The sequence below is a fragment of the Trematomus bernacchii genome, unplaced genomic scaffold (assembly GCF_902827165.1).
Source record: "Trematomus bernacchii unplaced genomic scaffold, fTreBer1.1, whole genome shotgun sequence".
Classification (NCBI taxonomy): Eukaryota; Metazoa; Chordata; class Actinopteri; order Perciformes; family Nototheniidae; genus Trematomus; species Trematomus bernacchii.
Window position 1 is genome coordinate 306281 of NW_022987633.1, and position 51862 is coordinate 358142.

A 51862-nucleotide genomic window follows, 5' to 3' on the forward strand; every position below is an offset into this window, starting at 1 on the left:
GCGTCATTGCGTTATTGTTTGCGTCATGACGTAACCGTTTACGTGCCTTCTTATGACAACACGCCGTTTTACGTCGCTGATTTTCTCCGCAACACCGCTCACGACAACATCAATAGACGACTGCGTCGGGTCGTTTTTAATCATACGAAGCCAGATTAAATTAAAGAACTACTTCTCCAACCTTATACCTTTCTCCTGAGAGCTGTGGTGCATTGTTTATTAATGTGGTTCAGCGGGATTACCGCCCGCTGCAGTGCTGCTCGTTTATTCTACTGTTAACTCACGGCAGCGGCCGCTGTAAAGTTTTCACTGTCTAACTGTCACACAAGCAGCTGATAAATATCCCCCATCCCCATAAGTGAATGTGTTTTAGTCTGAAAGCTGTTCGGCATCACAACGCTGTTATGAAAGTTTCTCTGGCATTCTACAGGTGATGTTAGCATAGCAACCGAAGCTAATCTCGACTACTTGTTGCTATCATATTGTGGCATCAACCGTTTTCTACACAAAATAAACAGAATCACACTCAGCCTGGTTAGTGTTGCCTGACTTTATATAAGTGTTTTTTATAAGTGTGTGGTCGCGTTCTAATCCCTTTTCTCAGCGCTACTGCTTGTTACAATTTGTATTCGCTGTACTACTAACCGTGAACTGTTATTGCTCAGGTTAATCTTGACCCCCTCCAATTTAAGCGTGACGTATTTGGTGGGTTGCCGACTCCAGCAAAGGTAATTTGTGTCTAGAGTGCGCCATCTAGTGGTATCAACTGAAATGCCTGGTATTGCAGGAAAAAGGCTAAATGAATGCGGTTTTTACTATAATTTGGACAATTTTGTACCAATATTCGGCGGGCCGGATTAAAAAGCCCAACGGACCGTATATGGCCCGCGGGCCTTAGTTTGCCCATGCCTGGTCTATATGATAGAGAACTGTAGCGGATATGACCGTTATCGTCCTCGTGTGGCTGGGGCCTAAGAGAGTGTCAAAATACAAGGGCATTATTCACATCAAATTAAAGATGGATATTTTTGGACTGATGATGATCTGTAGAGGAAAGGTCAAGGGTTCACAAAAACATTCTGCATCATCTTCTGGGAACCAGTGATCTCTGATCCACTACATCAACATGGCATGTTGTGATTTATTTTTAAAGCCTAACAACATTACACAGAGCTATGACTCACACGTACTGCACTGAGGGAACCAGTCACATGACTCGATCATCCTAGTTACACATATTCATGCAATCCTCCATTATCTCATTAAGTCATTTTTTTTACTTTGAAGAATTGGACTTGTTCTCATGAACATCATCATTATATCACTCTGTTAAATTATGTGAAACTTTCTTACCCCACATTTTGGAAGGATGTTGCGTAAATGACAAATTTACCACACACCAAAATCAACCTCAGACCCAAATCAAAAATTGGAATGATCTTTTGATGGATTACGTAATGTCTTTGTTTGAATCCCTCACAAATTCTTTGTTGTAAAAACATAATGTTTCCGTTTCCACACAAAATCAACCAAACTTCACTGTCAACAAAATTATCGAGTGTGGTGGTTTGATTGTGGCTTCATTGCACACTTATTACTGCAATAGAGTGGTGCAGTGACGCGTCCTAAAACCCGGGAGTGAGCTGCGCATGGGTTCCCTCGACAAAAAAGCAATGGGATTTCTCCATAGGATTTTCTAAAATAGCTCGAAATAAGATCTGTGGAAAACGAACCTGTTAGATAAATGCACGTTTTGTTCAGCCGGATAATATCCACATGTCTACCCTACTTTTATAATTTTCAAATCATAAATCTAATCGATAGATTTATGATAGATAGATTTATGATTCGAAAATTATTCAACATTACATTGCTTTTTTGTCGAGGGAACCCATGCGCAGCTTAATTCCGGGTTTTAGGACGCGTCACTGCCCCACTCTATAAGAGGAACTGTGTAATGACATGCCTGGCCTCAGCAAACAAAGCTGTTGCTCACAGTTACAAGCCTTTGATGAAAACAGTCATCTGCTAGATGGAAACCTTTTCACAGACATATTGCATACGTGTTTTAAATATCCACAGATCAACATACCACTAATGTACAAAATGACAAGTAAGTGTGTGTGTGTGCGTGTGCGTGTGCGTGTGTGTGCGTGTGCGTGTGTGTGTGTGTGTGTGTGTGTGTGTGTATGCATGTTTCCTGTTGTCTGGTCCATTAGCTCAGCAGTTCAAGGTAGGTGACAGGGACTTTGCCCTTTTGGTTCCCTCGTTCTCCAATCAACCAATCAGGGTCCATTCCTGGTACAGTGTACACGGTGATGAGCTGGAGAGACAGAGGAGGATAGGTCAAGACACAATTGGCTAAAGATGTTTAACATTGAACTAATCATTAGCAAGTCCTTTTCAAAGAGAAATCGGATTCACGCAGACCTCTGCATTGATTGATTTCATGAGTTTGCTTCACAAGGACCAAGGTATGTGGAGGATTCAAGTTTTGGGGGAATTTGATCTTTGACATTTGGTTTCCTGCACCACGAGGAGATAAAGCAAAAGGTATGCGTTTTGCCTTCTATTCATTTCACACGGATTGATTCTCATCTCCACCCCAGGAAATAGTATGGTCGGATCACAAGCAACACTTCATTGTTATCAACTCCATTTGTTGTCTGCTACTCGAGGCCAACCATTCAACTTCCCCGACACGCTGCCTCTGCTATTATCTTACAGGTTCTTGAACAAAAAATTATATAAACAATCAATGTTCATAAGAATTGGAGGTCACTTGAAACATGCCAGAGGCAAACAAGGCAGAATCACTTTACACGTAAATCTTTCACAATAAAAGCCTTGTTATGAAATACAATGATTCGGGTTAAAAATAAAGGCATGGTATGCTTTGAAGATGAGATAACAAGACTGCAAGAGGAAAAACATTACAGACGGAAACACTTTTCAATTTGGAAGAGCCACAGATAGTGGATTAACTTCCTGTTACTCAGTAACCAGTAAGCTATTTATAAGGAAACACATTCTTAGTAATTAAGTAAGTAAGTAAAGTTTTCACAGACAAAGCGCTTGACAAAACAATAAGACATCAACATAGTACAGGAGGCGTACAATGATCAATGAACACACAAGCCACATGTTAAGAAGTCATAAAAGCACCAGAACATAATTAAGACGCAATAAAAACACAATAAAACAAAAGTTACAAACAAAATTAAAACAAACAAACAAAATAAAAACATAGTATAAAATGGAATAAAATCAAGCACACCGGTTAGCCAAACAGAGTCCGCAGACCGTAGATGAGCGGGCAGAGCATTCCATAGTTTAGGAGCCACAGCTGCGAACGCTCGATCACCGCGGGTCTTAAGGTGGGTACGTGGGACAGACAGTACATTTTGCATGTGAGACCTGAGTGGGCGGGCTGATGTATAAGGATGTATTAAGTCGGCCACATAAGCAGGAGTCTGACCGTGCAAAGCTCTGTAGGTGAGAGTGAGGATTTTGAACTTAATCCTATAAGCTACAGGGAGCCGGTGAAGTGATCTGAGTATTGGGGTAATGTGGGCCGTTTGTTTGACCGGGAGAGAAGTCTTGCAGCTGCATTCTGGACTGCCTGCAGACGACCAAGGGCAGACATGCTGAGAGAGGAGAACAATGCGTTGCAGTAGTCAATGCGAGATGAAATAAATGCATGGATAATCATTTCTAGGTCGGGTGTAGAAACTACAGATCTCAGTTTGCTAATATTTCGTAGGTGGAAGAAACATGATCTCGTCAGTTGCTTAACATGGGTATCAAACGATGCGGATTGGTCAAATATTACCCCTAAGTTGCGTAGTTTGGAGTTGGCAGCAGAGGAATATGGTCCAATACTTTTCAGAATCAAGGGCGTAATCATTTCTGGTACAACAACCAGAACCTCCGTCTTATCAGCATTGAGTTGTAAGTTATCTGCCGTCCAGTCCTTAATAGCGCTAAGACATTCTAAGAGTCTAGATATCCTAAAAGCCTCACTAGGTTTGAATGAAATGTGGAGCTGGATATCGTCCGCGTATAAGTAATATGTAATGTTAAAACTGTTTATGATCTGTCCTAAGGGTAGCAAATATAGGGAGAATAACAGAGGCCCCAAGAGCGAGCCCTGCGGGACACCACAGGACAGTGGAGAGGAGTCTGACACAAAAGGCGCATTCACACCGCAGTACTTTTCCCACTTTAGTTCCGATATAGTTTCGAAATGTTGCGTTCACACCAAAAAGAGCCGGAACTAAAATTAGTTAATCAGAACCTTTTTACCCCCTTTTCCGTCCCTGCTAGAGAGCAGGTACTTTCGTGGGAGAAAAAGGTTCCTATGTCTGATTGGCTGGGCGGAATGCAAACCACGCCCCGTAAAACTCCCAAAAAGTTTTGTGAAGCCGCCATTTTATTATCCTCGCATTAGCATTATTAGCATTAGCATTAGCCCAGCGCAGAAACGCAGAGAGACTAACTTATGGCAACACAAAAGAAAACATGGGAGCGGTGGAGGAGGTGTCGGCGTTCTGGCGATTTACTCGGAAGGCTTCAGTAGAAGCTGCTGGGAGTCCCAGCAGCTTCTACTGAAGCCAGTCCCCAACTCCGGGGACTTCCGGCCGGGGACTTTGGGCGGCAGTATACGCCGTGAAGTTGTTTGCGGCCTGCCAGTAAACCCAAAGCAGAAGAAGAAGAAGTGATGTCAGCGGCTTCATTTGCCTAATCCTCCCCCAGGGACTTATTCCGGTGTGAACGCGATCTGTACTAAGTTCATGAGGACTAAAGAGTCCTGATGAACTAAGTTCTGATGAACCTTTGTGGGAAAAGTACTGCGGTGTGAAAGGGCCTAAAGTCTCCAATCGAGACGGTGAAACTTCTGTCAGCAAGGTACGACCAGTCTAGTGCTATGCCAGATATGCCCACCCAGTCACGTAACCTCTTGATCAGGATATGGTGGTCTACAGTGTCAAAAGCAGAACTTAGGTCAAGAAGTACTAACAGGTGTATTTTTATCTATGTATGTTCTACTATAAACAAGTCCATAAAGTACATTTTCAAACTAGTACAGTACAGAAAATATAATATTAATTTATTTGAGGTCCTTTTTTAAGAGTTTTTTAAGATTTTAAGAGTTAAAGAGGATTAAGGTACCTGATTGGCTGTTATCAAACTACATGCCACTGCAACCGAAGCACTCCCTGTCTAATCCCTTGTTCCATGTCTGTCTCTCACCTGTACACCTTAAAGGTCCCATGTCATGGCCATTTCAACTGATCATAATTCCATTGTTGAGCTATACTAAAATAGATTTATACTGTGCAATTTTCCAAACTCACATTGGTTTCTCATACAGCATCTCTGTAAAGTATGTGTATTCACCGGTATTCACTCTCTGTCCTAAACGGCTTGTTGGAGCTCCTGCCCCCCCTCCCTGTGAGCCCAGTGTGCTCTGGTTGGTTGGGACGTTGAGAGGCTCGTTGCTGCGATCTGCTGCGAGGAGCGGAAGCCTGTCCGCTCCTCGCAGCAGATCGCAGGAACGAGCCTCTCAGCGATACAGCGAGAACAAGCGAAACTCATCCTGAGCACACACAAACACTCACAGCCGAAGTAAAAACAATAAGTGTGGCTTGATATTGAGTAAGAAAAAGGTTTATAACGCAGAGAGAATGGGTCTGCGGAGAGCATTTCTCGTAAAAACCATTTACCCATTTAAACAATCGTGGTAGATACCTTGTTTGTTTTAAACATCATAAATACACAAACAACAATGAATACTTACAGGTTGTGTACCCGAATCTCCCGCTGGTCCAAACAAAGTAGGAACAGCATCGTTCTTCAGTGCCCTACGCTGTACATATCCGGCATGAATCGCTGAAAGGTTTGTGAAGCTTTGTTTCGTGAAAGGCTGGCAGAGGGTGTGGCCTCTGGGTATTCACACGTCAGAGTACCCAGGAAGAAAATGAGAAATCTCCAACGAGGCGTTTTGGGGAGGTCTTTTCTGTGTTAGAGTTTTACTCGCTACAGGGTGTACTTTGAGGGTTTTTGACTCTGCAGACCGTTTACATGCATAAAAACCTTCATAACACACAAGGGGACGGGTAATAACCGGAAAAGCATGACATGGGACCTTTAAAAGAGTACTCCATCGATTAGGCATTGCACTAATTGTCCAACTATAGAAATATTCAAAAATGAAGACGGCAGAACCAGCGACATCATCCATCTTAATCCAAGTAATCTTCCTTGTCACAACCTGAAAACTACGTTACCTACAATGCAACAAAACTGTGTGCTGTGATGCTGGGCGCGAGGGGTGCAGGGATGACGTGTTTCTGTAGGCCTATTTCTGTTAGCATCACAAGGGCTCCCTCATTGAATATTAGAATATTGCAGCAAAATAAATCTGTTGCAAATACCAGTTATTATACTTACACATTTTGATCAGCAGGATACTCTCCTTTATGATTTTTTAGCTAAATGCAATTGGCAGAAGTAAAACACTAATGTTATGCTGTAAACAAACTACATCACGGACACATGACTTCACGTCACCACCGCCAAGCTTAAGGCTGTGGGATGACGTTAAGTTGTCTCATTTAGAGAGTTGATAGCAAACGCTGTTTTTATGACACATTGCTTTACATATTCAAGAGTGGGGCATCTGTTGTCTTTTATGTGGTAGAACTACATGTGAAAATCTCTCCAGCATGTGTTAACCATAGACCTTATTCCAGGCCTCTAACCAAAATGCTTACTAATTTCAGGGTTATAGGATTCATTCCTGCACCACTCTATGCAGCGTGAAGAAAAGAGGAGCGTCTGGCTTCAGAACTACTTTCCACAGGTCCAGAAATGTTTCCCTTCAAACATGTAGTCTTCTGCTCAAACCAACGCTGCCTCGGGTGAGTTTACTTCACACCCCTCCCTCTGGAGACACTAAAGGGAATCAAACAAGTTAACATCCCCAACATCTAGAAACCCACTTTGCCGTGTAACATCGGTAGAGTTCCCCTTTAAATGTCATTTACATGAAGGTCCTATAAAGATGTTTTCACTGAACTAGAGCTCAGCGCTGTGTGTGTTCCTGTGAACATACTGAAACCCAAACCAGAACAGTTTGAATTGGATGCTAATGTTTGCCACTCAATTTCATTTCCAGCTTTTTTGCTAAGAAAAATAAATAGAAACCTTGTACCTACAGTGGTATAAAAAGTGGCTCACAACAACATTTCTGGCTTGCCATGGCTGTACTGTCTGCCAACACTTCCAAAAGATTATATCAATGTTTTTCATGCATCCTTAGGAGACAGTGATTCAACGTTAACGTCTAGACCAGGGGTGTCAAACTCATTGTTGTTCGGGGCCACATTCAGCCAAATTTGAGTTGTGGGCTGGACCAGTAAAATCATAGCATAATAACCTAGGAATAAAACCAGGTCCAAATTGTTCCCTTTGTTTTGGTGCAAATATTCTGAACATCTTCACATTTAATGAACTCTCTTTTTACAAAACATTTTGAACAACCTGCAATTTCTTAGGAAAAATAAGTGCAATTCTGACAGTTTTGTTCCTCAGTTTATCATTTACACATTGCATTACGACAGATCACAGTGAATCCACAAAGGCATAACACATCGAGTCCCCGGTATCTGGAACTGAACAATATTGTATTTTACTTTATGATCAAAACTACTTTTCAAGATCTAGAAATGATTTGACATTCATTTCCACATGTGTGCACTAATCCTGACCTCCAGCATACAGACTAGAGTGGGAACTATTTTCTTACTTTGGAATATCTTAGCTTGATTTCACTTACTCAGCCTACTGAAGATGATATAAACTAAACTTGAAAACAATAAGCCTTTTTCTCAGTATACATACTGTGGATTTGCTCCTGCATCGTTTACATTGAAGTTGCCTTAAGAGATCACTTTAGATACTCATTCCAAGTGAATTACTACAGATATCAATCATTCTTGCAATGTGCATATCGGCATGTGTTAATGGCACCGTTCATGTACCAGTCACATAGCTTACTAACTTAAATTCCAATATCTGCTTCCTGTTTATGAGTTGGCCAGACATTGTTCCGTGTGCAGAGATGTGAATGTGTGAGGTGAGTCACACTCAGAATTCCACTGTACCTCATCAGCAAGAAGTGAAAGCTCGCTGGAATCATGGGCGTCGTAGTCATACAGGACCTTGGCCTTCCTGGTGCCTGTGACTGGGAGCTGTGTCTGCTCCATGGCCAGCGTGCTGGGCCTCTGGCTAGACGAAGAGGAAACTGTGGCCCCTGGAGATGATGGTCCAGACAGGAATGCCGAAGAGACAGGGTCAGGGCAGACGGCAGCAGGAGGCTGGGGGACGCTGGCAGCATTAGCACATCTGCATGAACATTAGAAGAAATAAACAAGAGCTGAGTTGTTGTAGTGGACTCCCAGGTTGTTTATTTGAGGCTGTCAATGCTATGTGTGAAGTACAGAGAGCAGCCACATACTCAGGGCTGGGAGGGACACTTTGGAAATGTAATCTGTTACAAGTCAAAACATTTAATCAGGATCCTAATCTGAGTATCAAAATATAAAAGTAATGTAAGCTGATTACTTGCCGTTACTTTTGGTCAAATATCAAATGCAATGAAAATAACTCAAAGAGAAAATAAATAACAATAAGATGTTTTTTACTTTTTTGTTTACATGTAATGATGAAACCTTAGAAAAGAAGAAACCAAGATATTTCATTTAAAAAATGTAGAAACAGTAATAGTTCACAAATGCTGTTAAAGCTTAATACATTAATCAAAAGCCTAGACTGTAATTGAAATAAACAATAACAAAATAAATGTATCAAAAATAAAGAAGAATTAAAGTAGCCTTAATATAATCCATAAAGAAAATGTATCTACCTATAATATATCGATCTTTATTTCAAAATGCTGCTAGTAATTTAAACGTAACGGTAATCTGATTACTTATCGCATGTCTTTTTAACCGAATACAGTTACCTCTTTTGTGTATCCTGATTACGTGCTCTGTTACATGAGGATGTATGTCTCTTGACTTGGCTGTGGTGCTGCTGTGGTGCAGCTGTGGTGCAGCTGTGGTGCTGCTGTGGTGCAGCTGTGGTGCTGCTGTGGTGCAAAAACAACAGCTGTCGCCCGCTCAACTCAAAAACTGATTTCGAAGCTTGATTCTGGTATTTAGATTTATTTAACTTTAATGTATTGTATAATTAGTAAAGTATTTTTCCCATCAGCTCCTTTATTACAGAAACTTAAACTTCTTACAATTAATGATACTCCTAAATAAAGCTATTCTATTGTTGTTAAAAACAAATCAATTCACTGATTGACTCGATTGAGTTTTTTTATCATTAGCCCTTTGGAGGTAGACAGTTTGAGTCAACACAGATTTACATTTCACTACAGTCTGTCCATTCTATAAACCTACAGACTCTCTAAATGAACACCACTGCTTAATTAAGACGGTTTGTTTGCTGATCAGGTGTCAAAAAGATTCCTGCGTCAAGACATTAGTTTAGGGAGTGAAAAAGACCATTTAAGTCTACGAGTGTGGTAAATCAGTTTTGCGTCAGTAGGGAGTTGTGTTAGAACCACAGGCATGCAGCCACCAACACCAGTGAAGAGGACTTTTCCATTTTCCTTCCAGTCTACCGACCTCAGGATCAGTGTTTTTCAGAGTGAATAGAGTAACAGTGATTTCTATTAATCATGATTCATGAATGTTTAAAGGTCACCTATCATGCTATTTTTAGGCAATAGCATAGGTCTTAGATATATACATATATAAAAACATGTCTATGAAGTGTTTTGCTCAAAATACCAAACAGATCACCCATTCTAGCCATGCCTCATATCCCTCCGTTTCAGCCCTGTAACTACTGTAAAGTGCTGATTCGGGGTATAAAGCTTCTTTTTTTTTAAAGAAAAGAGAGGGGGCGGAGCTTATGCCTGCTCATGCGGGAGCGGCAGATACCGTCTAAATGCTGCGGTGATGAAACGCCATATCATGTTCAAAACCACATCAAGGATTATTTCTGAAACAGTATGGAGTTCAAATGCTTTTTCTCTTGCGGGTTTACCACAAGGTGAGTTCCTTTTTTTATTTCCTGCTTTTTTTACACATACTCTCTCCAGTACAGGTTAGCTCTGAGTGTTAGCGATGCTTGCTAGTGTAAACACAGATCATATTACTTCCAAAACACGTCAGGCATTGTTTCTGATAGCAACTTTCTGGTAGGGCCGTGGGTCCACCATCCGATATGACATACGTTATACGCAAATCTGGATCAGCTCCGTTGTTCCCCCGTTTTTAGAGATTTGGGTACGGAGGAAAAGAGAGAGGGTTTTATTCTCTGACACTTTGTGAGTTCCCTGACACAAAGGGGACACATATTTATGTATAAAAGACATCACAAAGTGCATTTTGCATGATAGGTCCCCTTTAAAGGTAAATGAGAAGATTTAAAGTAGACTAGTTTATATAGTATATGTCATATTTTATTATATTTGACTTTACTCAGTTTAACAGATACATATATTTTGTGTAAATATTATCTTTATTTATTTGTTAGAATAGTCTTAAAATAGTTGTTGTAGCTGTTATAACAGTAATATTCTTTTTTTATTTTGCTACGAAATCTTCTTTCTGTTTCTTTGTATGCACCACAAATAACAAAGCAAATTCCTCTTATGTGTAAACCTACTTGGTAATAAAACTATTTCTGATTCTGATATTTTAGCAATTTTTGTTTGTATTTATATAAAATATATTAAGATTGCATAGATATTGCATTCAATATTAACCCATTAGGAAAGACACAATACAAGCATTTTCTGTGATGATGGTCATTATTTGTCATTATCCAGTAAAACAGTTGAATTTGCTTTGCGGTGTTCAACAAGGTAGTCACTTTATTTTCAACTGTTTTTTAAAAACGATTAAATATATTGTGTAAAAAAAGCTGACGTTATGTATGCCTAATGTTGTTCTGTGGTTCACCAACATTATAGAGCTGAGAAAACCCCACTACCACTGCCTCACCACTCAGTTTGTCCTTAGTTTCAAGTCAGCAGTAGTTCAAAACTTTTAATCCCTATCTGATCGGGTCAGATTTGGATTTTGGGTAGTTCAAAACAAAAAAACAGGATTAGGATCACTTTGATATCCGATCAGATCAGGAAATCCAATCAAATCTTCAAAACGGGTAGTTCAAACCGACAACACAGGATTGGGATCAGTTTGATCCCAAAAAACTGGATTATCTTGATCCCACCAGAGGGGTGGATCTCCAGTGGATTACCAGAGCTAAATGTACTGTACAATTTATTTAAAAATATGTTTCAATATAAATAAGATGGCAAAGTTTGTTAACTGAAATAATACACCATTTTTAGCCTTCATGGGAAATACATTTTATTTTTCATTTTTGCTCACGTTTGTGGTGGCCTATTTTGTTTTCAACCAAATATTGATGACATAAATATTTATGCTCATAAAAGTATCACTACCTTCAGCCAGGCCTGATGACACACTGCAAGAGCCACCTCGAAAGAGAAAATGCAAGCGCACCAGACAACCAGAGCAGAGGGATGATGCCTACGAGACACTGCTGAGCCGTGACACGGAGAGGGCAGAGATTCAGATCCGTCTGGCCAAAGAACAAATACAGCTGTGCCGGCTTCAGCAAACTGAAACCTCACTTAGAATTCAGCTCCTCAAAGCACGCCTGGATGATCCAGCTGCCTTTGAATGAATGCTTTTTTGTTGTTACCCTAGAGGGAGTATTTGTTTTAATTACAATTCCATTAGGATTTTATGTCCTTTATGTATTTAACAATATAATTAGACATTATAGATGTCTCTGCAATGTGGTCTCTTGTCTTCCTTGTATTATTTTTCATATCCACTGGATGGAGATCGGTAGGATTAAAGCACTGATATTCAGGATCTAGTCATCTTGAGAAGTCTGAACCTGGATCAGGGTGATCCTATCCTGAATTGCTTTGAAATACTGGGACAAAATCTGTCCGAGTTGTCTGATCCTGGATCACAAAAAATGGGATTTCAAAATCTGATTGAGATTAAAAGATTTGAACTACTGGGCCCTGGAGACAAAGATTAAATGACTGGATTATACATTTGAGAAAAACCGTCTTGGTTTGATCATGTTGAGATTTTCACCAAAATGTTCAACATGTTTCATCTTCTTTCATGAGGGACACTGGTCAAGTGCTGCTGAGAAACATGCAATAGGATAAATAAATTACTATGCAAAAATTCATTTTGAATAATTTATCACATTTCCTCTGTGAAAAAACTGGTTTTAAACTGTTCTTTCTTAGCACTGGTGGTTCCCACGCACACATTTTCTTTTACATTTTAAATGAGATATTCTTACTCTCACCGTTAAAATAAACCTACCAATAAAAATAGACCGGTCATTTCTTTGTAAGTGGGTAGACTTTAGTGATGGGAATTATGGCTCTTTGAAGGGAGCCGGATCTTATGGCTCCGTTCCTTTCAAAGAGCCGTTCAAAAGAGCCGTTTTTTTAAGGTTACTAGGTTTATCTGCAAAATAATCACCAGGATAATGATTGACTGTTGTTACGTGCCAGGCAGGCTGTACTTGTGTGGTTCTCCTTCCCTCCTGCTTTTCTCTCTTCTCCCTGTCTTCTGCACAGCTAATCAGCAGCTGATCAGGACCTGCCTGTGCACCAGAGTCTGATGGCTGATTGGATCCTCTCACCCTAAGCTGGCCTATCAGCAGCCAGGGCCGACCATAAAGGAGGCACCCAGGAAGTCTTCTCGCTCTCTCACTCTGGGTTGATTGCTGATGGAGGAGCATGCAATTGACTACCTTGTAACGACAATATTTCTCTTTGTTTTGTATGACCTATATTGAAAGTGTGTGTGTTGAGAGGTGGAGGAGTTAGGTAAGTCTGGGGTACCCTGTACACTTCTCATCACGTAGTTAACTAATGTTAAGACACACTAGGTTAGCGGATTGTTGCCACCCCTGTATTCTGTTTTGTCCAATTCTGAGTAGTTTAGGTAGTGAGGGTTTTTGTTTGAGTTTTGGTTTCAAAGGATAGACGTAGAGATAGGCCTGGTTTTGTTATGCTTGTTTCTTTTGTTTGGCACAATCCTTCGACTCCTCCTCCTCCTCACACAGAGTATTTCTGTTCAGTTTTCTAGGTTTACAAAAATAAACTTTTTGTCAAACCTTTACGCTGACACTCATATTATTGGTTGTTGTGTGTTAATGTCTCCAGGTCCCCTAGACCTTAGTGGGGACGTAACACAAATGGGGGCTCGTCCGGGATCTTTATTTTCCTGAGCTAAAGACAACCAATAATATTGAAGTCATTGTGGCTGTTGTAAATTTGCTGAAAAAATGGGTTTTGATTTACAGGATTTTATTGAAAGTCCAAGTGTTGATAAGTTGTATTCCTGTCGCAAAGATGACATGTTATGTGTTGCAGCTCACTTTAACATTTCAGTAGACAAGTATAGAGTAAAAAAAGAGCTAAGAGATGAAATCCTGCAAAAACTAGAGCAGTTAAAGATTCTTGAAATCCCAGGCATGTCAACTCAGACTAGGGCTGATGTGTATTGATGATGATGGTGAACGTGTAGTTGGTGCTTCCTTTATAGAACAGAAGGGTCGTGCTGTATTAGCTACACCTAGAATTGACAAGGTTAATCCTGGAGCTCCTCCTGCAACGCTTCCTAGGTTTGAGGCTTTCTCTCCGGGTAGCTTTGGTGCAAGTAGTAGTGCCAAACTGAAGGTTCGTCTTGCCCGTCTTCAGCTGGAGGCCCAGGAGAAGGAAATGGTGCGTAGAGCGGACTATGATTTCAAACTGCAGATTCGCAAGTTAGAGATAGAAGCTGAAATCACGTTAAAGCGGCTTGAAGTTGATTCCCTGAGAATCTCTTCAGAGCAGAGATTTGAGAGGTCAATACCTTCGCATGCAGTCCATACCAGAAGTTTTGATGTTAGTAAAAATATTGCTTTGGTGCCAACTTTTAGAGAGTCGGAAGTTGACTCATATTTTTGTGCTTTTGAGAGAATTGCTACCGCACTAGTCTGGCCTAAAGACATGTGGCCAATCCTACTTCAGTGCAAATTAGTAGGAAAAGCTCAGGAAGTGGTATCTTCACTTTCTTTGGAAGAAAGCTTGCAGTACGAAGTGCTTAAAGAGTCAATCTTGCGTGCTTATGAGCTTGTGCCGGAGGCTTACAGACAAAAGTTCAGAAACCATAAAAAGTCTGCTACGCAGACATTTGTTGAGTTTGCACGGGAGAAGGGCATTCTCTTTGATAAATGGTGTGCAGCTAATGAAGTGAAGGATCATTTTGAGTCTCTTCGTCAGTTACTTCTCTTGGAAGATTTTAAGAATTCTTTGCCTGAAAGGATGGTGATATTCTTGAATGAACAGAAGGTCAATTCATCCGCTAAGGCAGCTGTCTTAGCGGATGAATTTATGCTCACTCACAAGACTGTGTTTTCTTCTCCCTTGCGCCCAGATAAAGCTTCAGTATCACAAACCGGAAGACCTGATCATGGCACCACAACTTTTGAAAGGTCTAGAGGACCACCGTCACCTCCACGGGGGCCCCGTGAGTGTAACTACTGCCATAAAACAGGACACCTTATTTCAGGGTGTCATTTCTTAAAGCGTAAACAGCAATTTTCGCAACGCTTTCAAACGCCAAAAGGCATGGGACTCATTAAAGGAGTGTCCCTATCAGACATAGGAATGTCCCAGGAAGATGATGTACCTGATCCCTGTTTCAAACCCTTTATTTCAAAGGGCTTTGTTTCTTTAACAGGGGATCCTAAAGACCAGCTGCCAGTACAGGTACTTGGGGACACAGGAGGTTCTCAGTCTATTATTAGAGAAGGCATCTTACCTTTAAACTCCAGATCATCATGTGGATCAAGTGCTGTTGTTCAAGGGGTAGGCATGACACTGGTTGCGGCTCCTTTGCACAATGTTTATATTCACTCATCGCTTGTCAAAGGATTCTTTAAAGTAGCTGTCCTCCCTGCCTTGCCCATCAAAGGTGTTGATTTCATCCTCAGTAATGACTTGGCTGGGGGAAAAGTTAATCCAGTACCTGAGGTCATTGATTCTCCTGATCTAAGTTTAGACACAGGGAAATCAGCTGAAGTACCTCCCGAAATCTTTCCTGCTTGTGTGGTTACAAGGGCCCAGTCAAAGAAATATGGAGAGGACTTGTCTGATTCTTTTCTTGCTACAGGGCAGTTTCTTGATGCCATGACTGTGTCGGACCGACTGCCAGAGGAGGCCCGGTCTGCTGGTGCTGGATCACCCAGTAACAGCTCAGGGCTTGTACAACTGCCTGCCACTCGGGAAGAATTCATGGCAGCCCAGTTAGGTGATGAAAAACGTTCTAAATGTCTCTCTTCTGTTATCAGTCAGGAAGAGGCCAGGTCAAAGAAGATGGCCTACATTATGGAAGATGGCCTATTAATGCGTCGCTGGATTAGTGATGCCTGTGAGGAGTCAGACTCCTTTGCAATTTATCAGGTTGTCGTGCCAACAGCCTATCGTTCTCAGGTGATGTCCTTGGCTCATGATCATCCGTGGTCAGGTCACATGGGGGTGACAAAAACGTATGGGAGAGTTTTAAAACACTTCTTTTGGCCAGGACTCAAGTCTGATGTAGTTCTTTATTGTCGAACATGTCATGACTGCCAAGTGGCTGGTAAACCGAATCAGGTGATTCACCCTGCTCCTCTCATTCCCATTCCGGTAATGGGAGAGCCATTTGAAAGGGTGATTGTGGATTGTGTGGGACCCTTGCCAAAAACTAAAACTGGAAACCAGTTTCTCTTAACTGTCATGTGTGCCTCCACTAGGTTTCCAGAAGCCATCCCACTACGGAAGATCACTGCCCCGGTCATCACCAAGGCACTTCTGAAGTTTTTCTCCATGTTTGGTCTACCGAAGGTAGTTCAAACAGACCAAGGTACCAACTTCATGTCTAAAGTGTTTGCCCGGGTACTTGACACTTTAGGTATCAAGCATGTGACATCCAGCCCATATCATCCTGAAAGTCAGGGGGCATTAGAGAGGTTTCACCAGACTATGAAATGCATGTTAAGAAAACATTGCCACGAGTCTCAAAAAGATTGGGATGACGGTGTTCCTTTTGTGTTATTTGCTGCCCGTGAAGCTGTTCAGGAGTCTCTAGGTTTTAGTCCTGCTGAGCTAGTGTTTGGACATGAGGTCAGAGGTCCTTTAAGAGTTCTTAAAGAGCATTTGATCATGCCAACGAAAAAAAGTTTGCAGTATTCCGGAGTATGTCGCCAAACTAAGGGATCGTCTACATCGTGCTTGCTCCTTGGCTAGAGAAGCTCTGACCTCTACTCAAGGGAAGATGAAGAAACGCTACGACCAGAAGGCGGTAGCGCGCTTGTTTCAGCCAGGTGACAAGGTGTTGGTTCTACTGCCTGTACCTGGTTCTGCTCTGTCTACTAAATGTTCTGGTCCTTATTTTGTAGATAAAAAGCTCGGTGAAACAAATTACGTCATTCAAACACCTGACCGCAGACGTCCTACCAGTGTGTGTCATATCAACATGCTGAAGAAGTACTGCACCAGGGATGACCAAAGTGAATCTTCCAAAGCTCACCAGGTGGAGACAACCGTCTCTCCTATGGCTTCAGTTTCAAGGGTGAGCTCAAATGAGGATGAGTTGGTGATGCGTAATGCAACACCACAGGGGGCAAGACTAAGCAATACTGAGGTATTGGCTGATTTGCCCAATTACTTGTCTCATCTTCCTGATAACCAGGAAATTATTTGCTATGTTTATTGTCAGGTCCAAACATACTGTTTGGATTTATATGTGTGGGGGTGTTACGTGCCAGGCAGGCTGTACTTGTGTGGTTCTCCTTCCCTCCTGCTTTTCTCTCTTCTCCCTGTCTTCTGCACAGCTAATCAGCAGCTGATCAGGACCTGCCTGTGCACCAGAGTCTGATGGCTGATTGGATCCTCTCACCCTAAGCTGGCCTATCAGCAGCCAGGGCCGACCATAAAGGAGGCACCCAGGAAGTCTTCTCGCTCTCTCACTCTGGGTTGATTGCTGATGGAGGAGCATGCAATTGACTACCTTGTATGACCTATATTGAAAGTGTGTGTGTTGAGAGGTGGAGGAGTTAGGTAAGTCTGGGGTACCCTGTACACTTCTCATCACGTAGTTAACTAATGTTAAGACACACTAGGTTAGCGGATTGTTGCCACCCCTGTATTCTGTTTTGTCCAATTCTGAGTAGTTTAGGTAGTGAGGGTTTTTGTTTGAGTTTTGGTTTCAAAGGATAGACGTAGAGATAGGCCTGGTTTTGTTATGCTTGTTTCTTTTGTTTGGCACAATCCTTCGACTCCTCCTCCTCCACACAGAGTATTTTCTGTTCAGTTTTCTAGGTTTACAAAAATAAACTTTTTGTCAAACCTTTACGCTGACTCTCATATTATTGGTTGTTGTGTGTTAATGTCCCCTAGACCTTAGTGGGGACGTAACACTGTATTGCCAGACCTAATGTCAATAATCGGCATTGTAAACGTGACAAGGTGGCGCCATATCCATGTCATCATGTCAGTGAATGTACTTTGAATTTACCTTCTGTATGTGTTAAGTAAATAAAGTTGCCTTGCCTTGAATGAAATTCATGCAACTCTTAATATTAGATACTGTGTTTTTAAGTGGCGATGGAGATTATTTGTTGACCCTGCTTTAAAGGATATTTTGCCTTTGCAAATGGTGTGCTTTATCACTGCCTGGGTTTTGGTTGAAGTGCATCCAAATGCTGCTGCGTTTTCGCGTTTGGCTAATTTTCCATCCGAAAAACACGTCTTCTACCTGTCCCGTACCACTTGTTATGACTTCTCTCTCTCTCGCGTATTCCCTTAAGACCCACCCCATCTCACTCCTCGTGCTGAAACCTACCAATCAGAGTAGGGGCGGGTCTTCACAGCATACGTTTGGGGAACAAAATCAAGCTTTTTAAAAAGGAGAGTGGATTTTGGCAGGCAGTGAGTGCGGACCAACGATTGAACGATAACAAGAACGGTTCTCACCAAGTACGACTCGGTTCCCCTCTTTCGTACCAAAGAGCCGTTCAAAAGAATCGGCTCATTCACGACCGACACATCACTAGTAGACTTACAAAATCTGCAAGGGATCACATACTTATTTCCGCCACTGTACCTTCTCATGTGGAGTATATTAACATTTTCTCTTCGGTATATTTGGCTTCTTTTGCATTTTCTTGTTTTATTGATCGATGTTATTTTAAATAGTTTGTTATTATAGTTTTTTTGTGAATCCAACGAAGACCGGCCGCCCATTGGGAAAGTAAATGTGGAGCCAAATAAAGAATAAGGAATAGTTTCACGGTGGTGGTTCATCAGACGCGTGAAGGCGTACGCAGTTACAGTACATGCTCAGTCAGGCTCAAATGCCTGGTGTGTATTATTCCATTTTTACCATAAAGAACAAATAAGTTAGATCATCTATTGAGCAGAAACAATAAGGTGATCGTATTCATTCAGGGGCTGGACGAAGATCGGTGGAGAGCAAAACTATAAAATATATATATATATATATATATATATATAAATAAAGCAATCCAATCATTCCAGAAGAATGTGAGTATAGTGTTTATTATTTGTAATGGTTCTTTTGTAGGGAATGAGTCCTTACCCCAAGTGAAGGATATCAAGTATCTCGGGGTCTTGTTCTCGAGTGAGGGAACAATGGAGCGTGAGATGGGCCGGAGAATCGGAGCAGCGGGAGCGGTACTGCAGTCGCTTTACCGCACCGTTGTGACGAAAAGAGAGCTGAGCCAGAAGGCAAAGCTCTCTGTCTACCGGGCCATTCTCCTTCCTACCCTCACCTATGGTCATGAAGGATGGGTCATGACCGAAAGAACGAGATCGCGGATACAAGCGGCCGAGATGGGTTTTCTCCGCAGGGTGGTCTCCCTTAGGGATAAGGTGAGAAGGAGCCAGTTGAGGTGGTTCGGGCACCTAGTAAGGATGCCACCTGGGCGCCTCCCTAGGGAGGTGTTCCAGGCACGTCCAGCTGGGAAGAGACCAAGGGGTAGACCTAGGACCAGGTGGAGGGATTATATCTCTTGGCTGGCCTGGGAGCGCCTTGGGATCCCCCAGTCAGAGCTGGTTGATGTGGCCAGGGAAAGGACATTTGGGTCTCTCTGCTGGAACTGCTACCCCCGCGACCCGACCACGGATAAGCGGGAGAAGATGGATAGATGGATGGATGGATGGTTCTTTTGTGAAAAGTTTTTAATAGATTCCTCAAAATCATTTATGACTTAGTTCATGGGAACTCTTTAGTTCTCATGAACTAAGTACAGATCGCGTTCACACCGGAATAAGTCCCTGGGGGAGGATTAGGCAAATGAAGCCGCTGACGTCACTTCTTCTTCTTCGGGTTTACTGGCAGGCCGCAAACAACTTCACGGCGTATACTGCCACCCGAAGTCCCCGGAGTTGGGGACTGGCTTCAGTAGAAGCTGCTGGGACTCCCAGCAGTATGGGCATAGATACGTCTCATTATTTGTGTGAACATAAAAATAATTTGTGTGTAAATATGTGATTTGTAAATGTAAAACACCATCCACAAATGCATTTAAAAGATTTGCAAACTCACAAATAAATTTGCAAATGTAAAACGGATCTGCAAATACGCAAAAATATTTTTACAAATTAAAAAAAGATCTTTGAATATCTCTTTAACCTGTTCTACACCGCCCCCCCCGATACCGGGGGGAAAAACGCGTCATCTGCAGGAAACAGCGTCTGAGGGCATCTTAATATTCAATGAACTATGAATGTTTTATATCCATGTAACGGGAAGAAACTCAGCTAACTGATCATTTTTCTTTTTTTCCCCAAAAAAACCCACAAAGCTAGCGCTGAGCCTATGAATTAGCCATGAGCGGGAAAATGCTAACGCATTACTGCACATGACATCATGCGGTACCCGGAAGACTCAAATGGACAGTGACGCATCTCCAACGAGGCGTTTTGGGGAGGTATTTTCTGTGTTAGAGTTTTACTCCCTACAGGGTGTACTTTGAGGGTTTTGACTCTGCACACCGTTTACATGCATAAAAACCTTCATAACACACAAGGGGACGGGTAATAACTGGAAAAGCATGACATGGGCCCTTTAAGGCTCTGCAAGACTACAGTTTCTTCCTTAGAGCATGTGCAAACGCAATGGAAGAGGTGCAGTATTTGCATGAGCTTGACATGGCTGCGAATATGATGATCATAATAAGAAAGTTACCTTACCAATTCAGAGACAAGTAGAGAACTTTAGCCTGTGAGCTGCAGGAGAGGAACAGCCGCAGAGCAACATTCTTTGACATCACACATTTCATTGAGAGACAAGTTAAAATCTTAACCGACCCAGTATTTGGAAACATTCAAGATGCTCCCTTCATAACAACAAATACTGGTTTAAACAGATCACAGACTCGCTCACATTTTGTAGGAACTAGCTTTGCCACCACTGTAGCCCTTGTAGAAAATGAAACCCAGACAGATACTGAATGGAAGGAACATATTCTGACAAAATGGAGGACATGTCTGTGCTGCTGCGGAGGAGGTCACACCTTGGACTCGTGCCATCAGCTTGAAAAAGGAACACACAAAGAGAAGATAGGCACCTTTTTCCATCAGGAAGCCTGTTTCGGCTGTTTGTGTGTGGGACACATTAGCCTGTTCAAAATGTGGGTTCAAACATCCAACCATACTTCACATCCCTTCCAAAGAAGCAAGACACAATCCTGCTCAAGCCAAGAATACATCAGAGTTATCAGTAGACAGCACACTGGTTTCAAGTGGCCTTACCGGGGCTGGTGATGACAACTGTAAACTTCCCATTGTTCCAGTGCAAGTCAATTCAACGAAAGGCAGCAAGATTGTCACCACCTATGCTTTCTTGGAACCAGGAAGTACAGCAGTGTTTTGTATAGAGGATCTGATGCACGAGCTCGGCCTAAGTGGAAAGAAGGCACAGATTCTTTTACGAACCATGGGCCAAGAGAGGCTCGTAAATGTCTGTGAACTGCCACAAAGCTACACCCAAGAGTGCATGCCTGCCAGCAGTGGGAACATTCCTAGACAAGCAGACCTACAGAGATGGCCTCATCTAAAAAACGTTGATTTGCCTGAAATAAATGCAGGGATTGGACTGTTGATAGGAACCAATGTTCCTAAGGCCTTTGAACCATTGGAAGTCATATGCAGTGTGGATGATGGACCCTATGCAAGCAGGACAATCCTAGGCTGGACAGTGAATGGACCACTTAAAGGAGTGAGTGGGAATGCAATGAACTTTGACAAACCAGAAGTATCTGTGAACAGAATATCAGTTGTGAATTTAGATGAACCTTGGCAACAGCAGCTCAGCACAGACTTCCCTGAATGCACAAGCTGGAATGTCAAGAGAGGATCTCAAGTTTATGAAGTTTGCGTAGAAAGTGTTTTCTCAGCAAGAGCCGAAGAAGAAGTGTAAAAAGAAAAGTTTTAAAGATGAGAAGAACCCTCATCTCAAATCCCAACAAAAGCCCTCTCCTTCAACGGCTGCTCAGAAAGGCGCCCGCTGCAAGCAAAAGAAATGTAACAGCCATCGTGTTCAACAAGGTGGAGACCGTGGAGAACAAGATGAAGTGGACCAACGTGCTCTACAAGGCCGAAGGACTCAAAATCAAAGACGATGAGGCCATGCTGCACTCCTCGTTAAAGAAGGAGTGGGGCGATCAAAGCGAGAATATCGTGAAGAAGCAGAAACGGCAGGAAGAGACTGAAGAACATCCGACATCTTTACCACAATATTGACTCTTTTCGACTGACAGACTTAAAGGGCACTAACGATTATTTTTGACTGAGCCTAGGTGGTGGTACCTTTTGGCCCAACTGACTTATGACTCGTATAAAGAAAGAAGAAGGAAAACTACACATGCATGAACTGCAACTGTATGGACTTGATTACTAAGCTATAATTGTCACATGTCTCCCATTTTAATAATGTTAGTAATTATTATGTATACTAACCTAATAATTAGAGGCTGGTGTGTAGGAGCCATGAAACGTATATAGCAATGCGTTTTGTTTTGATATAGGATGTATGTTTGGTCACTGTTGATAGGTTGGCTTGGGTCACATGGATATGGGCGGCACTCATTATAATCCTGTTCACCTACGTGAGGTGTGTGTGTGGAAGAGAGGGTGACACAGGGCCGTTGTATTTTTTGTTGACCGCACGTTTTAATGATTGCTTTGATTAATATAACAATGTACATGTCCAAGGATAATAAGTTGATCATCCCAGTTTTCATTAAACCACATTATTTTTCAACAGAGTTTTTGATCTCAGCAAGTACTTTTTTGTAGCGTGTCACACAATATCTAACAGGCCCGGCCTCAGCCTCTCAGCGACTTTGTTTGTTTCCTGCTGTCGCTATAGCGGCTTCACAAAACCTTTTGGGAGTTTTACGGGGCGTGGTTTGCATTCCGCCCAGCCAATCAGAAATAGGAACCTTTTTCTCCCACGAAAGTCCCTGCTCTCTAGCAGGGACGGAAAAGGGGGTAAAAAGGTTCTGATTAACTCATTTTAGTTCCGGATTTTTTTTTGGTGTGAACGCGACATTTCGGAACTATATCGGAACTAAAGTGGGAAAAGTACTGCGGTGTGAAAACGCCTTTAGTCGCATATTGACTGGCTAATGTGCCATTTGATTTGTGTTTTACAGCTGTATTTGTCTGCCTGTCATGTCTGTGTTTTATCTGTTGTAACTTCGTACATGCTGCATATATATATATATATATATATATATATATATATATATATATATATATATATATATATATATATATATATATATATATATATATATATATATATATATATATATATATATATATATATATATATATATATCCTTTATTTAAACAGGTAAAAGACTCATTGAGATTAAAATCTCATATATATCTTAATCTTTATATATATTTATATATATATATAAATATATATATAATCTTTATATATATATAAAAACTATATATATATATATAGTTAAAACATTTTGAAAAATTGCAGAGCTCAAATAATAGCATGTCGATATTTTCAAACTGTACGGTATCTCTGACGAAATCATCAAAGCCACACAGGTCCTACACACCCACACAAAGACCGGGAAGCATCTCCAGATGGAGAGACGGTCATTTTACGAGATACACTTGCGTCATTGTTGTCACAGCTATGTTCTTTGTCTGTCATTGGATGCTAACAACAACACGTGACTACGGATCAAGCAACAACCAGGCACTCGTAGCTCTGAATACCAGCGATGCACATCATGGATCTAGACTTTGATGTGTACCTAGCATCTCTTCTTCCAGCGTCAGAGACGCTGAAGCCCACCAAAATGATGTTGCTTTCTTGGGCTTTACTGCAACACATGGAAAACTGAGTAGAATCTCAAATGGCACAGACCTAACCATGTATGCAATAAATGGATCTTGGGATCAAACCTGGGATCAGTCATCATTGACTCCTGGAAAGACTTGAAAGGCTAAAGCCTGGGTGGCTTGAAATTAATTGGAAAATGAAACTCGATCTGTTCAGGATTATCTTCATGTATGGCTCTGAGACCTGGACCCGCAAGGCTCAAATCCCTAATTGTCTAAATTGGTGCCATATTATCCTCCTTTGTAGGGTACAACATCTATCTTGGAAGAACCATCTAAAGGTACAGCAGATGTATGGCAACATCTGGCTCAGCAGGCGCCTAATTCAATGGCAGTCAGGATTTGCTGGTCACTTTTTCTGCACCAAATGTGAACGTATTTTAGATCTGATCCCGTGGAATCCTTCAAGGGGTCTGAAGCTAACCTTCACAGATCTCCTGGATCCACTGGTATCAGTCTGGAAATCTTGTGCCAGCCATGAGCAACCAGAAATGCTGAATGACTGTAGTGCGAGGTCTCTCGACTAAGGTTGCATGATGATGATGATGATGATGATGATGGTGACGATGATGATGATGATGATGATGACAGAAGTCAGAAGAAGAACGTAATCCCTCTCTATAATGGTGAATGGGAATGTCACGTGACGTTATCAACAGAAATTGTTCCGTCTTTGGAAGATAACAGCAACCGCAATCTATTGACTTCACCTGTTCAGCGAGCGGAGTAGACCTAACCTTTTCACTTTAAACTTTTAAACTTGTTCGGGAGGCACTGTGATGTCACTGTAACAGCCACTCATATGACCAACGAACAAAACAAACAAAGGACAATGGGATTATATATTATTCTTTTAAACCAACATGGAAACGAGGGAGATGTAGACACATCAGCAAGAGACGCTGAATGTGCTGAACTACAGGAACACAAAGCACTACACTGGGAATATAAGGTTGCATGATGATGAATACAATTTAAAGCAGGAAATATTTCAGTACAAGTACACATAGTGGAGGATTAATTATGCATGATATGCTGACGCTTTTTTAGGACTCAGTTAGTATTACATTAGCTGTTTTACCTCTGTCCGGAGGATTCTATAGTTCGGAAACACCGATATATATTGACGGCTGCTGCTGTTGCTATGGATGCTATCCTCTAAAGATGGCCGCGACGCCCCAGAATGCACCACGGTCCCATTGCCTATACACATGCTACAGAAGAAGCTAGCAGCCGCAGTGAATCCTCACTTGTGGAGCTCCCTCTGCAGGTCCTGCATGTAGTGGTGACACTGGGCGTAGTAGGTGGCCTGAGCCTCGGCAAAATCCTGTAAACAGCGCAGGTGGTTGAGCTGAGGAGAGAGAGAGAGAGAGAGAGAGAGAGAGGAGACAAATCAGTCCCCAGCAGAACACAACCAAACTAACAGCGGACATTATACTCGGCTCAACATATGTGCTAATGAAAACTCTTGATGATATGTCGGTTTAACTACCCATATGTGTGTAGGTGTATTCTATTAGGTTTGATCCACAGTAAATCTATTAATGTCAATTTCAGAGATCCAACTGAGTGTGTCTTGTTTCATGGATGTGTTTTAATCTGAAAGCATGTGAAGGTGAAGCCTGATGACTCGACAGCTGTGTGTGCAGCAGTGGTACAGAGATCACATCTCTTCACCCACAACAGCAATTTAACTCAAAGTGCTGGCAGCACTGATCGATTATTACTGTAACTGTCCAGGTCTGATCACGGTTTCTGTTCCATTAGAGTCCTGCAATGCCAGAGCCCATGCTGTGCATAGATGTATAATAAGAACTGGATACAACGTTGGAGGCAGGGTCTCGTTCATTCCTATGAGAGCTGCTCATTGACGCATGAGGACAAAATGGCCTGACATTTTCGAGAGCAAAACGTCACAGATTACCCATCATGCCTAGCTGTCAGACAGCGACGTGCAGTCAGGGGAGGCAGGGGAGGCAGAGCCTCACCTGTCATACTCCAATGTAACGGAAAAACAATTAAAGAAAAACTAAATAATAATAATAATAAAATGTCTCCACTGATCTTGTGTAAATGTGATTTATGTATGATTCCAATCGCTTTTTATAGTGAAAATCAGCAAATTTGCCGAGCTCCGCTACGGGAGCGATGACAAGTGAGGCAGGGACGAGCTCTGCCTCACGTAAGCCCACAGTAACTTGCTGGAGCGCGGGCACTAATTTAGCGCGGGCACTTATTTTGTGAGCGCGCTCAAGCCATTTACTGTGGGGTAAGGTGAGGCACAGATGAGCTCTGCCTCACCTCAGAATGCGTCACCCCACAGAAACTGTCTGGAAAGCGGGCCCTAAGCGCATGCCTGTTACCATCTCACTGTATGTCACCAATGTAATGTTTGTAGATCCCTTTATTACATTTATCCTCACCATCCATAGTCTCTAAATAACTTATTTCACGTATATATGATATTTAGGCTCGCTGGTCTCATCGTACAACGGCAATGAAAAAAGCACCAGGAGAGGCAGCCATAACCTCTGCCGCACTGAAGGGGGCGCACGTGAGCCGACAGGTTCTTGTTGCTACTATTCTACGCAGAGACGGTAGATCTGCAAACAACAAACTAGACTTTTGAAACTACAGGAAGATAAGGAGGACTTTTACAAAACAGTAATAGAGATTGTTGTCCAGAAGGATAGCATGGACTTCATCTTCAAGTCAAGGTAAGACCACAACTGTAATGAAAATGGGATCTTACTAAGAAAGAACAATCCAATATTTAGATTTTGGGTATCCTTTTGTTGAACGGTCTGTTTAAAATTAATCATAGCATCAGACTAAAAAAGCTTTTGAAAATAACAGAATATTTCAATTAAGGTCAAAATATAATATTTGTAAATCTGAGTGCTTCACCAGCCATGAACCTCACCGCACGTCACTGCTGTCAGAGCAGAAGTACCGGTATGTGCGCTCATAGAGCATGCCCAGTAGAGTTTCCCCTTAAACCCCGCCCCCCGAGAGAGAAAATAAAACTGGATTTGGCTTTTAGCGCATTTTACAACTTTAAGGACCTAATGAATCTAATAAAGGCTATAAAAGTGATAGGGTAGTTTTATTTAGTTAAAAAAAAAATCTGCTGATTTACAAACGTCTCTTTCCCAATGTTAGTGAATGGGAAAAAGTATTTCTGGGCCGGGTGACATCACGGACTGATACGGAAAGTGTAGTACCGCCGTTTGGCCATTACGAATATTTTCTTCAGAGTCTGGTGCACTTCCCGGGGGCTTGATGCTGTGTTCCCGTTAGTGTTTACTTCCTGTCTGTCTTCTTCTGATGTTCCCTTTAGTGTTTACTTCCTGTCTGTCTTCTTTGCTGTTCCCTTTAGTGTTTACTTCCTGTCCGTCTTCTTCTGCTGTTCCCTTTAGTGTTTACTTCCTGTCTGTCTTCTTCTGATGTTCCCTTTAGTGTTTACTTCCTGTCTGTCTTCTTCTGCTGCTGGTCCCTTTAGTGTTTACTTCCTGTCTCGTCTTCTTCTGTTGTTCCTGTTAGTGTTTACTTCCTGTCCGTCTTCTTCTGATGTTCCCTTAGTGTTTACTTCCTGTCCGTCTTCTTCTGCTGTTCCCTTTAGTGTTTACTTCCTGTCTATCTTCTTCTGCTGCTGCTGCTGTTCCCTTTAGTGTTTACTTCCTGTCTGTCTTCTTCTGTTGTTCCTGTTAGTGATTACTTCCTGTCCGTCTTCTTCTGCTGATCCCTTTAGTGTTTACTTCCTGTTTGTCTTCTTCTGCTGTTCCTGTTAGTGTTTACTTCCTGTGTCTTCTTCTGTTGATTTCTTTGACTTCAAACGCTTTGTCTTTTAACCTTCTTCTTTCTCTCCCTTCATTCTCCTTAGCAACGGTCATTTTTTTACTTCAACCATTGAAATTTCCAAATTGACCAATCAGAATCGGGGATTCAACTTAGTCATGTAATAAAATAATTTAAAATATAGCAGGCTTCAGTGAAGTTCTACATTTCCAATGCTTAGCGTTATGAGCGGTTGATGACTGTAACCCTGATCACTATGAGCAGTTTCCACTGTGCATTCAAACCTAAAGTGAACCCAGCACAACTTTAAAGCACATGTGCCTGTGTGAATGTCCCAAACACAAGCCTGTCCTGCGTCAGACAGAACTTAATTGAAGCCAAATCCTGATGTTTAAAAAAAGTGGTTTATTGCGTTTTTTGTTTCAATTCACAGAGGAAACCCCGGATTTAAAACTGCTCGCAGGGTTGATATATTGTGTAATATAATATTATATATTTTATTGAAAACGATATGATTTTTTTACATTTAGACCCAACATGGAGTAAATAATGTTTTACAGCATTTCTTAGAGTGCTGAGAATTCTTGTGGACAGTTAATTAATCCTTTATCTATTTACATTGTTGGGCTTAAATGTGTGGAATTGGCCTATAACTTACCTCCTATTCGTTAGGTTAGATTTTCTGTAAATTGTAGTTTCTAAGCAGTAGTGTTTTGGTGAAATATGAGGTTTGTTTGTTTGTTTGTAGCCTTTATTTAACCAGGTTAACGATCTCTTTTTCAAGGGAGACCTGCGGTACATTAGTTACACATAAAAACAACAGAAAACAAAAAGGACATCACAACATAATTACAGGGGTACAAATTAGCAACCTATTCACAGTGACAGGTATCCAATAACATTTCATCCAGCCGTGCTTTAAAATGATGCAAGGGAATCAAAATGCTCAGTTTCAATGTTTTTTGCATAGTGTTCCAAGCTAGAGGAGCAGCGCACATAAAAGCTTTAGTACCTAAAACAGTCCTAGCACTTGGCACATGTAATAAGAACACATCCTGGGATCTCAGGCAATAGCTACTTGCCACTCTCCGTGAGATCAAAGAGCATATATAAGTCGGTAGTTTACCCAGCATGGCTTTATATATGAATATGTACCAATGACTGAGCCTCCGAACAGTAAGTGAAGGCAGACCTGCCTTGGCATACAGGGTACAGTGATGAGTAAGTGCTTTACAGTTAGTAACAAATCTCAGAGCACTGTGATAGGCGGCATCTAACCTTTCCAGGCAATGGGCAGGTGCATTCATATAGATCAAATCACCATAGTCCAGCACAGGTAAAAAGTTCACAGTGACTAGCCTTTTCCTGGCTTCAAAAGAGAAACAGGACTTGTTTCTGAAAAAGAAACCTAGTCTAACCCTCAGCTTTTTAAGCAGATTAATGACCTGAAGTTTAAAGTAAGACAATCATCAAGCCAGATACCAAGGTATTTATAACAGGTAACCACTTCGAGTACTTGTCCTTGCATAGTAACAATATCCAAAGCAGTCTCTGGTGTCTTTTTAGCTTTAGAAAAGAGCATTACCTTGGTTTTATCAACATTTAAAAGAAGCTTTAGTTCAGAGAGCTGAGTCTGAATAATGATAAAAACAGCCTGTAATTTAACAACAGCCTCCTTAATGGAGGGACCTGCACAGTACATCACGGTATCATCCGCATAAAAATGTAAAGTAGCTTCATCCACATTTTCACCTAAACTATTGATGTAGATGGAGAATAAAAGTGGACCTAAAACAGAACCTTGAGGAACACCATTAGTAATGTTTAACCACTCAGAAGACAGCCCATCAAAGTGAACACATTGGGACCTTTCAGAGAGGTAGTTCACAAACCACCCCACTGCATGGCTGGATATGCCAATACTGAGTAGCCTCTGCTTTAAGATGCGATGATCGACGGTGTCAAACGCTTTGGAAAGGTCAATAAACAGAGCTGCACAACTCTACAAGTATTTTAGATAAAAAGCAATGTCATTCACCACTTTCATTGTCGCAGTGATGGTGCTATGTTGCTTTCTGAAGCCTGACTGATGTTTACATAGGATATTATTTTTACATAAAAACTCCTTTACCTGCTCACTCACTAGGCGTTCAAGAACCTTGGCCAGAACTGACAATTTAGAGATGGGCCTATAGTTATTTAAAACAGTTGCCTCCCCTCCTTTTAGTAGTGGCAGGACATACGCTGACTTCCATACTTTTGGAATTGTATTTGTGCTGAGGGAGAGGTTAAAAAGAGTAGTGAGAGGTGGAGCAATAAAATCTGCAGCTATCTTTAAAAAGAAAGGTTCTACGTTGTCCGGGCCAGCCGGTTTCTTAGGATCTAACTTAGATAATGCTTCATGAACAACATTTACAGTAAAAGGAGTAAAACTGAAAGGGTTTTCCAGACCACATTGTTCAGAGTCACAGACTGTGGTGTTCACAGAAGCAGAGTTAGTCACAGAATCAAAAATAGAACCGCAGGACACAAAATGCTCATTAAAACAATTTAGCATAGTAGCCCTGTCCGATATAGAGCCAGATGCTGTGGTAATGCACGGAGGTAGCTCATTTCGGATCTCACCGGTGGATATCGATTTTATGGCTTTCCAAAATTTCCTAGGATTATTTAGGTTTTCTGTGGTAACTGACAAATAGTACTTAGACTTAGCACTTTTGACATGTGAAGTGAAGCTATTTCTTAGCTGCCTAAAACGCAGCCATTCTACCTCTGAGCCTGATTTCCTAGCCTTTGCCCAGGCCTTGTTTCTCTCATGTAGGAGACTGGACAGTTCAGCAGAAAACCAAGGATTGTCTCGTCCCTTTACTCTAAAAGTACGTCGGGGTGCATGTCTATCTATAATTTCCATAAAACCAAGATAAAAATAAGACCATGCAGTTTCTACATCAGCACACAGATCGATTTTACCCCAATCAAACCCAAACAGATCATGAACAAAACCCTGCTCCACAAAATGTTTTATGTCCCTCTTAATGATAATACGAGGTTTAACCTTTTGGACCTTAGTGTCCCTAATTGTGGCTACAACACAGTGGTCACTCACATCATTCGCAAATACTCCCACAGATGAGTATTTATAGGGAACATTAGTTAGAATGAGATCAATTAGGGGACTTAACGTTAGGGCGAGTAGGACTGTCAACAACCTGAGTAACATTTAAAGAGATACAAAGGTTTTTAAAATCCTCTGATACTACAGTTAACCAGTCCCAGTTAAAATCTCCAAGTAGCACTATTTCCTTATAGTCTAGTTGCGATAAAAGTTTTGCTAGTGAAGACAAGGAGTCCTTGACAGCTGAGGGGGTCTGTAACAGCCCACCACCATGACTTGTTGCCCCTTTGCCACTTCTATATTTAAGGCTAAAAATTTGAATTGCTTACTGACAGATTTGGAGATCAATGTGGTTACACTGAACTTATTCTTAACACAAATGGCAACTCCACCACCTTTATTAGGCCGGTCGGTACGATATACATTATAACCATTTAAGGATATGTCAGAGGCCAAAATAGTTTTATTTAGCCATGTTTCTGATAACACAATGACGTCAGCGTCAGTCGAGCTTGCCCAAATGCGGACAAAATCTAGTTTACCTAACAGACTGCGCACATTCAAGTGGATGAAACCCAACCCAGACCTAGCTTTAAAATCAGCAGGAGTAGCGATCTGACTACTACTACTGGGCGGACCAGGGATAGGTTGAACACTTCCTGACAGTAATAACAACAACAAAACCAGGCATCTTTTCCTCTTAATCGACACGCATACATTTTCATCTACTTTAGAATCACCGGAAAAGTCTGTGAGAGTGTGATTAGAGTTTAAGAAGCAGTCCTGAAGTACCATCATCGCAGGCAAACAAAAAAGACAAACATATTTTGTCGAGCAGATTGTCTGTGACAAGGTGACCGGTAATTGTTTGTGTAACACATCCGATCCTTTGCAGGGGATGCCCACTGCGGGTGGCAGAACAGACCTGAATAGCTGTATAGCCTCAGTGATGTACATGGTTGGTCCATGAACAACAGGAGCTGATGAGGTAATGCCTAACACTCCAGCAGGCCAGAGACAATATCTCTCCAAACATCCTCCCATTTTCTCTGCTCTTCTGTATTTGGCTCATATTTCTGATAAACAGTCATTCATGTTGCTCAACCCCATGACATCACTGCTGTGTTCAGGGTTGTCTTGTGACTGTGACTAAGAGTTTTTGTCAGTGGCCCAGAGGGGATCCCTTGCACTCACATGTGTGCTGCTGATTCCCTCCAGCAGCAGCCGGGTGACCTCAGCCTGCCGGTCGAACTCCGTCTGCGCCACACGCAGATCGTGCTCCGCCTGCACACAGATGTGGAGGGGCAGGAAAGACACATTTAGAAGATTGTATAAACATATTTAACTGTATCTAGGAGCATTCAGAAACAAACAATATCCACTAGTGAAGGTACTTACTTTGTCCACTTCCTCACTCAGCAGCTGAGAGAAGCAACATGAGGACAGAAAAAAAGCAGGCATCAACACTGTCTCATTAACACTCACACTTCAATGCAGGAAATCACCAATCTGAAACTACGAGGAGCTAGATGTGGGTTAGTAAGCTCAAACTACATTCAGGATGTTCTTCAGCTAGCCTGTTACTATGACAGTTTCAACCTCAAGTTTAATGGAGGTTAACTTGATCTGAACCACTGATCCCAGGCCAGTTTGAAGCACCCATTTTAAATCAAACATTTAAAAACTGTTTATTTAATTTAATGTATTTTATTAACCTAATTATAATTCAACTTTTTATTTGACTAATTTATATTCTGTGTGCAATAGGCAAGATGCAGGAGCCACCAGTATCAGACTTTACTAATCAATGTCCTGATCATGTTTTATAGCAACTGATATGCCAGATTTAAAATGAGAGCAATCAACACATGTCTGACTTCACTTAGAATGTAACCTTCATACCAGCTTTTCTCTCATTTGGGAGATTAACTGTAACATTAACCGCAATATTCTTAAAAGCATGATACATGTTAGCGTCAGCATTAACATAATACTGGACCTTCCAAACAACAGGAGCACTATCAAATACACTCGATGAATAATCTTTGAAACTCTCTGAGACTTCATTATCTCCATGGCTAGTGATGGCTTTCCTTCCAGGTGCATTCAGGGTCTCTCAAACAACTCTGTTCATATGCATTCGATGTATTGAATACAACATATTTATGTTTGTTTTAACCTATTTTAATCAAGTGAGATTTTTCTCATTACATATGACCGTCTATCCTCTTTACTGTTTTATACTTTGTGCTGTAATTTCTGTAGGAAAGCGCTTTACAGATAAATCATTATAATTACATTTTTAAACCAGGCCCTCAAAGGTGCCTAACCAAGCATATAATGGTCATTTGGTAAAGTGTCTTTATGCCTTTTACAAAGAAGAATGTTTGCGATCTGAGAAACTGAGCTGGGCTGAAGTGTGTGTGTGTGTGTGTGTGTGTGTGTGTGTGTGTGTGTGTGTGTGTGTGTGTCAGCTGCAGCAGTTGGCCAGCAGCCTGAACCCTTGTTGACCTTTACTCTACTTTCTGCAGCTGCTCGCTCACCAATGCCTGTTGTACAGCGCCCTCCTGTGTGTAACATTTCACATTTAAACGTTATTATAATATGTTTGACCAATAGGTAAAGCATCCTAACCACAACACAGACTAAATGACAGGAGACTCACTACCACTATCACCAGGACCTAATCTGGTTCCTGCTCCCAGATGTTCCAACCTTGATCTGCTCGGCTGCAGCGGGATCCGTCTCCAGATCCCAGCTCTCCCAGCCGCTGTGCAGCTGGGTCAGTTACAGAGCAACACAGAAACGCTATAAATGTGATCACTTAAGCTGACATCACAGAGAACATCCATGTTTCACTGCACTTCTTACTTTCTCATTTTAAGTCTACATTTTCTCTCTCAAAGAAGAGCGTTTGGCTCTGTTGCTCTGAGCTTAGCTCTTGCTGAAAGTCTATGACGGCTTCAAACCTGTGTTTTAAGAAAACAAAATCACAGCATCTCCCAAACCCCAGTGCTGTGTTCTCAGAGGCTCAGCGTTAAACTGCACCCGAGGTTTGGGCTGAACCGGGCTGCTGTGTTCTGTAGAATCACCAACAATGCCACTACAGATTTTTTAAAGTATTTCCATTTTTGTATTTGTTATACTTCTACTTCATTTCCTTCACCACTTTATTTAGGTCAGTAATTCGAAGATAAGGATTTTACAAAAAATATGATACAATGTTATGGATTAAATGACAGCTCAACCTTAACCCACTAATGCCTTCAAATTCTACTTAAACTTTGCTTTTAATAAAATGTTGCTGTGAAATGTTTGGTTTTTGTGACCAGTTGGACTCATTAAGGCCATTGTTTCCCTTTATAAGTGCAACTACGGAAGTGGATTGGAGTCTTTCAGAGCCTGTCACAGTTCCAGATCATACCAGTGTAAAGCTATATGTACATTAGTAATCATAGTTTTTCTATGTCAAAAAAAGTATAAACAGCATGCAACAATATCAAAACTTGCTAAACATGCTCACTTTATTATATTTGTGTTGCAAAGGTCATGCCACAGTCTGACAAGCATAACTTGTTTAAGAATTCAAAATGCAGCCCCCACTTCAATCCATAAAGCATTCCAAATATATATCATGTGCAGTGCTCATTAGTCGCCCTCATCCCATGCAGTTTAAATATACTGGGACCCCAGCAAGGCAGCGTTACACTGGTGAGTACATGTGAAAGGATTTCAGGAGCCTTTTGCTTTATTTACATTATTTTAGTGGTTTGAGTAAGAGTACTTTTTAGAAATTCTAACAATGTATTTTTGAAAATGTATGAAACAAAAAAAAGTCTCCATACCTGTTAAATAACAAACTAACTTTCTACGAATAAATTCAAGATGTTTTTTAAGATAGACTACATACTGTACATGTTCTGAAGCCACTGTGGCCTCAGGATGCTTCCGACACAACATTCAATAGCTTTAGCCAACGAGCTGCTGGGTCAGGTGAGGCTGCAGCAGCTCTGTGCCCTGATGTGAGCTACATCATCTGTCTTTTGGAGTATGTGGTGTTCTAAGGCTCTGTGTCTGTTAGCATGTTAGCCTAGCTCCTGCTGGGTGACAGACCCTGCAGTTTGTGATGGACTCTTACCGCTGATGCACTGGCAGAAAGAACATAATTGCGAGGCCTGGTCTCCTGAAAATCAGGTGCAGCCTACAAACAAGAGCAGGGAGGAGGAGACACATGTTGGCACAGTCATGCATTACAATCATAGAGCAGAACAACAAAAACAGTTAGCCAAAAGCAAAGCAGCATGAGCAGAACACTGAGAACACGCTGTGGTGTCTCATAGCAACGCGGTGCAAATTATTTATGACTGGATCATTTATTAATTGCTGTTAAAGTATAAATAGAATGCTTTAGTAAGTTTTGCTTTAACTTGAACTTATTATCCTCACAGGATCATTTTATTAATTTGAAGCAGACTCAGTCCAGTCTGCAGCTGTGAGAGGGTCTCCATCCTTTACTGTACGCCACTCAGGATTTCACAGGTTCACTTTGAACCTGCATAGATCATCATGGTGAGCTACGCTGCTGAACACATTCTAGGTGAGAGATCCATAATGCAGTACCAGAATCTCAAGGTGTTTATTTCACTTTGGGCTTTTTCCCATTATTATGCTGACCTTTTCTTCTTCTATGGATAACCCTTACATATTTTTGACTGCTGAATATGTCAAACAATGCTTACCCTATTGAGAGAGTTCTATCACAATTCTTTTGACATTTCTGATCTTTTCCTTATTATTCTAAATCGTCTTATTTGTTTGATTATGTATACAGTTTTAGGTGGCTGAATATTATTATGCTTCATGACACCAGCGCTAATGTTAGCTCAGTGCAGCCTGTGTGTTCTGGCTACAGACACAGCATCGTGTGGTCGGTATTAAGAGGCTTTTCTTTTTGAGTTACATGCAACAATGCAGCCAGCAGAACATCTGAGAAGCTTTTATTTCCTTTTAAAGATGCTGTTTTCTCAGCACAGACATGCTATCTGAAGAAGTGCAACACAAGAGCAACACTGACTGCAGAGGTTATCGTTGAGAAAGCGAGACTTTATGATCTGACATGGAAATGCAAGTTGTTTGCTTCCTGCTATTCTGCCTGCCATGTGTGATATAGACTGTAACTCTCTTCTTTGGGCTTTTGCAGTCATGTAATGTACAGATAGCTAGCACAAGATGCAGCACATTAACAGTGTGCTTTCATAAAAGTAAAACAAATGCCAAAGTTTCCTCACTGCTATCACCTTCTCTCAGCTATAGCATCAGCAGACACAACAGAACAACGTTTCATCTTACCGCTGCTTTGGCTTCTGCCTGCTTGGCTTTTTTCAGGCGTGCTTTGCAGATGTCGAGATCCAGTCGCCGATTCTCCATTAGTCGCCTCTCTTTCTAAAAAGGGGACAGGAAGCATCCAATCAGAAACCAGGGACCTGCTACAGAAAACAATCTTTGAAAAACTAGGTTTCTATTCAGCTAACAGCACAGTGAAGCTCTCTACAAAAATAAGCTCCAAATCTGTTTTATTGAACAAGTGAAAGTGATGTCCATGGCAGCATACCATCATATACTCCTGCTGTTTCTGTTGGGGTTCATACCAACACAATGTCTAACAGTATAGTATAGAGGAAGTCTTACTGATATAGTCCTCCAGTCTCCTTCCAGGAAGTTCCGTAGAGGAGTGAGGAAGGTGGCAGCTGAGGTTTGGAGGAGCTCACGCTCAGCCCCGCCGAGTCTCTTCTGGTACTCCCCCACTGTGATTAGGGTGCTGCCTGCACATACACACATGCACACACCTATTACAAATTATGTCAAATCAGACCAACAGATGTTTTGGTTGCCTAGAGTAACTAAAAGAGCTGGATAACAGTAAAGATCCGGCAGTGGCTCAGTCAGTAGGGGCTTGGACTGTGAGCCGTAGGGTTGCCGGTTCAAGTCCCCGACCAGACCTAAATATGGAGTGTGGACTGCTACTTGGAGAGGTCCCAGTTCACCTCCTGCCCTGCCGTGGTGCCCTTGAGCAAGGCACCGGACAACCCCCCCCACCCGCCTCACTCCCATTGCTCCCCGGGCGCTGTACACTAGCTGCCCACTGCTCCTAGTACTAGACTCCTGGTACTAGGATGGGTTAAAAGCAGAGAACACATTTCACTGTGTGCTGTTTGCTCTGCATGTGACCATTAAAGAGGGTTTTCATCCCTCCAATTCTATCTATCTTCTAATGTAACCGAGCTGCTGCTGGCCACGCCCCTTTGGAGCGTCTGCATGCAAGCAGTGAGCTCTGTGAAGAGAAGGCTGTCTACCAGCAGAAACTCAGCTAAACGCTGCAGTGATTTAACGCCATATTAGGTTCCAAACCACATCAAGCATTATTTCTGAAACAGTATGGAGCTCAAAAGCTTTCTCTCTCACAGGTTTACCACAAGGCAGTGGCGAGCCGTGACTTTTATACCTAGGCCCTCTGACCCCCTCCCCTTACCTCAAAAAGAGTTATTACGTCACAGCGTATACTTCAGCGGAATATCAAAACCACGGCACGGGGTGCAAAACGCATCAATGACAGGCTGTGGTGTCATTGACAGCGACCCTCTACCACACAAAACAACACCTGCAAATAACCCAATTTGTGTTCTTTGAAATTGAAAAGGATATTGCATTGTGTTTGTTACTTTCGTTGCAGTTGTATGTTTTAAGTGTAATTTGGCTTGGATTCCTATTTTGTATGGACATGCTTTTATTTTGAAGGCGAGTTTACGCTGTTGACAGGAAGTTGTTGTTGCTATGGAAACAAGAAAAGCTTCACAGCGGGCGGAACTTGTCATAAAGTCCGCGATAATAAAACCCACCCATTTAGAGGGAAGATATGATTGGTCAATTGTAGGGTCAATTGTACTGTCATTTGACATTACTCTCTCCTTCAGTTACTGTAGCGGGCCCTCCGTGAATGTACAGCAGGACCACCAATCAGCTCCTGTCTTCACAGTAACTCGCAGAGACGGCTAAAAGGAGCTTCTTTCATTTAACCCTTCACATTCAAACAGAAACTGAATAGGCAGATTCGAAGGATTTATTTATTTGGAAATGTTATTTTAAATACAATTAAATCAAGTTATTTTGGTAAAACTAATGAAAAATATATATTTTTTTAATGTTTTTAAATATTATTTTGTAGAATATCTTAGGCCCTCAGAGAGGGCCTAGAGGGCCCTAACGGCTCGCCACTGCCATAAGGTGAGTGAGTACCTTTCATATCCAGCTTCTTTACACATATTCTCTCCAGTACAGTGTTAGCTCTGAGTGTTAGCGATGCTTGCTAATGTAAACACAGACCATGGGTCGATCTCAAGTTACTTATTCATCATTTCCTCGCTCCTCGCTCTCACCGGAAGTAGATTTTTCTGCACCATCTTGAGGAGCGTTCCATGGCGCTTATTAGTGCCAGAGGACCGAGGATCGAGGATTGAGTTTATACAGTGTTTTTTTTCAATTCATGTATCATCTAGTTAAAAATATGCGATATATCTGAACAACAAAGTGGACAAAAATCATTGTATTAATTTATTGGAATTTTTTTTCCTGATCTCCAATTCATTTTTATTATGAACACAATAACAGGAACAGCTATTTTCGTTTTACATTTTTATTTATTGTCATTTCCATTCAGTCACAGCTGAGACATGAATTACGTGATTTGGCTCAGTTTAACAGCCAACACAAGTGTAGTGCCGTTACTTCATGTTATTTTTATGCCTACAACAATACCGTTACGATAACGCAACCTCTGTTCACGTTTATTTAGCCCACAATATTTCTGTTATGCTTTCTCTTCTCTCAATTATTTTCTTTCTATTGCGCACTCAAAGAAATATTAAACTAGTGTTTGTTTATACATTTTAAGAATGGCTTTTATCTGTTTTTGAAAATGAGTTCTTATTTTATTTTTATTTATTTGGGTCTACAACAGCAGGTGAGGAGGGGGGGATTGTTTGTGTGTGTCAGACGATCAGCTGTGCGGCGTCATCACAAACGGACGTCGCTTCACGTGACGCTCCGAGGAAAGGACGTCTCAATGCTCTTAAAACACATTTCCTTGCTTCTTCTCACTTCTCGTGGTTTCCTTGCGTCTCTCCATGCATCCCTGGTGGGAGGGACTAAGACGCAAGTGAGGGACGCAGGGATGGAAGTTAAGAGAAGTGAGACGCAGCTCATATTACTTCCAAAATGCGTCACGCATTGTTTCGGACACAGCAACGTTTCTGATAGGGAATGATAGGTTGGGACGTGGGCGGGACATTTCCAGGAGTTCAACGTAAAGCCAGCCCACATTTTAGTAATGTAGTCATGACCGCAGCAAATCTGGATCAGCTCCGTTGTACCTCCATTTTTAGAGATGTGGGTAAGGAGGGTTGTATCTTCTGACACTTTGTGAGTCTCCTTACACACCGGGGACACATATTTATGTATAAAAGACATCATTCCATAATAGGTGACCTTTAACAACTATCAAGTACTTCATGAACACAAAGCACACATACGAGCAGCAACATGAGTTTGAGTGGCAGCACACTGACCGTACGGGGTCCCGGGGCCAAACTCGCTGGCGGCCTCCAGCATGTACTGGCCCAGCAGCTCAGGGTTGGTGGCTCTGGAGGGGAGCTTCTTATCCAGCTTATCATAGATGAACTCCTCTATCCGAGCACCTGGAGGAAAGGGTATAGAGATCATTGTGAGACTGAACACATAAGGTGAAACATTCAGACTCAGAATAGAGCGAAGTTGCATGATAAAGTGCAGAATGGTTTGTTCTTCCAATGGCTTGGGTCCATTAAAATATCAGTTGTATTAAAACATTTCTATTTACTATACATTAAAATGAGGTGCTGGTGTTGGAGGCAGAGTGTCCTAAGAAGGGTCCTTGAGGCTTAAAAAGAGGGCTTAATGCAACATGACAGAATGCTGAATTCAGCATTCCCATGAATGTGTCCATGCCCAGCCTTTATTTTATGCTAGCCTTTATAAGATATTAATATTAGTGATACTAGCACAGCTTATTTTTAGAATGTAACCATGAAGGCAGTGTTGGCTGCAGCCAATCAGAAAGCGTTTACAGGTGTCTTCCTGCTCATCAGTAATTCAACTTCATTTCTCTCACATACACATCTACATATACACTTCACCTGTCCCGTTACCAATCAATGGCAAAATGAAAAAGGTTCTTATTTATGGGTTAACTATCATTTTCGTGTTGACAGGTGAAACAGTATGTTTTGTAAATGAAGGCTGGGCGCCACGCTGCAGGTCTATATGCCACAGTGAGCTGCACTCATTGAGGAAGGGAGTGTCCTCACACAGCAGACTTACCTGTGTGGTCCACTGAAGCATGGAGGTGAAAAAACACAAAGATCAAAGTTAGACATTACAGAGAGCCATGCTACTACAGTCTGTCACAGTTTAATGTAGCACCATGACTATGGTGTTCTTTTTGTGCCTCTATCCTGAGCACGCAATGAAACATTTTGAGCATAGAAAATGTTATTGAGCGCGCAATTTAACATTTTTGAGCACAGAAAAATATATTTTGCAAGCACAATTGACTCTAAGCCCTCTCACAAACTCCTGCTCCGTGCGCAAGCAGACCGCTGCACGCGCTCTCCCTCCCTCTCTCCCCCTCGCTCAACCTCTCCACCCTGTGCGCGCGCTCAGGTCTGCCTGCGTGCTCGCTCAAGTTGGCACAGCGTTACAAATGTGCCACAAAACCAACCAATCGGAGAACTCGAGAAGGTCAATTCTGATTGGCTGTTTCGTCTCCAATCATATCTTCTATCTGAGATACGGAAAGAGAGGGATTTTAGGTTGCCATCAAGTTTGGCCAGTATAATACATTTCTAATGTTAAATAAATGAAAACCATTCACAGTTAAGAATTAGATATCAATTATTAATGACATAAATGATTGCATACATTTACAGTTTCTTATTTATCCAGTATGATAGATTATGAGCTACGTACGGCTACCAAAGTATAGGGCATTTGACACGTTTCGCAAAGAAGTAAAAAAACGACAAAAAAAAACGACCACATTCATCTGAAGGAGAGAGAGGAGTTATTGTCATTACAATGTCATTCCACCATTATCTGAGAAGAAATCCTTTTAGTGGGTTAAGTACATTCTTAGATTAAGTGAGAAATGGATTTCACTTATGTTTGACAGCTATCATACTGGAGAAATAAGAAACTGTAAATATGCAATCATTTATGTCATTAATAATGAATATCTAATTCTTAACTGTGAATGGTTTTCATTTATTTAACATTAGACATGTATTAGTCTGGCCACACTTGATGGCAACCTAAAATCCCTCTCTTTCCGTATCTCAGATATAGAAGATATGATTGGAGACAAAACAGCCAATCAGAATTGACCTTCTCGAGTTCTCCGATTGGTTGGTTTTGTGGCACATTTGTAACGCTGTGCCAACTTGATAATAATGATGTTAAAATATATAAAAGTAAAATAAAAGCACGGTTAAAAAAACACAATATTAATAACATATTAAAAGCAGATCTGAGAAGGAGATGTATATGTTGTGATTTGATCACAAATATGAATTCCATGAGGATGGAAAATTATCAAATCAAACAAATAATCATTTTGTTATTGTTTTGTACATTACATACACCACACCAGGTGTAGCCTGAGTTTCACGGCTGTATTTCCACTCTTACTCGGGTTGGGCTGCAGCAGCGCCTCGGTCTGTCTCAGGATCTTCTCGGTCCAGTTCTTGGTGCTGTCGGCCCGGCTGATCAGGTTCTCCAGGTGAGGGTCCAGCTCCGTCTTCTCAGCCTGGCCCAGCTTCTCCTCTGTGAACTGAGAGACACACACACAGGTTTAAGCTTCTTCCTGCGGGCTGGAGGGGTTGACCCTAAGTGTAGAACTAAGCGTTTAAAAACAGCTTTGTTCCAGCAGCCATTGCACAAGTTAATAGGTCGTAGCAGCGTCGCACAGATGCTATGGAAGCAATTTGTATTTATGTATTTATTAATCAACTTTCTTGATGGCTCATGTTTGTACAAGTGGTTTTTAAATGTTTATAAATATGATGGAGCAGGAAGTACTTTTTTCAGAGATTTGTCTGTTGTCTGTTAGTTTAGGTCCAAAAGGGTAAACCTTGCATTATCATTAAGAGAGAGACACAAAATATTTTGTGGAGCAGGGTTTTGTACATGATCTGTTTGGTTTTGATTGGGAAAGAATCGATCTGTGTGCTGATGTTGAAACTGCAGGTCTTATTTTTATCTTGGTTTTATGGAAATTATTGATAGACATGCACCCCTGCGTACATTTAGAGTAAAGGGACGAGACAATCCTTGGTTTTCTGCTGAACTGTCCAGTCTCCTACATGAGAGAAACAAGGCCTGGGCAAAGGCTAGGAAATCAGGCTCAGAGGTAGAATGGCTACACTTTAGGCAGCTAAGGAATAGCTTCACATCACAAATCAAAAGTGCTAAGTCTAAGTATTATCTGTCAGTTACCACAAAGAACCTGAATAATCCTAGAACATTTTGGAAAGCCATAAAATTGATATCCACCGGTGAAATCCGTAATGAGCTACCTCCGTGCCTTACCACAGCATCTAACAATGACATCCTGTCTAAACATCAGTCAGGCTTCAGAAAGCAACATAGCACCATCACTGCCACAATGAAAGTGGTGAATGATATTGCTAATATCTTAGATAAAAAGCAGAGTTGTGCAGCTCTATTTATTGACCTTTCCAAAGCGTTTGACACCGTCGATCATCGCATCTTAAAGCAGAGGCTACTCAGTATTGGCATATCCAGCCATGCAGTGGGGTGGTTTGTGAACTACCTCTCTGAAAGGTCCCAATGTGTTCACTTTGATGGGCTGTCTTCTGAGTGGTTAAACATTACAAATGGTGTTCCTCAAGGTTCTGTTTTAGGTCCACTTTTATTCTCCATCTATATCAACAGTTTAGGTGAAAATGTGGATGAAGCAACTTTACATGTTTATGCGGATGATACCGTGATGTACTGTGCAGGTCCCTCCATTAAGGAGGCTGTTGTTAAATTACAGGCTGTTTTTAATATTATCCAGACTCAGCTCTCTGAGCTTAAGCTTCTTTTAAATGTGGATAAAACTAAGGTAATGCTATTTTCAAAAGCCAAAAAGACACCGGAGACCACTTTGGATATTGTTACTACGCAAGGAAAAGTACTTGAAGTGGTTACCTGTTATAAATACCTTGGTATCTGGCTTGATGATTGTCTCTCTTTTAAACCTCAGGTCATTAATCTGCTTAGAAAGCTGAGGGTGAAGCTAGGTTTCTTTTTCAGAAACAAGTCCTGTTTCTCATTTGAAGCCAGGAAAAGGCTCTGTGACCTTTTGACCTGTGCTGGACTATGGTGATTTGATCTATATGAATGCACCTGCCCATTACCTGATCAAGTTAGATGCCGCCTATCACAGTGCACTGAGATTTGTTACAAACTGTAAAGCACTTACTCATCACTGTACCCTGTATGCCATGGCAGGTCTGCCTCCACTTATGGCGCATTTCCACTACACAGCCTCGCTCGGTATGGCGAGGCCTCGTTATGCCTTGTTAGGACTGGCTCACTTTATGCTGCGCTTCCATTACAGTTTGGGAACTGGGGTAGTATCTATAGTAACGCAGTGTAGGCGGAGCCGTGACGTCATCTTCAATGAGAACCCCAGAAAACCAACATCAGCCGTTAGCTGTTAGCACTCAGAGCTCACAGCTCCTCATATCTGTTCAGAAACTAGACAAAAGTTAAACAAGTACAAACCACAGACTGCCTGTGTCATGGTGAATACAGTCGCTGGTTTATTTATGTCTGTATAGGCCGTTGTTGTGAGTGTGGACGGTCGGAGTATATACTGCGTTAGCTTAGCCAATCTCCATTTAGACAACGCGCATTTTAAAAGGTTTTTCGCCTGCCGTCTGTCTGCAGACTTGTCAAAGCATTAATTCATGGTTTTTACTAACCGGTATCAGTATGTTGTTACTTCGGCATCATTTTGAAACGTGTATTACAATTAAATCACGGTCAAATATGTTCATCTTGTTGTAGTTGTAGCCCCCTTGCCAGCGATTCTCTCTCTAGTTTAGCATACTCAGCCCGACTCAGCCTGGTTGTTGGCCCGGATAGAACCACGATTTTGTCGGGCCAGAAAAAAGGTGAAAAAGTGGCATAGGCATAGCACTAGGCATAGTGGAAACGCAACCAAAAACGGGCCCGGCACGACACGGCACGCTTAAACCGCGCTCCGCGCCATGGTGGAAATGCGCCATTACTGTTCAGAGGCTCAGTCATAAAGCCATGATGCTAACTACCATCGTATATCTGCTCACTGATATCACAGAGAGTCGCAAGTAGCTATTGCCTAAGATCCCAGGATGTGTTTTTATTACATGTACCAAGTGCTAGGACTGTTTTAGGCACTAAAGCTTTTATGTGCGCAGCTCCTCTAGCTTGGAACACTCTGCAAAACATTTTGAAAATGAGCATTTTGGTTCCCCTGCGTCATTTTAAAGCTCAGCTGGATGAAATGATATTTGATACTCCTGGTACCTGTCTTTGTGAATAGATTTGTAAATTGTACCCCTGTCATTATGTTGTATGTGTCCTTTTGTTTTCTGTTGTATTTCTGTTACATGTGTAACCAACGTGCCGCAGGTCTCCCTTGAAAAATAGATCGTTGATCTCAATGGGATTTCACCTGGATAAATAAAGGCTACAAACAAACAAACAAGAGGTGGGAAGTAACAAGTACAATTTGGAGGTACTGTAGTTGTACTTTACTCTAGTATTTCCATGTATTGCTACTTTATACTTCTACTCCACTACATTTAAAAGGGAAATATTGTAATTTTACTCCACTACATTTATTTAATAGCTTTAGTCACTTTTAACAAAATGAATCTCTTAAAATTAAACTAGTGGACTAACTCTTTGAGTCACAAAAGAGTCAAATTATTGAAATACTTTACATCAGAACTTTGTTTGTCTATGTTGGAGTTATATATTGCTTTATATTATTCAATATTTAAACATTTGTTTTCTTGCTGTTTTGTTTATAGTAAATGTATTATTATTCATTGTTATTATTTAAATTAGACGTTTTTATTCTTTTATTTTGAAGGCAACTTTGGGCACTGGGTGCATGTGTTGTGGGTTGTATATATTGGAGACAGGTGGTGGTGGGATAAGCGCACCAGTATGGTATATGTTCTTTTTACCAGGGAAAACACAAAGGGCAAAGGGCAAGATATAGGAAATGGTCAAATGTATTTTGGTGATGTTTGATCATGTGTTTGTGAACACACACAAACACACCTCCACCCCTCAAAGACTGTAACCAATATTTATGAACATTTATGGATATATATATTTCAATTTTTTATTTGTAGCATTTATGGTTATTTTTTGCATCTATTTATAAACATGGTTATATTTAAACTTTTGTAGTTTTGTATATTAAAAGTTTATAGCCTGTAATATTGGTAAATATGTACATTTACATGTAATGTAATTATTGCAGTGCATTGTCATTGCTGTTTCCTCTGCTTTCATTGATTTGAGTCTATTGCTATTACTGCAGTTAGAGATATACCCATGTACGATGACAATAACGATGTTCTGATTCTACTCTGGGTCTTGCTACAGGCATGGAGGAATAGACATGGATAAAGACAGTAAATATCATCAGAAAGCAGAACTGTTCGGCTGTACAGAGCTATCATCTGTTGTTGTTGCTCCCTCAGTATGACTATGGATCAGCCGCGGCGCCAGGATTTCAATTGTGGGTGGGCCAATGTAATTTCGGCTGGGCCTGTTCTAATAGATGTTTCTCGTTAACAAAAATGCATACCTGCCAACCCTACCGATTTGGGCGGTAGTCTACCGCTTTTGACATGTTTCTACCGCCTACCGATTTAGCTGACTCTCCCTACCGATTTTCAATCTTCCCAAACTATAACAAATAAAAATGACACTACATAGACACTGGACTCGACTTTTGGCGGACACCGTTTGCAGCGTGTCTGTGATCCCATCATACAAACAGTCCTCTGTGTTTCAGTCGATCGCGAGATGTGTCTAAAAATAGAACAACATTATTCTGTTTTATCGTTAATGTCCTATAACATAATCTTCCTGTGCCAGACTAATGCACTTGAACGCATCAAAGCTTTGTGATTGGCGTGACCCCATGTATCGGGGCGTGGCTGGTAGGCAGTGGGCACTAGTTTGCTGTGCAGTCCGCACACACAAGACCACAATTATGGCAGAAGCAAAAGAGCCCAAAATATATAATTTTCACTGAGTGGGAGGATGATTCTTTTTGTATCTATTCCAATTCAAAGTCTATCTGTCTCATCTGCAATGCGAGCGTGGCTTTATCGAAGAAGGGTAATTTAGGAGCGGCATTTCAAAACAGTGCACAAACGCTACGAGACGGAATTCCCTCCTAATTCTGCCCTACGCTCCCAAAAGGTGAGGGACCTGAAAGGACAGCTAAATGCACAGCAGTCCATTTTCACCAGGCCCAACAACAAGAGCAAGGCTGCTACCATAGCATCTTATCGTGTCAGTCACGTTCTTGCGAAACACATGAAGTCTTTCAAAGACGGCGACGTTGTGAAAGAAGCATTCCTGGAGGCTGCCGACACGCTTTTTGGGGACAGTAAAAATAACAGTAGCATTTCAACAGGTTTTTGATATAATAAAAACTCAAGTTAGATACCGTTATTAATCAGCTGTAAGTTTTAGTTTGTTTGAACTTATTCATTATAATTATTGTACAAAATGGTATAAGAATGCAAACTTTAAGATCTGTTCTGTTTAAATTGATTATAGTCTATTATCAATTCAGGTTAAGAAACTAGTGTTGCTTGCATCCTATTTTAAAGGCATTTCTTTTTATACTCTACTAAAATGCAAAAAAAAGAAAAGGGTTTGATTCTATTAATTTTGTCTTTTTTATTGCACTTTGGCAGCAGATTCCTGTGTAGCTTCAGATCTGAGTTGTCTTATTAGTAAAACTAATTTATACTTTTGTAGCAACACTATTTTTATATAATGGCAAAGAAAGGGTTCAGAGTCTTTTCTTTTTTTCCTGTGTCATATGTGGCAGCACTGTTCAATGTTTCTTGAAAACATTACCCACTGTAGTATGTGACGTGTGAATAAACTCCCAACTCTGTATCAACAACACTGTTGTGTAACTTCAGTTAAATACTTGTGTGTGTGTTGATTAGAAAGAGGTAAGATAAAGGATCTGCAGTATTTTATGAAGTATTAATCGTACAAAGGTCAGTTTTATACAAGTAGAAGTGTGTATTTACCTGGTAGTAGGCTGTCACTAATGGCTACACCTCTCTATTTGGACTGGTAGATCTCGGCAGACTGGCCACTTTAAAAGTAGCTCTCGGTTCAAAAAAGGTTGGGCACCCCTGATCTACACTGTCAAGGTTCAAGGTTCTTTATTGTCAAACTAACATAGCTACAGAGTAATTATGTCGTTGAAAATCTTATGTCACAGGCTTCTCCAACAATGCAACTGAAAGAGGACCAGAAACACATTAAAAATATAATAAAATGTGGAGACTTTGGGATATTTATCTCCCATTCTTTTACTTTTCAGGCATTTTACAGACCAAACATGTCGTTGATGTCACTGTTTAGTGTTTACCAAACTACCACTTTTTCTGAAAAATGCATAAAATGATGCAATATATGTTAAATACATGGTTTATACATGTAATTACTGGGGTTCTGATTACCTAATTTGGGCGTGCACATTTGCCGCGTGCAAACCTACCTCTTTTGGATTTGGAAAGGTTGGCATATATGAAAATGTAATAAAAATAAATGCCTGCATATCATTGTAGGCAACTGTGTACTGCATATTTCCTATAGTAAAGACACTTTTTCTAAACCCTTCTCTTTTCAACATTTTCACTTATGAGAAGCTTAAATATTATTTAAATGATTAAGCGGCACGCCGCAATGAGGCCCCGGCTCCACGAGGACGAAAACGGGTTGAATCCGCATATTTCTCATGCGTATAGCCCTCTAAGCTCGACGTGTGTTATACTGCATGTTATTTAGTTTTGGTTCACAATACATTGATACGTTTAGAAACAAAGAGCATACAACGGCAGAATATGGAATAATGAGCGAACACCTGATGTGTGTCTGTGTGGTAAGACCGCAGCGTGCTGTCCTTTAGCGGATCTAGCGAAGTGAGCGGCCGTGCGCAAAAGGCACTGGTTCTCTGACGCGGCACTTTTCAGAGGCTGCAGATTTATCATTAGGCTACTTCCTTCTGATACTGCAGAGCTTTCATGAGCTGAAGGTCTATATACGTTTCATACTAAAGCAGCTGGGCAGCAGATACTGTTGCTTCACACTCATAAGCTTTGCTGATGTGGGCTGGAGAATGCCTGCCGCGTCTGGGTGCGCTCTGGTAGTTGCAAATGGCATGACATTTTAGCTCTACGTTTCTTAATCATTTCCCCAGATATTTAGTCTCAATATGAAATGAGGAATCTCTTGCTTTGCACACGTGAGAATTATGTCCGGTAAAACTTTACGTGTTCCCGATTTTTCTCAATGATCTCTCCCTGTCGGCCCTCTGGATTGAGTAGCTGATGGAGGATGGTTCCATGGTCAGACTTCTCGCACTGTCTGTAGTTTGTATTTCTCTCCATAGCTATTGCATGAGCTGCGCTACATTCGTGTTTACTGAGAGCATAGTCGATGTGTTTCCAGTAGAGATGGCAAATCCGGATCATTTTACGGACTCAGGGTCTTCTGAGTCAGTCATTGAAGAGATCCGGATCATACGAGTCATTTGAGTCATACGAGTCAGCCTGACCAAGACCGTAGAAATCCTATTGGTGAAACCGAAAAGTTTTTGCATTTCACGAGCATATTATTATTCCATATATTTTGAATATACATATATATATTTGTATATATATATATATATATATATATATATATATATATATATATAATATCTGCATGTATATTTTCTATTTCGACATGTATATTTTATATTTTATTTTATTTTTATTTCTATTCTTGCATATTTTGTAGTTTTGTTTTATTGTAAAATGCCTTATGCTGCTGTAACAACAACAATTTCCCAATTTGGGATCAATAAAGTACTATCTATCTATCTATTAAACTGACGTTATATTAACCTCCGCTACACAGTGTATTTTGCTTTAATAAAAAATGTTGATCACAAAAAAAAGGGTTATTTTGCGATTTGGCAAATCTGAGTCTGCGAGTCCGCACTGCTGTGTGTTGCACACACAGTGAGTCAGGATTTGCGAATCCGAGTCTGCTGTGGACTCGTGCATGACGGACGAGTCTGCTGGATCTCTGGATCTGCTGCTATATGGTTACGGCTCCGAGTCCGCACGAGTCTGATCCGCTGTGTGTTGCAGCGAGTCAGGATTTGCGAATCTGCGAATCCGAGTCTGCTGTGTGGACTCGTGCATGACGACGAGTCTGCTGGATCTCTGGATCTGCTGCTATACGGTTACGGCTCCGAGTCCGCACGGGTCTGATCCGCTGTGTGTTGCAGCGAGTCAGGATTTGCGAATCTGCGAATCTGCGAGTCTGCTGTTGGAGCCGTCGGCTCCTCTGAGTCCCCACGAGTCTGCAGGAAGTTTCACTGATCCGCGTCCCCTCCCCTGAGCCAAACGATCACTTCTGGCAGCTATCCTGTGACTGTATACTTGCTAAAGGGTAGGTAGATGGACTTGGGGTACGTTGTAATGTGATTTTACATGTTATAAAGAGAGTAGCGAGTGACGCAATTTATAGTTTTAATTTGTACGTCACACCAAGTGTGGGACTCAAGGACTCGGGTTAATGGAGAGGGGAGACTCGTCATGACCAGCTCATTTCTAGGATCCGGGTTAATGATCCGGATGAATCAGGACTCGCCCATCTCTAGTTTCCAGTCCCTGTAACCATGGCGACTGAATGTATCTTCTCCGCCGGCCCCGCCTCTCTCACTAAAATGCCGGCACATTTGACAAAACACACTGTCCTTGCTAATGCTATACTCCAAGAATGTGTAGGCCTACTTGTCATACCAGTGGACAGCAGAGCTCCTTTTCTTTTGTCCGAAAAGTGTCTGAGGGTACTTTATGAGCTTTGGCTGTGTAGCCGCCGGGTCATCTATGGCTGAGAGGTCCGGCACTGGGATGCTATTTTCTGTTATCCTGCAACGGGTGCTACGTCCCGCAGAGAGACTGAGCTCAGCTGGGGCACAACATTAAACACACTCTCGTCTCTCTAAGGCGGCACCTGCTGTGAGGATGACTCTTCTTACTCTTTCAAATGAAAACCTGAACATCGATTGTTGTGACATCGTTAGTGAGTGCGGTATATTTTTTGTGTCTGTCCAGTCCACTGTCCTCCTTCATCTGCGCGCGCCCGCGAGACGTTCTACGATGTGTTTGCTCCCGGGCTTCCACTATGAGTTCGGTCCAAATTCACATTTTACGTTGCCTGATTACATTAATTCATGTTGCTTTTAATTTTCTACGTTTTTTTTAAAGGGAAACACATGTTTGCTCTTATTTTATTATGTAATCGTTAGTTTATAAAATGTTGGAAACTATATTTTCGCCCAGTCATTTTTGATCTGAATGGGTGGGCCCAGTGACAGAGTGGGTGGGCCTAGGCCCAGTAGGCCCACCCATAACGCCGCGGCTGCTATGGATGTATAATAATGACTCACACACTTCCTCTGCACTCTCCTGGGTTTCCCACAATGCCTTGGGACAACCAACAGGAAAAGCAATCTGAATGTGTGGCTTTCATGGAACCACTTAATCACACACTGCAGAGTGTGATCAGAAGTGAAGCTACAGTAGCTAACACACTTGTAAGTGTGTGTCGAGGTCTGGTTGCATTCAGAAACATGGTGGCTGTGTGAGGTGTAGCCCAGCTCTACAACATTTCACTGATTAAACACACCTCCTGCAGCAGTAGACTAAATAACTGTCATCAAAGTTATTTCGAATTAATAACTTCACAACTCTGGTTTCAGATTGGTGCATGTATTTATTTAGGATGTCTTATAGGCCACAGTAATAATGTACTTAAGTACTATTTTGACATATTTGTACTTTACTTGAATATTTCCATTTAATGCTCTGCTACATTTCAGAGGCAGATATTGGACTTTTACTCCACTACATTTATGTATCACTCACAGACAGTTACTATTGACATGTTAAAACACATGATATGCTGATGTGATATAATGCAGTTATATGTCACACATCTAAATTGGCCCATATTGACAAACTACAATACCAAAATGCTGTTGCGTGTATGAAACCAGGATAATTTAATAAACATAACAATATGATACGTGAAAATATCCATTCTGCAGGTGCAAGGAAACTGAGTTACTAATACTTCTGTACCTCATATGATTCTGAAAGGGCCCACTGTGTAGAATGAATACTTTATGTACTTCAAGTATATTTTGATGCCAATACTGTCATACTTGTCAACATTTGAAATCGGGATGTTAACGTGCAGTGGAGTATTTTAAGACCATATTATTTGTACTTTTACTAAAGTGAAGGATCTGAGTACTTCTTCCAACACTGTTAACCAGGATTACTCAATAATTTAAGGGATATTTAAAGATGAACAGGTCTGCCAGGTTTCTTTGCTCTGAGGCAGGCTACTGAACCAGAGGGGAACTGTTGAATAAAAAACAGAATACACTCAAATAGGTTCATGTTGGTGTATAACGTGAAGGCCTAATGTCTATTATTGGATCCAAATGAATCGTGAGGAGAGGAATCTTTGGTTCGACTCATGCGCAGGTCGTAATTGAAGAAAACATATTAAATTGCCATCTTATTAAAGGGGGTTAGGCATCAAGTGTAAGTATGTTGTAGCTATTGGGGCAGACGGGCTTGAAGAACACCTCATACGGTGGATGATATTTTAGCATCCTGTTGTGCTGATCTGAAGACAATCTGCTGCTGTCACATGCTCACACTTGATCACAGCCATCAATAATGGATCGAGGCTGGGCAGACCCTTATCGGCTTACAGCTGCCCTGCTCATCGCAATCACATACAAGTCAACCTGAGTTCCTGCATTTGTTCTCTAAAACGACACATTCTGCTTTGTGAGTGTTGGATAAATCGCAGGATGGCCCGCAGCTAGATCCCGTGCAGCGGGATGCAGCTCCAGTGTGACGGAGTACGGTCAGAGTACCGTC

The 51862-nt window shown here is 41.4% G+C and overlaps 1 protein-coding gene across 3 annotated transcripts; it reads right to left on the minus strand.

Moving 5' to 3' along the window:
* Positions 1-472: 472 nt before the first annotated feature.
* Positions 473-41406, minus strand: sh3glb2b (SH3-domain GRB2-like endophilin B2b). 3 transcript variants are annotated; one of them, XM_034133061.1, is made up of 11 exons: positions 41268-41406; positions 39903-39914; positions 39113-39241; positions 36180-36313; positions 35841-35933; positions 34630-34692; positions 31890-31913; positions 31686-31775; positions 24829-24929; positions 8169-8409; positions 474-2323 (listed from the first exon to the last, which is right to left on the minus strand). In XM_034133061.1, coding segments are annotated over exons 1-11 (996 nt in total). In that variant the 5' UTR covers positions 41269-41406; the 3' UTR covers positions 474-2215. The 3 variants fall into 3 exon arrangements, with proteins under 3 accessions (XP_033988953.1, XP_033988952.1, XP_033988955.1); XM_034133062.1 differs by lacking the exon at positions 34630-34692 and having other exon boundaries at positions 473-2323; XM_034133064.1 differs by lacking the exon at positions 39903-39914.
* Between the last annotated feature and the right edge of the window lie 10456 nt (positions 41407-51862).

What these genes read in the sequence shown, in the direction of transcription:
- sh3glb2b (XM_034133061.1), bottom strand. An exon ending in TGGCCCCGGGACCCCGTACG is followed by an intron (nt 36,314 to 39,112) that starts GTCAGTGTGCTG and finishes GTGTATGTGCAG; the next exon opens with GCAGCACCCTAATCACAGTG. An exon ending in TTTCTGCCAGTGCATCAGCG is followed by an intron (nt 31,914 to 34,629) that starts GTAAGAGTCCAT and finishes TGCTTCTCTCAG; the next exon opens with CTGCTGAGTGAGGAAGTGGA.